This window comes from Camellia sinensis, chromosome 5, assembly GCF_055761805.1.
Source record: "Camellia sinensis isolate YWXY chromosome 5, ASM5576180v1, whole genome shotgun sequence".
Lineage (NCBI taxonomy): Eukaryota > Viridiplantae > Streptophyta > Magnoliopsida > Ericales > Theaceae > Camellia > Camellia sinensis.
Window position 1 is genome coordinate 17111507 of NC_138965.1, and position 72089 is coordinate 17183595.

Consider the following 72089-nt stretch of genomic DNA (forward strand, 5'->3'; position numbering starts at 1 on the left):
CACTGGCACCAGTAGTCAAAACTGATGCTTAAAAAGGAGAACAGAAGACAGTCCCTGTGGTCCCACAACATGGCAAGGGACATGAGCACATACATCGGCCGTTACGGGATATCGGGTGAACAAAGTTAGTGCGAGGTGAGTCACAGAGGACACCATGAACCAAGGGGACCTATGCCAAAAAATCTCGGTAGTTCCAAGGTAAGGGACTGTATTTTGATGCAATGGATGAAGGGAAGTCCAAGAGGATGCACAATTACACTTGGAGTAGCATGCCAAAGAAGCTAAAATCTATTGATAGCCGAGCTCCCAATAGGATGAAGGAGGATTTGATAGACTACCTACAGAGAAAGAGACTTGACACCGAGATCACATCCACTGTCATGCCAAGGATGCCATTCTCGGTAGAGTTGGATATGTTTAAGGCCCCAAAGAGATTCAACATGCTGAGGTTTCAGATCTATGACGGTAAGTCTAATCTAAACTTTCATGTTGGTTTGTATTTAAATTCAATAGTTTTGTGGAGCCAAAATGAGTAACTGCTATGCAAAGTATTCCCCTAATCATATGGGGAGATAGCATCGGATTGGTTCCATAAGTTACTGAAAGAAACTGTGAAGAGTTGGGAAGGCCTAACCGAGATGTTTGTGGCTAGATTTGTTATGAACAAGTCGCATCCATTAAGGAAAGATTCCCTATTGGCTTTAAAGATTACCGATAGTGAAAGCCTTAGTGCTTACGCCAGGAGATACTATGAGGTATACAATAGAATTCCGGCATGTAACCAAGAGCGGGCGGTCGTGTCTTTCAAAAATGGCCTGGATGATAAATGCTCACTTTGGAAATCACTTGCAAAAACCTTACCAAAGAGCATGCAAGAGCTCACGGCACAGATTGAGAAGTATGCTAGAGCAGAGGAAGACACACAAGGAGCAAGGACTTCAAAACAAGAAAGGAAAAATGGCTCTCCGAAGCAAGGCTAGGGGAATGTCGGTGCTGACAGGCAGGAAATAGGAGCGAGTACTATGTAGGCAGTCAGTACGGTATTCTGGATCTTGATCTACAAAGTCTTGGAGAGGATCAGAAATCAACCATATTACAGAGCGCTGGAGAAGATCCCTGGCAAGTTTATAGGCAGGAACACGTGGAAGCATTGTGCTTACCATAATCAGAATGGGCACCTGACTCAAGGATGTCGGGTTCTGAAGTCACACTTGGAGGATCTAGTCAAACAGGGTCACCTGAGAGACCTAGTGGATGAGGTAAAGACAAGGGAAGAGCATGCGAGGCTAACCTAGGCACTAGCAGCACCACCTTTACCACCACCACCGCAGCAAGCAGAGGGACCTTGGGTAATAAATGTGATTCACTCAAAGGTCAATGAGAATGAAGTTCGAGGGAAAACCCAGAGAGTAAGGCACCTGCAACATGTTTATCAGGTGTAGCAAAAGAACCCAGAACAAATGAATACCAAGGACCAATAATTTCTTTTACTGAGACCAACTTGGATATAGTGCAGCATCCGCACAATGATGCCTTGGTGGTAACTCTGAAGATTGGAGATTGGCAAGTGAGGCGTATACTGATTGATGAAGGCAGTTCTTGTGACATCATGTATGTCAGATATTACAAGGAGCTTGGCCTCCACCTGGATGATTTAAAGCAATCTGACAGCCTTATGGTCGAATTCAATGGGATGCTGACATGGCCTCTCAGAGCCGCGAATTTGGAGGTGTGTGAAAGGAGTAAAAAGGTAATAACAGAGTTTACTGTGATAGATACTCCTTCCATGTACAATATCATTTTGGGACGACCTTGGTTACATGTGATGAGGGTTGTTCCCTCAACGTTGCACTAATTGTTGCAATTCCCAACTGATTAGGGGATCGAAGAAGTAATGGAAGGACCAAGTACAGGCAAAAAATTGCTCCATGACGGCAAAGAAGTACACCTATAGTGTAAAGAAAGCAGAGAGTGCAGAAATTGAAAACAAAGACCATGAGGCCTTGGATGATTTCAGCAAAAAACCTACCAAGAAGAGTGAAAAACCACTGAAAAAGGTTCTGGTGTAGGAAGGAGATGATGGACGATTCTTCCTTCTCAGCTTTGGTTTAGCTGAGGATGAAGAAAGAGATCTGGAGGCTTTCTTGAGAGAGAACATAGAGGTGCTTGCCTGGATACCTTATGAAATGTCGGGGATCAGCCTTGAGGTCACCTGTCACAAACTTAATGTGGGCAGGTCGACAAAACCTGTCATTCAGCGAGCAAGAAGAACGACATTGATACATGTGTAGGTAGTTGAGGAAGAAGTGGACAAGCTACTAAAGGCACAGGCCATCAGAGAGGTAAATTATCCCACCTAGTTGTCTTATACAGTAGTGGTGAAGAAGAAGAATGCGAAGTGGAGGGTCTGCGTGGACTTCACAAGCCTGAACAAGGTTTGCCCCAATGATAGTTTTCCACTACCCAAGATTGATCAACTGCTAGATACCATTTTAGGGCATGGGAGGATGAGTTTTCTAGATGCATACAGAGGTTATCACCAGATTACAATGTATGTCCCAAACAAAGAGAAGACGACATTCATCACCCCTATAGGACTCTATTGTTACAAAGTAATGCCTTTTGGGTTGAAGAATGCAGGGACGACCTACAAAAGATTGGTCACCAAGATGTTCAAACATCTAATTGAGATGACAATAGAGGTTTACATAGACAATATGGTTATTAAACCAAGGAACCTGGAAACCATCTGGCCAACTTAAAGGCGGTGTTTGACATCCTGAGGTCATATCGACTTCGACTCAATGCCTCGAAGTGTGCATTTGGAGTTGGATCCAGTAAGTTCTTGGGATACTTGGTCACTAGAAGGGGTATTGAAGCAAGCCCAGAATAGATCAAGGCCATCCTCGACTTGAAGAGCCTGACAACAGCCAAACAAGTCCAGATTTTTACTGGAAGGGCAGCAGCCTTGAACAGGTTCATTAGCTGAAATTCAGATAAATGTAAGCAATTTTTTGGTTTATTGAAGAAGGCCACAGACTTTTTGTGGACAGAAGAATGTGAAGTCGCCTTGGCCGACTGTGGCTTGCCTTTTTCGCGCCCCCTTTCGAAAGGTTTGAAAAGTAGGCCTCACAGTTCAGACTCCCACGGTTTTGAATCTAATCTCACAAATGCAATGTGAAACTGATAATCACCAAAGAGTCCAAATCTGGCAAATCATTTTGGAAAATTGATTTTAAATCAAAAAGTACCAAAATTGGACTGCTTTTCCAGACACAGAGTAGCCACCTAAATATTTTGTTTTTGGGAAAAATTAGGAAACCCTGACTCGTGCCGAAGGCCACGTATCCTTCATCACCAAAGTTGCATCAGCTCAGGAACTTGGGTACTAAGGGGGAAGGTCATGAATTGAGCACCCCCGCTCGCCCGATCCAAAATCGGCCTCTACTAATCATGATATGATATTTTATAAACATTATGTGTTCTTATTGATTATTAAATTACCATTACTATGTGATGCACACAAGCAAATATAGACTAGTTTGCTTAATTTGGAACAATTCAACTCATGTTTGTTTGCGAAAATGGTTTGAATTTGCCACCTCAAGTAGGCTTAAAGTTTGCGAATTTGCCACCAAACATAGTGGGCTTAAAACATGATTTGCCATTCAACAAAGTGGGCTTAAAAATGCATATTTGTTGAATCATTCTAATTCAAACACCAAGCCTTCATCCACAGGCATTCATGCGGTTTAGCATTTAAGCACATAGCCTCATGACAAGCATGCTAATCATGGCAACACTTACACTCATGCAAGTATGCTAAAGCGTTAAAACTCACCTAGTACTCCAAGCTAAGAAGATATGAGTTAGAAAATAATGCATGATTCCTAACTATACAAGATGCCTAATACAACACATGCAATATGCAATCAATAGGCTCGGCTACTAATATGGCATATGATTCAATTTGATAATGTGCGGTCTAAACGCGTATTCAAAGAAGTATTGAAATAACAATGCAATTTGAATAATGCACCGAGCCTCGGTGCATGCAATACAAATGAATGGATACAAGAATAAAGCATAAGGTATGCTAATTGAAACATGTCCTTAATCTAACCATTGAAAGCGGTTAAGTAAAAGGGAGAAAGACGTGGGGTTGGAAGATATACATACACGCAGGCACACTTATTATAACATTGACATACACACACGCAGACACACTTATTACAACATTGTGCCCTCGCGAAGGAGGGTCCGAATGAATAAGCTAACCAACTAGCTACGCTAATTAAGCTAACTAATTATTACAAACTGAATTAATTAACTATTCTAGTTAACTAATTACAAAACGAAAGAGCGAAACGAATTAGCTATTCTAACTAATTAATTACAAAGCAACTAAGCTAATTAATTACAATATGAATTAATTAACTAATCTACTTGAACAATTACATCATTTGCAAGCATTAGCTACAACTAATTAACATAGAAAATTAACTAAAAGGCCACGGGAAACGAGAGATGCATGCATGCTCGATTTTTCACCTGAAAGGCCACTATTTTGTTGCTACAAGCCTCTGTTGCACAGAAGCACGTACGCTTTCTCTTTCTCCAGATCAACTCCGTTTTGTCTCAGGAGCACACTATTGAATTTGCATTAGTGGCCAACAATGGGGCTGGTCGGCCACTGCTGATGATCGGTCGTCCAACAATGGTGGCCAGTCGGCTACTGATGGTGACCGGTCGGCTATTGGTAGTGGCTGTCGACCACCACTGGCTTGGACTTCCTTGTTGCAACAGAGAGCAAACAGAGCAAAACAGTGCACTTTTTGAAGGTTTGTTTGTATTGTCACCCTCCTTATCATCAAACAAGTTCAATGGAGTGATACTCTTGGCTCCCAAACCATCAACCAAGCAATTTCATTGCATGATGGCCAAAGAACCAAGTTTGTACAAGTTTAATGAATGCAAAACAAGACTCAAATGACCATCACTCTATCATGCATGATCAAGGGCAATGGAGACCTAGGAAAATGGCACATTTCATCACTTGTGAGTATGAAATGTTCCGTTTTCCTTATGTTCAAACTAACGTCCAATTTGAACACATGCAATGCAACACAAAGAAGTGCTTATCTTACCACTTTTATGTGCCAATTTTGTTTACACGTTTTAATTACCAAATCATTTTTTAATCAATTAGTCCATTGATGAGTGTCTTCTAAGATGAAAGAAGTGTCAACCAAGGGATAGTTTAGGGCATGAGAGAAACTTCATGTCGTTAGTAATGAACACTCAAAGGAGGATTAAACCATTAAGCATGAGCCTCGATCTTAAGCTTAAACAACCCTAAGGTTGAAACAACCCTCAAAGAAAATGAAAAAGTAAAGAAATGAGGGGGATTGCAGAGATTCTAAGTGCTGAAATTAGGTGAGAAAAAGCACTAAAACATGCAATCAACTCAAACCAATGGTGGTTAAAGCCTTAAAACACCAAGCTAGTGAAAGGACTTACACTACAACTATGCAAAGCAAGACTCAAACAACCCAAACAGCCCAAAATAGAGCTAGAGAAGTCTATTTTAGAGCCAAAAACATGCTGGACTTGAGCTAAATAAAGCTAGAAAAACATGCTAACATGTGAAGCTAACTAGACATGCAAACAAGGCACAAAGAGGGGAGGTTAACCCCTCCAAATTTGGACTTAAAAATGAGTTTTTTGTCACTAAAACCCCCCTAAAATTCAGTGGTTAAGAGGCCCAGAAAAGTTGGTTTGAAAGTGATGAACAAAGGCACAAAAACATTACAAACAAAGAAGCAAGAAGGGTGAACCACCCCTTAACTGGAAATGGCCTCAAACCAACACTTTTAAGCCATAAAAATAGAGCTTTCTACAGTTCAAATTCATCCCCAAAACAATTGAAAAAGATGGCAAAGCAAGTGTGCAAAACAATTGTAAAAAGAGAGTGTTATACCTCTTGAAGCCAAGGCACAATTTGGCCAACAATCCAAGCCAAAAACCTCCTCCTAAAGCTCAAAGAGGGTCTCAAGAAACATCAGCCCAAAGACTAGCAACTTCTATCAAGGGTGTATAGGCAAATGTTAAGGATTTGTGAGCAAATGTGTATAAAATTACAAGAGAGAAAGAGAAGTCTAAAGAGAGAGAGAGATAATTTGGTTCCAAATTTTCTAACACTCAAAAATGGGGAGGAACCCCCCTATATATAGAAAAACATGCCTTTAGCTTAGAAACATCCCACCATACACATGTAGAGAGATGCGGCTAAATCTGCCAACAACTGGCACAGTTGTCAACAAATATCTAAAAAAAGACACTGGTGGCCGACCGGCCACACCAATGGCCGGCAACCATGAGCCATGGCCGACAGCCTATGGTGGTGGCCGACAAGTCACCCTAAGTTCCAGGCTTGAAACAACAAGGTTTTGGTCCAAAACAAAGCACAAAATGGACAAGCTTTAAAGGCTTAAAGACAGGGTGTTCCACCGAGGACTTCGAGCATTCAAAACGAACACATGCAATCGTAATCATCGAGTGCACAAGCGATGACCTCTAAGTCTTGAGGTCAGTCAAAAATGGGGTGTCTACACCGACTTGAAGAGGTACTTGACAACCCCACCAATGTTGTCGAACTCGGTACCAGGAGAGGAATTATTTTTATACCTGTCAGTTTCAGACCACGCCATGAGTGCAATGGTAATCCAAGAAGAAGGAGGCGAGCAAAAGGCAGTGTACTATGTCAGCAAGACCCTAGCAAGTGCGGAAACCAGGTACCTGCCTCTGGAGAAGTTGACAATGGCCTTGGTAATGGCCTCAAAAAAGTTGAACCATTATTTTCAAGCCTACAAGATTGTGGTGCTAACTGAACTTTTACTAAAGTCCCTATTGTAACATGGAGACCTGACAGGCAGGGTAGCTTGATGGACAGTAGTTCTAGGCTAGTATGACTTAGAATTTAGGTCGAGAACAACAATCAAGGGCCAAGTTTTGGCGAACTTTGCGGCAGAATTTTCTCCTGGTGCGATCCCAAGGTGGGCACCGATGAGCCACCACCTAGAATGTCTAGGAGAGAAAGAAGAAAACCAACTGGGGCCATGGAACCCCACATCAGCAAAACAGAAGAAGATAGAGGAAGGGCTAAAACCCTGTGACATTTACATCGGCGACTCCTTCTACCTCTTTGTTAATGGTAACTCAAACCGACAAGGGTAGAGGCAAGAGTAGTTTTGGTATCACCAGATGGGCAAATGGTAGAACAGTCCATTCGTTTAGGGTTCAAGTCCTTAAATAACGAAACAGATTACGAGGCGCTAATTGCTGGACTGAAATGGGTAGTGATTGTGGAAGTCAACGAGGTGGTAGTCTTTTGTGGCTCATAGCTCATTGTGACTCAAACGACGAGTGAATATGCAGCCCGGGATGAGAGGATGATAGTCTGTGTCAAGGATGTTGTCAAGTTGCTAACATGTTTTCAAAATTGTCAGTTGTAATAGGTTAGTCGAGATGATAACAGCCATGCCGACACACTGGCTAACCTCGCCAGCGTAATGAAGTTGGGTAAGGCAAGGACAATAATGGTTGATTATTTGTCAGGCCCAAGTATAGTGCCCCTAATAACATAGTACGAGGCAATGTGCGTGGAAATAGGTCCGAGCTGGATGGACACCATAGTTGTGCTCCTCAAGGATGGTAGGCTCCCAACAAACAAAAAAGAAAAGCACAAGACTAGATTGAAGTCGGTCAGGTTCTGCTTGTCGGCAGAAGGCCATCTATATAGAAGGTCCTTCATTGGACCCCTTCTGAGATGTGTGTATCCATCCCAAGTTGAGGACTTTCTATACAAGATCCATGACGGTGTTTGTGGAAGCCATGTTGAGGGCAAATCACTTGCTTGTATGGCCATATCTCAGGGATACTGGTGGCTCTACATGTAGAAAGATGCTTAAGCCTATGTGAGGAAATGTGAGAAGTGTTAAACGTTTGCACCATTGATACACCAGTCAGTTGCAGATCTGAATCTAGTTTCCAATCCTTGGTCATTTGCCCAGTGGGTCAAGGATCTTGTTAGGCAATTTCCCCAGGCCACTAGCCACTGGTCAAAGGAAGTTCCTACTGATAGCAACTGACTACTTCACGAAGTGAGTAAAGGCAAAACCCTTAAAAAAAATCCGAGATGTGGAGGTGAAGAATTTCATCTGGAAAAACATAATCACCAGATTTGAAATCTCCAGAGCCATAATATCAGATAATGGCACTCAATTCGATAGCAAGTTGATTAAAAAGTTATATGCTAAATACAAGATCAAGAACTATTATTCTACTCCTAGCTTTCCCTAGAGCAATGGACAAGCAGAGGTGTCCAACAAGACCATCTTGGATGGAATCAAGAAAAGGCTAGAAGCTACTAAGGGCAAATGGGTGGAGGAATTGCCTAATGTCCTATAGGCATATGGGACTACGCTGAGAAGATCTACTGGAGAATCACCCTTTTCCATGGCATATGGCACCGAAGAAGTTATCCTCTTAGAGGTTGGCATCCCTAGAATTAAAACCCATGGAGTGGATAATGAAACAAACATGGCATTTCTTGCCTGAGATCTTGATCTAATAGAAGAAAGAAGGGAGAGAGCAGCAATTCGGCTAGGGGCATACAACAAAAAGGTCAATCCTAGAGAGTTTCAGATTGGGTATCTCGTCCTTAGAAAGGTTATCGGCAATAAGAAGGATCCCAAGGAGGGCAAGCTTGGCCCAAACTGGGGAAGGACAATATCGAATCGTCTTGGTCACCGGCAATATCGCCTACCGGCTGGAAGACACTAATAGTTGCCAAGACCCAGGAACACAAGCAATTTAAAGTATTTCTACCATTAATTTCTATTTTTTGAGATTTATGTAAAGAGTTTATTAGCCGAAGTATTAATAAAATGCTAGCTCGATTTTGTTTTTATGAAATATTGTTGAAACTTGTGCAATAGGACTGAACAGTCTTATGATGATGTTCCTATGGTAAAAATGACGAATAACTTAGACTTGATATCTTGGTAGAGTTGAACTAAGTTTGCAATGTTTCGATATGAAACATGACGAATAACTTAGACTTTCCATATTGCTAGAGTTGAACTAAATTTACGATGTTTCGGCATGAAACATGACAAATAACTTAGACTTGCCATGATGGTAGAGTTGAACTAAGTTTACGATGTTTCGACATGGAACATGATGAATAACTTAGACTTGCCACGATAGTAGAGTTTAACTAAGTTTTCGATGTTTCAACATGAAACATGATGAAATTGGTCATGACTTGGTCAGTTTGGAAAGCCGAGGAGTATGGTACTCTTGGTGCACTAAGGTTAAGCCTTTAGTGCTTCGTTTGGGTGAGCCAAGCATGCTGACCTCAGCCAAGAATGTCTAAGAGAGACTTAAGCGATAACTATGTGATGCGTTCTTAATGTGAACATAAGTGGTACTTAGGTTCACATTAGGGGGCAGGAAGTGGGAATGAGCACAACACATATGGAATTTTTTGAGAAATTTTTCAAGTTGAAGTTATCCAAGATCATTGACAAGTGATACTATCCGAGATAAGTCAATCCGAGATGACAGTACTGTATTATACCCGAAGCATAGTTGTCTGAGATACCCAGTCAGGTTGTTAGAGTTGGAAGGGTGAAGTCTTGCTAGAAGACAGTTAGTACCAGTGAAGAAACAATAGTTGTAAAAAGTTTGTTAGAAAAATTTTAAAAGTGTTGTTTGGGCGAGATAAATAATAAAAGTGTGGTCGTCTAAGATAATTAAGCAGTTCGAAATACGACATATGGATGTATCTGAGGTGAGGAGCCCAGTTGTCAGACCTGAAAAGATCAGAAAAATTCTAGGTATGAAACAATATGCAAGGCATAAAGCAAATGCAGTGAGCATACATAGAAAGCATCCAACACTTAGAAGAAAAAAGAAGATTTGCATTGACATAAACAACTTGTTCAAACACAAAAAAGGCACATCTGCCTGGCATAAAAGATAACTTGCTTAGTTACAAAAGATGGCACTACGGCCCAACAAAAGAGGAAATTGTTCAAACACAAAGGATTCCAAAACAACAAAGTTACAAAAGGTCCAAGAAAAGAAAAAAAATCCTAAGGGTCTTCAACATCTTTTTTAGATTGTGTTTCCTTTATAATTGGCGTTGTTTCGGTGTCGGCAGATAGTTGAGCTGACTTTTTAGCCGCGATCTCAGCGTCGATCTCAAACAGGCTTTGGTCTAGACTCTTCTCGGCAGGTTGGATCTCAGCCTCAAGGACAGCCTCATGGGTGGAGGAGCCTTTCTAGACCTTGTCTTTCTCATCTTCGGTCAAGTCCAGGACTTGATCATTAAGAGTTGGAGACTTGACTCCAGCAGCGACGTCGACCACACTGGCTTCTTCAGTCTTGGCGTCATCATCTTCAGAAGCGGCCTCTTATTCGACCTCGGACTAGTCAGGCGAGGGGGGAAAGGGCACATTGAGTTGATTGATATCTTGGAAAGGCTAGTCATCGGCCATTGATAGCTCCTTGAGTGTCGCCATCTGTAGACACCCCATTTTTGACCGTCCTCAAAACTTGGACGTCACCGGTGGGGACACTCGGTGATCATTCATGTTCGTGTTCGTTTTGAGTTTCCGGAGGCCTTGGTTGCGCACCTTACCTTAGGATCTCTCAACTTGTTCGTCTTGCGTTTGGTTTCGCACCAAATACTGGTGTTTTTGCTTTGAGGGGTAGGGAATGGCTTGTTGACCATCCCTACACCCCATCGGCCTTCCCTTTGCATCACCGGCCATTAATTGTTGACACCGGCCATGGTTTCTTAATACTAATGGCCGGTCGGCACTCCATATGGCCGGCCGGCTATCTGTTTGGCCGGCGACCTCCTTTTTTGGCCGGTAACACCCTTTTTGCCTTCTTCAGGCATGGTGCATGCCAGCTGTGCCAGCTGGAATACACCAAACCTACCCCGGGGCTAACATGTGGCTATTTTGCCCCTTTTGCCCCCTTTTGGTCAAAGCTTCTTGAGGAAGCTTGACCCTTTGTCAAAGCTTCCTCAAGAAGGTTGGTCAGCTGTCTTAGCTTCCTCAAGAAGCCTTGACCTCCTTGCCCCCTTTGCCCCCTTTGCCCCCTTTTATTTAGCTTCTTTGAGAAGCTTAGAACCATTTCTTTTTCCTATATAAGCACCTCTCTTCTTCCATTGTAGAGGGTTAGAGATTTTGAACAAAAAAACCAGAGATTATACATATACACATCTGTCGTATACTCTCTCTCTCTATATATTTCCCTCTCTCTCATCCTTAGTGTGTCTTTGGAGGCCTAGAAAGTGTGTTTTGACCTTAGTTTTGCACTAAGACACACACCATTACACCTTGCTTCGACCTTGAGGGGATTTGAGGTTTTGTTTTTGAAGTTTTGGACTGATTTTGGTCAGAAGAGAGTGGCTGGACCAGCTATTCTTGAAGTGTTCTTCAAGGGTAAGACTTTTGCTTTATTTTCCCCAATCTTGCATTAGTTTTTCACCTGCCTTGCATGCTGATTTAAGCTTTGTGTATAACATAAAAAAGTCTTGTATTTGCATGCTTGAGATCTTTCATTCAGGTCCTTTTGTGGTTCGGGGTCGACCTCCCCTTCTTAGGCCTTATTTGGCCCTTTTGGTGCTTTCTTTCTTAAGCTTTGGTTACTCTTGAGTCTTGGCCTTCTCAACACTGAAATCCAATGGATTTTTAGTGGTGAAGAAGGGGTTTTGAGGTCTTGTAAAGGGGAGGGACACCCCTCTCCCTTGGTCTCTCATTTTGCTCATGTTTTGGCTCATAAGGGTAGCATGTATGCTTGGTTGTATTCGGCCCTATTTCAGAGCTTTTTGGGTGTTATTTGGGCATATCTTACCTCTATTTTTGGTCGGATTTGTGGTCCCTTACATGCTTAATACACTTACTTTGTACTCCCCCATTTTGCCTAGAAGTGCATCTAGCGATTAGACCATCGTGCTTGCATGTTCTTGCCTAGCTTTGTGAAGCTTTTGGTCATGATTTATCATGATTAAGGTCTGTTGGGTGCTGGTTTGGTCGTATTTTCCGTGTTTGGTATAGCCCCTTTGTATTTTGGCCTGTGAGTCTTGGGTGTGTGAGTCACTAGCATGCTTTAGTTGGGTTGTTTCAATGATTTGGAGTCATTTCATATGCCATTTTAGTCCGTAATCCATGCTTGTATGCCCACATTCATCATCAGTTTCTTTCCTTGAAAGGTTGTTCTTTTGTGCCTTGGAAAATGGTCATTGTGTATGCCTATGTGTTTAGACATTAGGCTGCCATATCAGTGGGTTTTGAGGGCCCTTTTTGCATGCTAAAACTCCGTTTTGTATTGAAAAATTCATGTCGTGTTTGCATGTGGGAAGTGTTGAGCAATGCTCCTATTTTTGGCCTTGAATGCCCATGTTTTGGACTCATTCCTTGGCGTGTTTTGACCATGATCTATGTATGCTTTAGTCTTGTTTTGGGGTCCCTTGGGACTGTTTTAGGTCATTTTGGTCCTTTAAGGTTTGGTTGACATAGCTTTGGTTTGCCCCCTTTGTGGGCTTCAACTGTTGGTCATTGTTGCATGTCTCGCTTGCATGTTTTGTTTGATTTGGCATCATTCTCTATTCATTTTCAGAGCTTAGCATGTTGGTTTAATGCCCATATATATCGCCTTTAAGTATGCTTAGAGTTGTCCCCTTTTATGCTTAGGTGATGGACCTTGATGTGTGCAAGCTTGCATGTATCATTTGTGTTCTTGTGTATCCTCTTAGGCCACTATTTCGGGGGTGGGCTGAGGTCCTCTCATTTCAGTATAAGTCCGTCTTTGTATAGTTTGCATGCTTGCATGTTGTATTGCATTGGTTGCATGCTTACATTGTATCATTTTCGCATGTTTGCATGTTGTTTAGTTAATGGCATTACATAGTCTTGTTGTATGCTTGATATGTCCATATTGCATTAGTCTAGCATGCAGGATTAGATAGTGTCATGTTGCGTTAGCTTAGCATGTTCATGTTATCTTGCATGAGTTGCATCACTTTGCATTGTATATTGCATCCATGCATTACATTTGGCTTGGTTTGGGGTGTCAAGCCAAGTATGAGGATTGGGGAGTGCTCATACTCCAAGTGATGTAACACGTCTCAACCCTCGGTCATCATTCCCCTTGACCTCAACATGATAGGGTGTTGGCATTCATTTTTTTTTGTTTGCATGCATTTACATCAAAGTTGCTAACTTGGCCTCTTAGGCCATCATGCATCAAAAGTGCACAATTGATGGCCCGAGGGTTGAGGGTCATGCTCCCTTGAGTCCCTTGCATGATAGGGAGTGTGCCCATGCTCACATTTGCTCGAAAATTCCATGCCATACACTGCTTGCCCTCTGCTGCTGTCAACTGCAAGCTTCAACAGGAAGATTTGGCCGGCCGGCAATGATGAGTGCCGACCGGCAAATAATTTTGGCCGAGAGCAAAATCTTTAGCCGATAACCTCATTCCCATGGCCGGTGGCCTTTTGATTCGGCCGGTGGAACTCCACTGCACTCAGAATGAAGTTCCGAACAGTTCAGGAGACTTTCATAAATTTCAGAGGGGCAGGGCAGTGTCAACAGAGGCAACAGTGCTATGGCAGCAAATTTCCCGGCGAGACGAGTCAAACTTGCATCATCCACGCATCCCAAGGCAGGGCTGTGGCCACTTTAATCCTATGTTTAATTTGTTAATTAATTAGAAATTCTGTAATAATTAATTTAGTATTATTTATTCGGACTGTAATATTTATTTGAACCCTCCAAGCGAGGGCAATTGTGTAATAAGTGTGCGTGAGTGTGTATATGTCTTCCAACCCGATGTCTTTCTTCCCTTTTATTTACCTGCTTATGATGGTAGACTAGGGCATATTTAAATTAGCATACCTTATGCTATGCATGCGTGCATTCATACATTTGTCTTGCATGCACCGGGCTCGGGGCATCATTCTAACTACATTTGTATTTCAATTCCAAATCGAATACGTGTTAGTTGTAGCATTTCACATGTCATTGTAGATTAGCCAAGCCTATCTTAGTTGCATTTTGCATGTATTGCATTAGCCATCCTAACATGAACTAGGATCATGCATATGATTACTAACTAGTTTTTGTTTTGCCTCGGAGTACTCGGTAAGCATTTATGCTTTAGCATACCGCATGCGTGTGAGTGTTGCCATAACCGCATGATTACCATGAGGCTAGCTGCTTATGTGATATAACCGCCTGAATGCCTATGGATGGAGGTTGAATTGCCTAAATTGGAACAATGGATTAAAACTGTGAGTTTTATGCCCACTAGATAGTGGCAAAACCATCTTTTCTAAAGCCCACTTAAGGGTGGTAAAACCTGCATTTTAGCCTACTTGCGAGTAGCAAACCATCTTCAAAACGAGCATGAAATTTTTTGTTCCAATTTAAGCAATTTGGTCTATACTTGTTTACTGTGCGCGTAACATAGTAATTCTAGGCTAATAACCGGAATAAGAACACATAACGTTTTCAAAAATGGATATCACGGTTAGTAGAGGCCGATCTTCGGATCGGGCGGGAGAGGGTGCTCAAAGCTGACCTTCCCCAATCGTACCCTAGCTCCTGAGCCGAGGCAACCTTGGTGATGATGGACACGTGGCCTTTGGCACCGAGTCAGGGTTTCCTAAATTCCCCCTTAAAAAATATTTAGGTGGCGACTCTGTATCTGGCAAAGCAGTCCATGTTTGGCACTTCTTTTCTAAAAATCTATTTTCTCAAAACGATTTGCTGGATTTGGACTCTTTGGTTCAGATTAAGAACCGTGACACAAATTGAGTCCGAACTGTAGCACGAAGGCCTCACGCGGGCTCGTCTACAGTTTCTGGCGATTCTGCTGGGGAGTTAGAGAGCTTGACTCGAACTCGTGATATCCTGTTTCGATTCCATTTATGTGTCGCTTTGCATTTGCATGTGCATCGATGCGCCTAGGACACCGTGTTTGCCATCTGCCATTCTTGAACGGTTTGCCGGAGGCTTGACTTTGTCAAAGCATGCCATAATGCTGACCGGTTGTGGGCTCTGATAGTATGGGAGCACAAACCCTGGTTTTACCGGGGCACCCTTTTCGACCATTCGGCCTAGTGCATATCGAAATCCATAGTGACCATTCCAAATTAGGACAGGTTGCCTACCCGATGTTAGGTTGTTTGAAAACTGCTGCGTGCATAGTGAAACCCTAGCTCCTGACAAAATAGGATAGGGAAACCCTACCCCTCTATAGGGGTGTTTTGGCTCTCTTTACTTGCTATGTGTTTTAGAGTGTATCTATGCAGGGGAACACGCATATTAGTTCGCAAGTTTGAGTGTCAGGTCTGTGGGCATCAGTGTTTTTTGGAATCAGTCATCTATGGGTATCAGATTTAGACTTTGGGACAGCAATTTGGAAACGGTGATCAGTGATTAAGGAACAGTACATTCAGCTTGTGGGCAATTTGTTGTGACACCCAACTGCGTGTTGTGTTTATTTTACGTTGTTACGCTTTCCATTTGCCTATTTATTTATTTGCTTTATTTATCTTTTTGACTAGGTAGTCGAGCAAAATTGCTTCTGACCCAGTAGATATTCCCCAAGCACTCTGGATTAGAGGTCGTCGGCTCCATCGATCTGAGGATCTGGTAGACGGACAGCCAGTGTACTACTCTCAACGCCCGGTTACTAGACGGAGGGCAGTTAGGCAGAGGATATCAATTCAGCAGTCAGTACAGAGGGCTTTGTACACCCCACCCGAGTACAGCAGGGATTAGGGTTCTGTTTCTCCCACAGAAAGGGAACATACACCGATAATTCAGTCAGATCAGAACAGTATGGCCAATTTAGAGGAGATGGTGCGCCAGCTCCAAGAGAGTATGAAAATGATACAGCAGGATGCTGTCTGATAGGCAGAGTTCGCCAAGCAGCAGGCCACGGTTATGAATGAACAAGCAGAGTTAATCGTAAGGTTACAGCAGCAAACCGGAGCATCTACTTCGCAACAAGTTCCTCCCTTGCTAGGAATTCCCACCCCCGGGGAGACAGCTAATGTTCAGAACGACACGGACATTCCCACGGGACTACCTCCACCTCCGATCCTACCCCAAATCCAACCCCAGTTATCCAAACACCCACCAACCTACCAGACTCTCCCTTTGAGTTCGAGACGGATCCCACAACATTGAAGTTGAGGAAGCTCGAAAAGCTGTTCAAAAGATCCCAAGGAGTCAAGACTATCCCTGACATCAAAGACGGGTATACCGGCGCAGCTGTGACGCTGCCTGACAGATTCAAAATGCCGCACATTGATCGATTTGATGGGTCTGGGGACCCCATAGTGCACCTAAGATTGTTTTCAGACATCTTAAGGCCAATGGGCATCAGCAGACTTCAGAAGCTGTCTCTGTTCGGCCGAACCCTGTCGGGTGTGGCGGCCATTTGGTATGCCAAATTAGAAGATGATGTCAAGAGAAACTGGGACGAGATGGCCGAGGCCTTCATTACGCAATACTCATACAATACACAAATCAAGATTACAACCCGTGATCTCGAGACAACAAGGCAAGAGCCTAAAGAGAGCTTCTTAGAATTTGTGACTAGATGGAGGGCCAAGGCTTGATGACCCTAAGGCCTACAGACAAAAACCAGATTCGGATGATTGTGCGCAATCTTCAGCCGAAGTTGATGCAAAAGATGATTGTACTCCCCTTCCCTACCTTTTCTAATCTATATGAAATGGGGGTGCAGATTGAGGACGCCTTAAAGCAAGGCTTAATTGATAATGACCGGGAGTAACCCGAAGAACTTTCAACCGCAACACTAATGCAGGTCTGAGCGGTACTACAACTACAAGAGCCTCCGAAGTGAGCATGGTCACCGCCAACCCCCCTCCAAGAACCATGGCAGCTGTGCCATTTTCCGGCGCGTCCGGAAGCCATACCCAAATAGCCAAGTACCCACCCAAAAACACGAGAACCTTCGCTCCACTATATATGCCCCAATCCAAAACTCTGGGGGTTTTAATCAGAAAAGGGCATCTGAAGCCCTTAGAACCGCGGCCCCTACCAGAAAGACTTCCCCCTACCCACAACCCAGCCAAATATTGCGCATTTCACCAACAGCACGGTCATGACACCGATCTGTGCTTCCGATTACGTCATGAGATTCAAGATCTCATTGATAATGGGGTGATTCTGCCTCCCGAGAAACCCAATGTTACAACAAACCCTCTCCCCACACATAACCAAGCCCCATCGCCTAAAAGGATCAACTTTATCCAAACTGGGGTCGTGCCTTACGATCCTAGCATCTATATCACTCCTTCCCACCTGCCTAAACCAGAGGTACTCCTTCCCGACTGCACCGACTTGTGCATGATGGACACCTCCATGACCCGACCTAAGCCAATGGTGGTGACTATCGAGAACAAGGGAGAGGAGATCCCAAAGGAGAAGAAGGTTGTTGAGTCAAAATCTGCAGAATCTGGGAGTCGTGTAGAGAAGACATATAGTCCGGGTGACTACATTTCATCAATAGACCAGGATGGGCCAGATGTGGAATTACCAATAGGAGAAGAACTGTGTGTGATCCAAGGGGATAGTCTGGGACAGAGAACAGATGATTTAAAGGCTGTGGAAGAAGACCTTGCCAATCTCCAGTTTTACAGTGACCAAGATCTAGGGGGCGTAGCAGTCAACTGGTTTGACTATGAGGAATCAGCAGAGGCCACCGGGTGGTTAGATGATCAACCAGATGTAGTGGAAGAGTTCCAACCAGGACAGAGTCCGATAGGGACACGAATGTCGGCGATAGTCGAAAGAGTCAGAGAACAGGATACATCGCCGGAGAGCGCCGGTGTTAAGAATTCCGCTAGAGATTGGAGCATTCTGAATGCAGGAATTGTTGAGTAGCCAGCTGTGTTGATACGGTCGGAACAAGAAAGATTTGAAGATCCCGCGAGAATCAGAAAGGTAAAGGCCCATGTAGGGACTAAAATTGCTGTGTGCGCAGGAACAGAGAATGATGCGAGCATAGGGGTGAAAGGTACCGCGAGTACGAGAATTGTCATGCCAGAACCAGACAGGTGTCTGTCAGCTGCTGATGGAATGTGGTGGGAAGATGAGGATTTATGTCTTGCCCATACAGACGAAGATTGGGGGAACAACCAACCCGATGACACCTGGTACCTTGGAGAAGTCGACCACATGACAAGAAGCGGACGGTATTTCAAGCCCCCGCACCTAGACCAACCGGAGACATCTGGGAAAGATAAGGAAGCTGAGAGACAGAAAGAGAAGCAAGTCGAAGAAGAGGCTGTACTAAAGTAGTTAAAAAAGATACAGGCAGACATCTCCATCTGGGGACTGCTTATGGCATCACGAGTGCACAGACAGGCTGTCCTATTAGCCATGGATAAGGCAAAGCTTTCGATAAAAACTACGCCAGAACAGCTAGTAGGCTTAGTTTTTCCGGGAGGAGCTACCCCGATGTTGACCTTTTCTGACAAAGAACTGCCGCCTGAGGGTGCGAACCACAACAAGCCACTATACATCTCCGTGGAGTGCAGAAACAAGTGGATACCCGTGGTACTTGTCGACACAGGCTCCGCCATCGATGTATATCCAGCAAGGACTGCCTATGCAATTGGCTTGAAGACCGCGGACTCGTACCAACAGCCCAGGTGATTCGGGCATACGACAATACAAGCCGAGAAGTCATGGGAACAGTGAAGATCCAGACCAAGGTTGGGCCAGGGCAGCATGAAATTGACTTTCACATCCTAGAGGTTCCCGCCACTTTCAATCTACTCTTGGGGCGGCCGTGGCTGCATCAAGTCAAGGCAGTCTCTTCTACCTTTCATCAAATGGTGAAATACCCCTATGGAAAGGAAGTAGCCATTGTTTTTGGAAATTCATTGATCCATCCACCGCCGGAAATATCTACGCCAGTTTTGGAAATTGAGCACGGCATGGAGGATGTGTTTATGTCAGGTTTCACCCTTGCTGAGGCTCGGGTTGTACAGGACATCATGGCCGCTAACGAGGGGGTATATGTCAGTGCTCAAGCGGTATACCTCATGAACAAGCTTCAACATATCCCCGGGATGGGATTGGGAAAGAGCGGCTGGAAGGGCGTCGCAGCATTGGCCGAGGTGCCACATAACCCACATACCTTTGGCTTGGGTTACCTGCCCACCAAAGAGGATTGGCTGAGGAAAGGAAAGGAAATGGCCGGAAGAGCCTGCGCGAAACAGATGGGGAAGCCTTTTGACTTAATGCACCGGCCCATTCAGGGTACCCTAAACGGACGCTTCGTCCGGGAAGGGGAGGACTTTCCGTTCTGTGGCTTCCCAGAGCCGTGGCTGAACGCGCAGAGGAAGCGCGCACCGGGGTTTGAGATTTTCTTTGACCTGCAGTTACCTGAGGATAACATTGGCAAAGATCAGACGGACCTATTAGCTGAGGCTGAGCAGAGTAAGGAAGTGCAGTCTGAGGACGCTGAAAATGAAATGGGGGTAGCGCTGGCATGTCTACTTTCAGATCCTCTGATCGAATAGAAGTGCTTGGGGGATAACTTCTCAGTATGCATGATCGGGAATGAAACGGCTGCGGGCCTACCATCAACTATTTTGGATGCATCCATCGCAGCCTCTCTCGTTTGGCAATACGAAGAGGGATTTTTATCAAGCAGCATCGGGTCAGGTAGTGAGCCGGAATCTGATTCCACCGAGTCTTGTGAGTTGGAATCAGGTTCCAGCTCGACAGAGTCTGAGTCCGGTATTCCTGGGGGTGATAACCCGGATGCCACAGTCCTGTCCAGGTCGTCTTTTTCTTTCTCCATTGAGTCTGTTGTAACAGAAGAATCAGACGGTTTGGAAGTATTTAATGAGAATAATGTGGATGTGGTTTCCGAGTACTTTTCTGTGCCTTTGATATATTGCTTAAATCAGGACTTTCAAAATTTTGACGAAAACGACAAGGAAGAAATTCCTCCGGTTTTGCAACGATTAATTGATCAAGAGCAGGAAAGATTTGTTAAAGCTTTAGTTGATGAAATCACTACTGTGAATATTGGCACTGGTCCAGATCGGGTCCACGTTGTCTTTGGAGGAACGCGAGCACTTAGTCGCTTTATTAAAAGATTTCAAAGATGTTTTCGCGTGGTCCTACGAAGACATGCCTGGAATCGATCCTGAGATTGTACAGCACCGGATCCCTCTTGACCCCGAGGCCGGACCTGTCAAACAGAAACTCAGAAGGATTCGTCCGGGCTGGGCCATCAAAATTAAGGAAGAGGCCACCAAGCAAATCGATGTAGGCTTCTTGCTGGTATCCGAATACCCGACTTGGTTGGCCAACATTGTTCTGGTACCGAAGAAGGATGGCAAGATCCGAGTATGTGTGGATTTCAGGGATTTGAACAGAGCTAGTCCAAAGGACGACTTCCCCTTGCCACATATTGATGAGTTGGTGGATTTTACAGCGGGGCATGATTTGCTTTCGTTTATGGATGGCTTCTCAGGTTACAATCAGATAGTAATGGCACTCGAAGACCGGGAGAAGACTGCTTTCACCACCCCGTGGGCGACATACTGTTACAGAGTGATGCCGTTTGGGTTGAAGAATGCTGGAGCTACATATCAACGGGCCGCGACCACGATATTGCATGACATGATCCATAAAGAGGTGGAGGTGTACGTGGACGATATGATTGTCAAGTCCAAAGAAAGAGAAGGCGACTACACTACCTTGCAAAAGTTCTTCCAAAGGATCAGAGAATTCCGGCTGCGGCTGAATCCTCAAAAGTGTACGTTCGGTGTTATGGCAGGAAAAATGCTAGGGTTTCTGATTACACAAAGGGGCATCGAAGTCGACCCTTCCAAAATCAAGGCCATCCTAGAAATGGCACCACCAAGGACTAAAAAGGAGGTGCGAGGCTTTCTGGGTAAAGTGCAATTCACAAGACGGTTTATCTCAAAATTAACCTTGACTTGTGAACCACTTTTTGGTCTCCTGAAGAAAGGAAGAAAATTCCAATGGGACGGCCGATGCCAAGCTGCTTTTGAATAGATCATGGAATACTTACAGAACCCGCCTGTGTTGTCACCCCCAGAGCCGGGGAGACCGTTGATATTGTATCTTTTGGTAACCGAGACCACAATGGGCTGCATGCTCGTGCAAGAATCAGAGGATAAGGTGGAAAGGGCTATCTACTATCTGAACAAGAAGATGCTAGAGTATGAGACTCGCTACACACCGTTGGAGAAGGCTTGCTTAGCTTTGGTATGAGCTACCAGGAAGCTGCGGCACTACCTGTTAGCTCATTCCGTAATGTTGGTTTCACGACTCGATCCCATCAAATATCTTTTCGAGAAACCGACACTTACGGGTAGGCTAGCTCGTTGGTTGCTGTTGCTTTCCGAATTCGATCTAAAATATGTGACGCGCAAGTCAGTCAAGGGAAGGGCAGTGGCAGAATTCTTAGTCGATCATCCAGTGGAAGGAGGTGAAGCAGTTGAATACTTATTCCCGGATGAAGCCATTTTGCACGTCGACGACGAGTATTGGATGATGTACTTTGACGGAGCGTCAAATCAATACGGGTATGGGATAGGAGTGTTGCTGATAGCACCCGACAATTCCCGTATCCCTCTAGCCTTCAAGCTCCGGTTCAAAGTCTCGAACAACGAAGCAGAATATAAGGCATGCATTGCTGGTCTAGAAGCAGCCCTGGAACTAGGGGCAAGACGGTTGGACGTCATTGGGGACTCGAACCTTGTTGTGTCTCAAGCAAAAGGAGACTGGAAAGTCAAAGAAGAAAAGATGATGATGTATCATCGGACCTTGGACTTGTTAATTCCTCGGTTTGAGAAGCTAAACTTTGCTCATTTACTAAGAGAGAACAACAGGTTCGCAGATTCGTTAGCAACTCTATCTTCCATGATAAACATCCCATTCGGAGTCCGGATGTGTCCAGTCATCATTGACCAGAAATTTGCGCAAGCCTATGAGTCAATTGCTGCTATAGATGAGGTTCAAGACGAAAGCCCCTGGTATTACGACATTTGGAATTTCTTGGAGAAGGAAGCATACCCGCCAGGGGTAAATGCCAAGGATAAAAGGGCAATCATAAGAATGGTCGTTCAGTTCATCATCTACGGAGGTAAATTGTACAAGAGAGGTCATCTAGGAATGCATAAGCTATGTGTTGAAGCCGAGGAATTGAATCGCCTGATGGAGGCCATCCATGGAGGAGAATGCGGTGCGCATATGAATGGAGTGATGCTAGCACGGAAGATCCTCAGACAAGGTTACTACTGGTCCACCATGGAGGAGGATTGTATCGGTTTTGTTCGGCGATGCCACAAATGCCAGATCCATGCAAATCGCATGAATATTCTGCCGTCGAAGTTGTACAATATGACTTCGCCATGGCCATTTTCAATTTGAGGAATTGATGTGATCGAGGCTGTCACTCCGAAGGGATCGAATGGACATGAGTTTATCCTGGTCGCGATAGATTACTTTACAAAGTGGGTCAAGGCCCAATCATATGCGGTGTTGAAGGTGTTGCACGTTGCAAAATTTATCAGAAACAATATCATCTATCGCTATGGGGTCCCAAACGAGGTCATTTCGGATAATGGTTCCCACTTTAAGAAGGAAGTGATTGACTTGTGGGAGAAATATAACGTGGCTTTTCATAAGTCACCCACATACCGGCCGCAAACCAACGGAGCGGTCGAGGCCGCCAATAAGAATATCAAACACATACTGCAGAAGATGGTGGAGACCTACCGTGATTGGCCAGATAAGTTGCCGTTTGCTCTGTAGGGCTACAGGACTTCAATTAGAACTTCTACCGGAGCGACTCCGTATTCATTGGTTTATGGAATGGAGGCCGTTCTACCTATCGAAATTGAGGTTCCGTCATTGCGAGTATTGGTTGAGTGTCAAATAGCCGAAGCAGATTGGCAGCAGAGCAGGTTTGAGGAACTCATGCTCTTTGATGAAAGAAGACTGAAAGCACTGTACCATGTTCAAAGTTATCAGCACAGAATTGCCCAGGCTTTCAGCAAGAAAGTCAAGTCCAGGAATCTAAAGGAAGGAGATTTGGTGCTCAAGGACAACCGAGCTCCCATCCACGACCCAAGGGGCAAGTTCAGACCCAATTGGACCGGTCCCTACATCATCAAAGCTATCTGGTCAGGTGGAGCTGTGGTTCTGATGGATCTAGATGGCCTAGAGTTCTCCCAACCGATCAATATGGACAAGTTGAAGAAATATTATCCCTGAGAGGCTCGCTAGGCTGAAAACCCGAAAGAGCGACCTAGGCAAAAGTTAGAGCATTGAAAAAATTAGAAAATATAAAAAACTGAACTGAGCTCGCAAGGTTGATAACTCGCAAAGGGCGGCCTTGGCAAAAATTAGAGCGTAAAAGGAGAGTGAAAATCCTCGAGTGAACCTAAGCCTGAACTACGTAAGGCTTGATTCCCATCTTTGGGATACGTAGGCAGCTTCATCCTGAAGTTCAGCCATAAACTTTTCCCCGATCAGCTTTGTCCATTTGATCATCTCGGTCATTTTTGTTTATTCAACATTCAAGAGTCCGGTTATGATCTCTGGTACAGTGTTATTTAGACTAGGGGCAACTTTCTGTTGCCAAGCAGTGCTGCGGTACTATTCAAACTAGGGGCAACTTTCCAGTTGCTGGGATCCGGGGTTTGTGCATCTCAGTGACAGATCTCAGGCGTGTCCAGTTCTGATCCATATCAAAAATAGTTTTGAAAAGTTTTGATAAAAGTTGACTTTGTTCAAATTAATCTTTTTACAACTAAGACCATCTCTAGACCAAAACGGGAAATTTTCAGTACCATAACCTTCAAAGTTCATTGATTTCAGTACAGAGTCCTCCTGCTCTTGCATACAAATTGAAGTTGCTTTTTATTACATTCATTAAGAAAACTTGAAAGTGCTAATAAAGCAATAAATCTGGGGCATAGATAAGTCAGGTGTTCCTGCGCCCCCTCCGAGAGCTGGTCGAAGCCTCTGATGCCAAGCTGGGCCCTTCCTGTGCCTCTTCATTGAGCCAATCCAAGCACTCATCAGACAAAGTGCAACTGAAAGTAGGAGCGGGGGCTGGGAGTTCTGTTGTCCTCCACGCTGTGGCTTGCCGAGTGAGCTGCGCACCTCGGGCTGGGAATGCAGCTGGATACTCTATCCCCTCTGCCAGACAGGTCTAATCGTGGCCAAACTGACGCTGGAACCGGGACGGGAAATAGAATACGCAGTGGGTCAAGCCAATCAACTGAATCCCGATCTGTCGGGACATGTTGTAGCCCATTGCCGGTAGATTGAGCCAAGGGCACCGCCAAGCAATGCGGTCTACGGACAGGCTGCACATCCAATCAAACCACCATCCCTCGTCAAGGGCGTTGACTAGACGTTGCCTGAAGAAGTAGCCGCGAGCTGAGTATGCTGGGCAAGAGTCCACAACCTACAACTTGTCCATCAACCACACCTGGGAAGGGATGAAAAATAAGAGAATAAAGAATATAGAGAAGTACGATGAGAGAAAAGTGAGAAAAGGGATTTTGTGAGAAAAACTGAGCTTGAGGGTCGAGTGATGTGAGCAATACATATGTGAGATTGGGTGGGAAACATTACTTGCAGCAGTAGTGGACTCCCCACAAATCTGGTCGTCTCTCGGCGATAAAAGGCATCGAAGCCCATCAACGTCTCGGCCAGAGTCATGGCAATGCAGCCTTTGCCCTCCTTCAAGCCTTGGGTAACCTCAATCAACCGGATGCTAGATCCCCCGGAGCCTGAGGAAAACAGAAAATGAGATAGTATGCACAAACAGAGGGCATGTCGCCGGAAGCCTTGCCAATGATGTTCGTCGCGATCACCGGTATCCGAAAACTGATGAATCAAACTCAGAATATCTAGCATTCCGTCACAAATCAGAGATCGAGCGTCATACATAGTGAGTCCACACATTCGCCCTAAGGTCTGAACATGACCAAAGTTAAGCTAGGGTAAGATCTCCTCGTCACGCTTGGATTCCATTAAAACTTGAAAATCTTCGAAGGTAGGGCATACCACTTGCCTGCTAAAGCTAAAGACGTGAGTCACCGGATTCCAAAACCTCACTGCAGCATGAAGAAACGAAAAGTGCAGCGCAGTGCGACTCAAAGTGAATAATGCATTTATGCCGAAACGCCAGAAATTCAGCTTTTCCGAGCCATCCAAGTTGTTAATCTAGGACGAGAGATTCTGGGCAAGAAATCCCTCCATTTCGAGCAAATCAGTGTTGAATTGAGTTGAACTACAAAGCTGAGGCCTTTTGTAGGGGATAAGATTGAGTGGAGGATAGGTGTCAATATTCTGGTGATTCTTTCATTCATGGCCGGCCGGCCAAATATAGTGCCGACCGACCACCACTTTTGGTCGATCGATCAAAGATTCTGGCCGATGGTCGTTTCTTGAGGCCGATGGCTTTCTCCCGCGGCCGGTGGTCTTCCTCTTTGCTCCCTAAGCTGTTTATATGTTGAAACATGCTGAGAATTTGGAGAATGCCACCACTTCCAAGGCCCTCCGATGATGGATTTTGCGGCATTACGCCCATTTGCTTATCGAGTTGTTATAAATTTGCTTATCGAGTTGTATTTCACTCTTTTCAAGTCTTTTTTGCTTATCGAGTTGTAAGACAGCTCACTACCTGATTATTACGATGCGAATGCTCAATTTTCAAACCAAGTTCAATTTCATGCGATGCGATGCGATGCATAGGAAGCACAAATGTAACATCATTTTGATTAAAATGGTTGTTTTATTTCCCTCAAGTGTTTTGCAAAATACACTTTTCTTTTTTTTGAAAAGGTAAAACCTACTTAAGGCAGTGCAATGTGTTCAAACCACTAGTAAAAAGAAAAGTAAAGCAAAAAGAAGAGCAGGGCGGCAAAGTATCGGAATTGATGCCAGTAACCTCCCCTTGTGAGCCATGCATCTCCCGCGCCCTTGTTCGGGTCAACTATGTGATTTGGCGCCTTCATTACTTGAGACAGTGCAAGGAAGTACACTTTCGGAACATTAGTAGTCCTTCGAGTTAACCTCAAGCCGTGTCTTCTATGAGCGATGCTCGGCACGCGTAAGGAACGTCCCTTCCTGTATCCTTTTTGTATCTTGTGAATTCCACAAATCACTTCAATTATACCATGTTACAGTGCTCGGCATTTCAACATCATGAATAATTGGTCCTTACCATGTTCAAGTTCCTTTTATACACATTGCTTGCATAGACCGCATGCTTTACTTACATGTGTTCAATTTCAAGTTCCTTTTATACACATTGCTTGCGTAGACCGCAAGCTTTACTTACATGTGTTCAAGTTCCTTTTATATACATTGCTTGCGTAGACTGCATGCTTTACTTACATGTGTTCAAGTTCCTTTTTTATACACATTGCTTGCGTAGACCGCATGCTTTACTTACATGTGTTCAATTTCAAGTTTCTATACACATTGCATGCGTTGTCGCGTTATGCTTTACTTACATGTGTTCAAGTTCCTTTTTATACACATTGCTTGCGTAGACCGCATGCTTTACTTACATGTGTTCAATTTCAAGGCTCTATACACATTGTTTGCGTAGACCGCATGCTTTACTTACATGTGTTCAAGTTTCTTCATACACATTGTGCACGTTGTCACGTGTTCTTTACTTACATGTGTTTGTGCCTTCACGGAATTGTTATGCGTCCCACTCAACTTGCGTTGTCACGCACTTTCGATTGCATGTTATGCATGTTGCTAACAATATTATACCTGTTAAGTTTGCTTTCTTTTCAGGCACGATATTGTATGTGCGGTTCATTTGAGGCTGGTGCAACCAGATGAACTGCGCAGGTATTGTATCCTCTGCGTGAGACGTATTGAGAATTATATAATTCTCTTACATCCTTTCTGCATTGTAGTGTAGTTTGGTGTATGCTAGCTTAAAATTGTTGCATTATTATGCTTCGTTATAGCTTTCTTTGCATGATTATAAGTTATGTTCGGCTTTGTGCATTGTCTTGCATTTTGCCCCTGCCTTCGGGCGCATATCTTGTTTGCCTTGCGTGTTTGTCTCAGTCTTCGGCCTGGTAAAAAATGGGTCGTCTCTGGGCTTTGACAATCACTCCCGTCATTGTTATGACTTTCGAGTTCTGTCAAAGAGGGACAACTATAGACACCCCATTTTTGACTGTCCTCAAGACTTGGACGTCACCGGTGGGGACACTCGGTGATCATCCATGTTCGTGTTCGTTTTGAGTTCTCGGAGGCCTTGGTTGCGCGCCTTGCCTCAGGATCTCTCAACTTGTTCGTCTTGCATTTGGTTTCGCACCAAATACTTGTGTTTTTGCTTTGAGGGGTAGGGAATGGCTTGTTGACCATCCCCACACCCATCGGCCTTCCCTTTACATCGCCGGCCATTAATTGCTGACACCGGCCATGGTTTCTTAATACCAATGGTCGGTCGACACTCCATATGGCCGGCTGGCTATCTGTTTGGCCGGCGACCTCCTTTTTTGGCCGATAACAACTTTTTGCCTTCTTTAGGCATGGTGCATGCCAGCTGTGCCAGCTGGAATACACCAAACCTACCCCGGGGCTAACATGTGGCTGTTTTGCCCCTTTTACCCCTTTTTGGTCAAAGCTTCTTGAGGAAGCTTGACCCTTTGTCAAAGCTTCCTCAAGAAGCTTGGCCAGCTGTCTTAGCTTCCTCAAGAAGCCTTGACCTCCTTACCCCCTTTGCCCCCTTTTACTTAGCTTCTTTGAGAAGCTTAGAACCATTTCTTTTGCCTATATAAGCACCTCTTTTCTTCCATTGTAGAGGGTTAGAGATTTTGAACAAAAAAACCAGAGATTATACATATACACATCTGTCATATACTCTCTCTATATATATTTCCCTCTCTCTCATCCTTAGTATGTGTTCGGAGGCCTAGAAAGTGTGTTTTGACCTTAGTTTTGCACTAAGACACACACCATTACACCTGCTTCGACCTTGAGGGGCTTTGAGGGTTTGTTTTTGAAGTTTTGGACTGATTTTGGTCAGAAGAGAGTGGCTGGACCAGCTGTTCTTGAAGTGTTCTTCAAGGGTAAGACTTTTGCTTTATTTTCCCCAATCTTGCATTAGTTTTTGACCTACCTTGCATGCTGATTTAAGCTTTGTGTATAACATAAAAAAGTCTTGTATTTGCATGCTTGAGATCTTTCATTAAGGTCCTTTTGTGGTTCGGGGTCAACCTCCCCTTTTTAGGCCTTGTTTGGCCCTTTTGGTGCTTTCTTTCTTAAGCTTTGGTTACTCTTGAGTCTTGGCCTTCTCACCACTGAAATCCAGTGGATTTTCAGTAGTGAAGAAGGGGTTTTGAGGTCTTGTAAAGGGGAGGGACACCCCTCTCCCTTGGTCTCTCATTTTGCTCATGTTTTGGCTCATAAGGGTAGCACGTATGCTTGGTTGTATTTGGCCCTATTTCAGAGGTTTTTGGGTGTTATTTGAGCATATCTTACCTCTGTTTTTGGTCAGATTTGTGGTCCCTTACATGCTTAATATACTTTCTTTGTACTCCCCCATTTTGCCTAGAAGTGCATCTAGCCATTAGACCATCGTGCTTGCATGTTCTTGCCTAGCTTTGTGAAGCTTTTGGTCATGATTTATCATGATTGAGGTCTTTTGGGTGCTGGTTTGGTCGTATTTGCCATGTTTGGTATAGCCCCTTTGTATTTTGGCTTGTGAGTCTTGGGTGTGTGAGTCACTAGCATGCTTTAGTTGGGTGGTTTCAATGATTTGGAGTCATTTCATATGCCATTTCATTCCTAATCCATGCTTGTATGCCCACATTCATCATCAGTTTCTTGCCTTGAAAGGTTGTTCTTTTGTGCCTTGGAAAATGGTCATTGTGCATGCCTATGTGTTTAGACATTAGGCTGCCATATCAGTGGGTTTTGAGGGCCTTTTTTGCATGCTAAAACTCCATTTTGTATTGAAAAATTCATGTTGTGTTTGCATGGGGGAGGTGTTGAGCAATGCTCCCATTTTTGGCCTTGAATGCCCATGTTTTGGACTCATTCCTTGGTGTGTTTTGACCATGATCTATGTATGCTTTAGTCTTGTTTTGGGGTCCCTTGGGACTGTTTTAGGTCATTTTGGTCCTTTAAGGTTTGGTTGACGTAGCTTTGGTTTGACCCCCTTTATGGGCTTCAAGTGTTGGTCGTTGTTGCATGTCTCGCTTGCATGTTTTGTTTGATTTGGCATCATTCTCTATTCATTTTCAGAGCTTAGCATGTTGGTTTAATGCCCATATATATCGCCTTTAAGTATGCTTAGAGTTGTCCCCTTTTATGCTTAGGTGATGGACCTTGATGTGTGCATGCTTGCATGTATCATTTGTGCTCTTGTGTATCCTCTTAGGCCACTGTTTCGGGGGTGGGCTGAGGTCCTCTCATTTCAGTATAAGTCCGTCTTTGCATATTTTGCATGCTTGCATGTTGTATTGCATTGGTTGCATGCTTACATTGTATCATTTTCTCATGTTTGCATGTTGTTTAGTTAATGGCATTACATAGTCTTGTTGTATGCTTGATATGTCCATATTGCATTAGTCTAGCATGCAGGATTAGATAGTGTCATGTTGCGTTGGCTTAGCATGTTCATGTTATCTTACATGAGTTGCATCACTTTGCATTGTATATTGCATCCATGCATTACATTTGGCTTGGTTTGGGGTGTCAAGCCAAGTATGAGGATTGGGGAGTGCTCATACTCCAAGTGATGTAACACGTCTCAACCCTCGGTCATCAATCCCCTTGACCTCAACATGACAGGGTGTTGGCATTCATTTTTTTTTTTTGTTTGCATGCATTTACATCAAAGTTGCTAACTTGGCCTTTTAGGCCATCATGCATCAAAAGTGCACAATTGATGGCCCGAGGGTCGAGGGTCATGCTCCCTTGAGTCCCTTGCATGATAGGGAGTGTGCCCATGCTCGCATTTGCTTGAAAATTCCATGCCATACACTGCTTGCCCTCTGCTGCTGTCAACTGCAGGCTTCAATAGGAAGATTTGGCCGGCCGGCAATGATGAGTGCCGACCGGCAAATAATTTTGGCCGAGAGCAAAATCTTTAGCCGATAACCTCATTCCCATGGCCGGTGGCCTTTTGATTCGGCCGGTGGAACTCCACTGCACTCAGAATGAAGTTCCGAACAGTTCAGGAGACTTTCATAAATTTCAGAGGGGCAGGGCAGTGTCAACAGAGGCAACAGTGCTATGGCAGCAAATTTCCGGGCGAGACGAGTCAAACTTGCATCATCCACGCATCCCAAGGCAGGGCTGTGGCCACTTTAATCCTGTGTTTAATTTGTTAATTAATTAGAAATTCTGTAATAATTAATTTAGTATTATTTATTCGGACTGTAATATTTATTTGAACCCTCCAAGCGAGGGCAATTGTGTAATAAGTGTGCGTGAGTGTGTGTATGTCTTCCAACCCGATGTCTTTCTTCCCTTTTATTTACCTGCTTATGATGGTAGACTAGGGCATATTTAAATTAGCATACCTTATGCTATGCATGCGTGCATTCATACATTTGTCTTGCATGCACCGGGCTCGGCGCATCATTCTAACTGCATTTGTATTTCAATTCCAAATCGAATACGTGTTAGTTGTAGCATTTCACATGTCATTGTAGATTAGCCAAGCCTATCTTAGTTGCATTTTGCATGTGTTGCATTAGCCATCCTAACATGAACTAGGATCATGCATATGATTACTAACTAGTTTTTGTTTTGGCTCAGAGTACTCGGTAAGCATTTATGCTTTAGCATACCGCATGCGTGTGAGTGTTGCCATAACAGCATGATTACCATGAGGCTAGCTGCTTATGTGATATAACTGCTTGAATGCCTGTGGATGGAGGTTGAATTGCCTACATTGGAACAATGCATTAAAACTGTGAGTTTTAAGCCCACTAGATAGTGGCAAGACCATCTTTTCTAAAGCCCACTTAAGGGTGGCAAAACCTGCATTTTAGCCTACTTGCGAGTAGCAAACCATCTTCAAAACGAGCATGAAATGTTTTGTTCCAATTTAAGCAATTTGGTCTATACTTGTTTGCTGTGCGCATAACATAGTAATTCTAGGCTAATAACCGGAATAAGAACACATAACGTTTTCAAAGACGGATATCACGGTTAGTAGAGGCCGATCTTCGGATCGGGCGAGAGGGGGTGCTCAAAGCTGACCTTCCCCAATCGTACCCAAGCTGCCGAGTCGAGGCAACCTTGGTGATGACGGACACGTGGCCTTTGGCACCGAGTTAGGGTTTCCTAAATACCCCCTTAAAAATTATTTAGGTGGCAACTCTGTATCTGGCAAAGCAGTCCATGTTTGGCACTTGTTTTTTAAAAATCTGTTTTCTCAAAACGATTTGCCAGATTTGGACTCTTTGGTTCAGATTAAGAACCGTGACACAAATTGAGTCTGAACTGTAGCACGAAGGCCTCACGCGGGCGCGTTTACACCATCCAACTAAGGTAATAGCCTTTGTTGCAAGCCAGATTGACTTGAGGCTTATACTGGTCGCGTACGCCGGCTTATCCGTCCTTGAGCGCCTTCTCATTGGCGACCATTACCTCGGCCTCCGTTGACTTAATGGCCTCTTTGAGTTTGGCCTCGGTTTCTATTTCTTTGACCTTAGCGGCCTTGGCATCAGTCTTGGCAACTTCGGTGGCAGCCTCCGCAGCTTCGGCTTTAGCCTCGGCTCTAACATTTTTGGCAGCTTTTGTTTTGTCTAGCAAGCTCCGTACGTAGGTTTTAGCTTCATTCAGTGAAGCAAGGAGACGTGTAGCTTCCTGTATCTTTTTCATGAGGTTCTTCTTCACCATCTCGGCCTTGACTACGTGGGAGTTGGCATATTGGATGGCTTGTAAGAAAAGGAACAAGTTAGAAAATTTGGCTAACTGAAGGAATTGAAAAGTGAAAATAGCAAAGAAGAAGTTAAGAAACTTACCAAGACTGAGTGGCGCATCATCATCGCGAAGTTTTCATATTGATTGAACTTGGTGACCTGGTTCATGTCGTCCGGTAGGAGAACAACTGTGGACAACGCAACGCCAATTTTCAAGCTTACCACTGCGTTATCGTTGGCCTTAAGGGACCTGTCACCTACAAGAACCTCGGGCGCCCATGTATCGTCGGGGTGGAAACTGCTCCCAACTCCTGGGCTTTCTGATCTCTTCTTCTTCGGTGACGATGCATCGGATGATTCAGCCTCGACTGGCCTTTTCTCAGCGTCAGCCGGTTTGGATATTCAGATAGAGTCTTCTGGATCCTTTTCAAAATCAGAAGGAATGTGGGTAATAGTAGCCTTTGCCTTGGCCTTTTTTACAGGTTTCTGCTTCGGCTTCGGCTTTGGCTGAGATTGTGGGGTGGACTGCATAGATATAACATCGGCAAATTGGCCAGTAGGTCCTCCGTAACTGTCGGTTTGTGACTCATCTCCTCGACGGTGATGGCAATGGTCACTTTGGAGTTCGACCGGCAGGACCGTACAAAATTCGACATCAGCGTTAGCACTAGAATGGTGGAATGAGTTGGGTTGCAGTAGAGAGTGAGAACTGTTCAACAGGATCCGAACTAGATGCGTAGTCTGGCCTAGGCGAAGATGTAGTTGGTGGAGTGGATGCGGAAGGCAGAGTCTGGCTTCTTTTGGGAATGTTAGGGAGCGGGAACCAGTATGTCGGCATGTAGTTCAATAGAATAGGGGCCTTGCAATTTTTGATTGGCAGACCCAGAAGCCGGTTGAGATCTCAGCTTGGGATATACTCCTGGCAAAAATTCTTTGACGGCTGGAGAGGAGCTGCAGAAACAATGAGAAAATAGTAGTATATTTAAGAGAAATAATTACTAAGTGTTAACAAAAATTGAACTGTGGGGTGACTAAGTTCTTATCCTCACCTTCCCAAAAAACTCCTCGGCGTAGTGGGCAGAGATGAAGATCGTCATCCAACGTGAACTCCCAGTTTCCCGAGACAATCAAATATCTTCTCCAGCACCTTTATTAGAGTCGGGAAAGTTGGCTATGAGCTTGTACTTGGTGGATCTGGGCTTCAAGTAGTAAGTATAGTCACTTTTGGATTTAAGGCCACTCATGGTGTAACAATATTGGAGGCCAGACAGAGTTATCCTAGCCTTTTATCGGCGTGCTAGCTCAACAACACCGTTGATGACCCTAAAGGTGCTTACTGCTAACTGCATGGGTTAGTTTATAGAAGTAAAGGACTTCTCTAAATAAGATGTCAAAGGGGAGTTTGATTCCATCCTCGATAATGGAGACTATTGGAAAGGGGTAGAAGGCCTCTCCAGGCATCATGGAGTCCTTTTCGCTAGCCACCCTGAGATGAACATCGGTTGGGATAGAGAACTCCTGGAAAAAATACTCAAGTTTGGTCGGCGAATCTATTCTCCACTTAAACATACCCATGATCTCAGCTAGGGTGATTTGGGTACTGTTGTCTGTGTAAAAAGGGTTTAATGTGGGTTCAAAGACCTTGGCAAGACCCTAATGAGCACTAGGGTAAGGGTTCTTAAAGATCTAAGAGAGGATTTGTTTCAGTTTTCCTAAGAATATGATTTCTAAGTCAAAACACAGGCCTAGAATCCATGCAAGTGAACAATATTCGAAGGCAAAATCTGGAAACAAAGCAAGAAAAGCAGAAAATAAACATGATTCAGAAAAAGATAGAGAAAAATAACAATGTGACAAGTGCAGTGGCATGGAGCAGCGGTTCAAGAACACGACCAAATTTAAAGAAAGACACGATTCAGAATCAAGAAGTCCAAAACCAGAGGCATTGTCAAACTTGTGAGCATCAATTCATGACATTTAATGAATGAGTACAAGGGAGTGTACAGGAACAATGAAGAAAAGTATAGTACAACTATGAATACAAATTCAATAGCAACACATAAGTGATTACAAATACAATTTAAGGCATGTGGAAAATTCAAGAGCAAAAAATATTGAGGAACACAGTCAAGAATAGTAGAGAACAAAAAATGAAAAAGAGGAAATTGAAGACTTATAGAATGGAACCAAAGAAATGGCCACTGGATTCGTAATCCCCGGACTCAGGTGGTGAGGAAGCAATGAAAAGATTGCCGAAGGTAATGAACAGATGGCTGCTGGAAGCTCGAAGGAACAACAATGGCGGTTTGAGAGTGGTTTGATAGAGAGAGAAATTTTAAAACGCAAAAGAGAAATTGAATTTGCAAAAATGAGAAGGCGAAGAGAGATAGAGAGAGTTTTGTCAAAAATTGAAAAGGCTCAAAAATGTAATGAAAGTACCTTGGACGACGTGCCTGTCAAGCGACGTGAACAGAAACGACACGATTCGATAACTCGTGTCAAGTATGAGCCAGTAAAGATGGGACATGTGGAGGAAATGCTTGAAATAATTGTGCGTGAAAACTCATGCGCAGTTGAAACTCTTGAAATTCTTGAAATAATGGGGTAAGAACCTCGGTTGGAGGTCGAGCTCAATTGAAATGCTTAAAAGAACTTGGTTCTTGGTTCTTGATTCTTGATTCTTGATAAAGTGGGCAACTGAATCATAGTTACTTTAAGCCAATGAGTCATGATCTCAATGGGGGTAGTATCTGAGTTTTGAGCCGGCATGTTGGTTAGACAAACAATATAGGTTCCATCACTTCAGGTTGCCGAGATAATAGAACCTAGGGGGCAGTTATGGGGAAGAACTTTGCGAATGATGCCACATGGCCAAGATAGCCCGAGATGTCGACTAAGGTGCCACGTGGATGAGTCATGTTGCTGAGGTGATCATGGCGTTGCTGAGATGTTTTGCCGTAATGTCAAAATCTCGAGGTATCCAAATAAGGGATAAGAGTCCTAGAACAAGGGATGATCATAGTCTGGATAAGGATAAGGCTCATGAAGAGTTTATCCCTATCTAGCCAAGAGTCTAGGATGAGCATTGAGCCTATGTCCAATAAAGTAAGTCTTCTAGGTGATCAGGTCACTGTTGGTTATAAAAGTGAGGCACCCTTGTGGGTCTAAAGTAAGTTTTTTCTTGGGAGTTTAAGTACTATTTTGATATCTGTGAGAGAGAAAGTTTACTGACTTGATCATCGGAGTTCCCCTAGGTGGACGAACCACCGTAGAATTCTCATCTCCTTATTAGTAGATATTTGGTTCATTTTATTCTGTCGGTGTTCTTCAGCTGAGTTTCCCTTTTGGTTATGTGGTTAGAAATCAACACCCACAAGTTATATAATACAATATATATAAATATATGTGTGTTCATATTCTGAAAACATAATGAACATTAAAAAAAAAAAAAAGCTTCTAAAAAGAAAAAAATAGAAAAATCAAAAAAGAATGAAGAAAAATGTACGAAAGACTGTTATTATAGAAAGCCATGCAGGTTGAGTATATCTATCTCAAAGTATTTACATTAATTAAAACATGTATTAAAATTATTATATTTTAAAGATGGTCCTAGCTTCCCTCTAGTCCCAGAGCAGACTAGAGAGTGCTGATGGGCCCATAGAGGCCCACCACGGGTTTCGTTTTGATAATTTGAATCATTTAATGTGTAGAATTTGTCGATTACTATATGCCTGTAAAAAATCATATTGATCGGATGTCGATAGCTACGTGATCAAATAAGTTTTCCATAAAAAAAAATAGATGGTGAATATTATGGTTTGGTTAATGTATGTGTATGATATTATTAGGTGGCTGGGACGTTGCACCAAGTGGGCGTTTCTTGTGGGGATACTGCCGTGTGAAAGAAGTACTCTCGATAGGTGACTACGGTGATCAAGAATTTGAAACTCAATGGCCCTGTGCTCCCAGCAAGCAATATTATGACCGAGGCCCAATCCAACTTTCCTAGTAAGTCAAGTAGTTGCTTTTGCTTTTGCTTTTGCTTTTTATTGTTAATCATGGAAATACTTTGACTTTATGTTTTCATAAATATTAATTTCAACAATTACAACTATGGACAAGCAGGAGAGGCCTTGGAATTGGACCTCCTGAACAACCCAGATCTAGCAGAAACTGACCCAGTCATCTCATTTGAGACAGCTGTATGGTTCTGGATGACCACACAATCGCCGAAGCCTTCTTGCCATGATGTCATCATTGGAAATTGGATGCCAATGCCCGATGACCTAGCGGCAAGTCGGGTTCCCAGGTATGGCGTCATCACAAACATCATAAATTAAGGTCTTAATTGCGGTCGTGGCCAGGATTCGAGGGTTGAGGATCGCATAGGGTTCTATAAAAGGTATTGTAGTGATGAACTATTTGATGTTAGCACCGGTGACAATCTTGACTGTAACAACCAAGAGCCTTTCAGAACCGGACTCTTGCTTGACTCTATGTAATTGCAACTGCCCTACAGTTGTTGCAATCAGTTGAAAACTGCACAACCTACTGTTGTACTAAACTAAAATAAGTGTGCACAATGATAATGACTTTCAACTTTTTTTGTTCTAGCTCCGAGTGATTGCTATATTTTCTAAAAAAACAAATGAAATTTGCAGACAAATTGTAGTCAAGGCCAAGAGACTACAAAAAGACCAGTTATGTAACACTCTATACTCTCGTTTACTTTTAAAATGTCACACATCACAAGGAAAATCAAAGTTGGCCACAAATATATATATTACTTTTATGAATATTCATGAATTAATACTGTAGAAATTAGTATACTATATACACAGTGAAAATAAATGGATTCGGGTATACTTTTCGCTCTCAAACCAAATTTATGGATCATGTGGGTGAATCATGTGCCTCCATTAATGTCTTTGAATAATTCCCAGTAATGGAGTAGTACTACTAAAAAACTACCCACGCTATTCATAGTACAAAGGTGGAATGGTTTATGGGAAGAAAGAACGTATCATTTTTTGTTGTGTCAAATACAGAACCCAAGTTTTGTTTATATAGGAGAGTTAGGAGATCCATAAGATAGATGTATTATCCCAGACAATGTCTATCTCATATCAACAATATCTAATTAATAATTATCAACTAATATATTGACAATTATCCATATCAAGATTATCTGATATCAAGATTTTCTCATATCTTGAAATATAATCCATTATTTTATTTGGATCTCTCCTAATCGGGTCATGCCACCATGGGCAAGTTCTAAACCCGACCCAATTTCTAGCATCTCCGACTTGAACATGCGCTGGCGTGACACCGCGCCTTTTGTTTCTCAATCTACCTAATAAACGCAATCATACTAGCCAATAGACTGTGCGACCACTGAGAACACCTGCATGTGGAAGCTCTACACTAGAAACTCAAAAAGTGCCAGTATAGAGATATCAACCTGAAAATAAAAATAGTGTCTCATATACCCCAGACCCATCTAATTACACCGGTCCAAAAAACATCTGTAATCCCTCAAAAGAGCATGTTTGACCCTGTCAATTCTTGCAATATATTCACACTCAATCCACCTCTCATACAGAGTGATGTGAGTTACCGGTAGTGAATATACAACGGTGGTGTAATACTAAATGATTTTTTCCTTTGCCTTCATGTCATTTAGTTTAAGATTGACCGCTATTCCCAGTGATGTCCCTTAAGGCTGAATCATACATGACCGCATCAACCTCTTACCTTATAGCATAGTCAAAGGTCACAAAAGGGTACACAAGTAAAAGTCAGATAAATAATGACATGTAAGACTTACACGATGAGGAAACATGGATCTATTCTCTCACCTCATTACTCGGTCGCCAAGCACATGTAGTATGAATACATGTTACGATGGAGTAACTCTTCCAAAGTGTGACATCATTCTCGATACACCGTATAGATCTTAATCTAGTCGCTTTCTAGCGTCTAACCAGAATTCTCTATTTACTCGCCTTCTAGGCGCCAAATAAGATCTCCCATCTGGCTAATCATAACAGGCACAACATAGAAAGTGGATAGTAACATTGATGTTTGGTCTTTAACATGACCTCATCTTGGTTGTAACCAAGGCGACATACATAGTGGATAATTTAAGCCTCTCTTAGCTCTAAATAAAATAAACCACTAGTCTCATCCTTGCTCGCTCCCAAGTGCCAATGGCGATTGCTCGTGTAAGTGAGCCAATCTTACATGCTGACCTCATCATCTACTAATCATTATGACACAAAGCATAATAGTATCAATATCCCATAATCTCACAACAAATAAGTGATTGATTGAAAAAACACAACTACAGTTTGCGCAATTCTAGCTTCCAAACATAAGCCTTATCAGCACCTCTTGCGATAAGCATATACAACGGAATCCACCTTGTGTGCCTCACATGAAATGGTTCAAGATCACTACCTCTTGCGCAATTACCTCTCTAAAGATATTTTGGTGACCAATTTTCTTTCATTGAAGATGTGTCCAACAAGCGTATTAAATCTTACAAGGGCCAAATTTATACACTACCAATAAAGCATCATATCCACAGTCTAATAAGTAAGGTCAAGGTCTAAACTACTCAGTTGGCCATTTACAAAAGATAGCACTCATCATGTCGGATACGCCCAAGTAGCGTACTTCAGGATCCCACAACAAAAGATCAAGGAATATGAGGCTCTAGCTTTTACCAATGGATAAGTCAATGGATTTGCAATTTTGCATCTGGAATCATTCTAGGATATTCCTTATGTAAGTCATTAAAGACAAACCGAGAATTCTCCCAAAACAATCTCTAAGGATCTTACATCCGAGCATATAAATTACATCACCCATGTCTATCATGTCTAAAATAGATGACCACCAACCCTAGGTGGCGACAACCTTATAAATTCATGGTTCATAATGACTAAGTAAGGAAAAACTTCTTTTGGACCAATGATCATGCCTCAGTGGTCTTCATCGATCATCGTTGGCCTATCATGGCTCGACGAAATCTAAGAACCACTATTTGGATAATTGTTTTGGGCCGTTAAAGATTTATTGGAACTAGCAATCTTTTTACGCTTCTAACTTTTCACCATAAAAGCAGAAGGTAAGTCCCTATGGATCTACTTATCCAATTCTCCAACGAGAAGTTGGGTCACAATGTCCACAAATCAAAGTTCCGAACTCATATCAATCATAGCCTAAGTCGAAGTAACCTTACTCCCCAAGAGAAAGTCTTCTCATGGTCTACACCTTCCTCAATGATGCAACTTTTGGGTATCTAACGAGCCTTATGCCTCAAAAAATGACTACCCAAATCGCGCATAACTTTAGAACAGTTTTGCGTCATATTGGAAAGTCAACCAAATCCTAGAAATGATTAATCCTCAAAAACTGTCTTAAAATGCACAACTTTGATCCACTTTTCTAAAAGTAGGGGACTAGAGAGACTTTGGCATTATCCTAGTCTCTTTATCGTCTTGCAGAACAATCATGAATGTTTCCCTCTCAATCACCCAGTGATGAAATGGAAAAATTTCATATTCGCTAACATGCAACTAAGAATGTAGAATATTCTTCTCTAATGGAGTAATCCACTAGTAAGCACGTCGCTTCCATTATCCCTAGGATATTGAATTTTTTTTTCCATTCTCAACTAAACTACATAAAGCGACATACTTAGAATTCTCTATCTTATAGAGTTCTAAAACTCTATTCATGTCACTTTTACTAAGAAAACTTTATGTGACCTAGTTACACTCCCATAAAGTTACTCATCTATAAGCACATGACCCGGAGGGTTTACATGATAGCATACAATAATGCGCCACATGACCCTAATAGTTTACAAGACAACATACAATAATACGCCATAGAACTCTAGGTCTTAACTTCGTAACCTTATGAGAAGTAAAATAAAGATAAGCTGCTTGATGGTTACAGATTGCCCACAAACGGCTCTTCGCTAACCCATTACTCAAATGGAGTGTAAAACCTGATATGGAGGGCACTTAGTTAGGGACATAGGCAACAAACTAAAATGCAATTCCCAATTGGGAAAACTGCGCCATCATCCACCTAACATAAACAATACTTAATTCCTTATCTCTACTACACCATTGTGTTGCTGAGTGCTAGAAATAATCAATTTTCTAAGCATCCATTTCTCTTCACAAAGTTTTCTAAAAAACAACTCAAATAGATACTCGTTACCTCGGTCAAAACTAAAAGCACCAAAGCTTTTATCTAATTGTTCTCAACCTCATATGTGCAATGTCAAAAATCATCTCAAAACTTTTGACTTATGGGAGATCAAATAGTCTTGACTAAGATGCGTATCGTAATCTACAAATGTGCCGAGATTGGGGCTGGCTATCATACCCTTACACATATCTAGTGACAAATATTATAGTAGACTAAATGTGCTAATACATATGCCCTTCTGTGGCTTTCTTACTTACTAGTGCGCAACCATTGAGAACAAAGTTACATATTCACATGAGAGTAAGATACCACAAGCGAGTGGGCCTGAGAGGGCCTACTCAAACCATCCATGTCATCTTCTCATTAATGTGATTAAGTACAACAAAGCCACTAGTTTATGACTGTAGACACCCCATTTTTGACCTCCCGCAAGGCTCGAGCGCTTTGCCTGGTACACTCGATGATGAAAGTGGTGTTGTGCGTGGTTCAAGGTCTCAACGAAGAGGCCATGTTTAAGCTTTGAAACTATACCAAACCTCCTATATTCCCACTGATTATACCCAAGAAATCCTTTTTTACACATTGTGCCACCCTATGCTGAGTCTAATGAAAAAAATAGGGGAACACATTGTGGCCCGGCCGTGCCTCATTGAGGGCTGGTTGTGGCTATTGATGGCCGGTTGTGCCTTAGTAGTGGGAAATACTATTCTGGGTGGGAGCCCACCAGCTGTCCATTTTTGAAGATATTTATGACCCCTCCTACTCAAATTCTATAAAAACGAAGTTGTATCATTATTTTGAGGGTTGAAGAATTTCTAAAAAGCCTTTACACTTTCTTGAGAGCTCCTTCTTCTTTTGTAAGTGATCCTTTGAGCAAGCTTACCAACTTGAACCTATATCCATACACCATATACACCGTCAAACCTTAGCCTATGAACCTTGGTTGAGCCTTGAGCATCATAATTCAAGCTTGAGAGTGTGTTTGGACTTAGTTTGATTCACAAACAAAGAGCTACCTTTGTCAAAAGGTATAATCTTGCTATTTACTCTCTTGCTTTCATTTATATCATTTACTATCTAGTTCTTGTAGTTCTGTGTTGTTATGATCTCCCTTCAAGTGTCTAAGTTTGGGTTTGGAGAGCTACCAAAAGAGTAGAGAGAGTTTACACTCTTTCTTACACCTTTGCCTATAGCTCAAACCCTTCCTTTTACACTCTTTTTCTTTTCTTTCTAAATTGATTTTCCGAGTTAAAAAGAGGCTAAAAATCATGCTTTGAAGTTTCAAAAGTGGAGGGTTAGCCACCCCTCCTTGTTCTTATTTACTAGCCTTGTTTTCCCTCTTTGTTTATTAGCTTTTTAGGCTTTTTTCATGCACTTTGAGCCACTATTTTTCACCCATTAAGGGTTGTTTTAGGGCTGTTCTAGGTTGTTTAAATAGTTCATGCTTTGATTAGCTTGATTGTTGTCTCATAAGTTTTCATACATAGCTTGTTGAATATTGTTCTTAGTTTTTCTTTAACTAACTTCCATGTTTAAGAACTTCATTTTAATAAATCAACTTCCTATTCATTTCTTTCATTTGAGAGTTGTTTCAATCAGTTGACGGTTATTCAAAACGTGAACTAGCGATTTATGCTTAATGGATTAATCTCTACGGAGGTTCATTGTTAATGACGTAGTCTCTTTTTCATGTTGAAAATCACCTCCCATTTGACATATTCCCACTTAACGGACGTAATCTTTAGTGGTCATAACAATCATCTTGGATTTAATGGATTACAGGATGGCAAAGACTAATGAATTTGGCTTAAAATGAACCAACCCACATAAAGAAAATGAGTTATATTGCTTGGGTTCGGCTGGACTTTATGCCGAATCTATTGTGTCAAGGGTTGTCTTACATCAATTCATGATGTTTTGATGAACCTCGAAGCGTCTCTACCTCCCTCTTTGAATTCACTCTATGATAGGACAAAGAGGTGGTTGTAGTTCATTTTATTTAATGATTTTTGTCCAAATTGTATCAGAAATCATCAAGCAATCAACTTGCTCATTGATGGTTTTGGAAACAATTCCAACCTTCTCTCGAGGCTTTCCCATGACAGAGAAGTGTGAGAGGGACAAACAGAGTTCAAAACAACTCTGTCTACACTGGTTTCACTTCAGGGCACAAAACAAAATTGTGCATAAAATTGAGGCACAACCAGCCTTCTTTAGGCGCAATCGGGCTTCATTAAGGGCCAGCCGGTCATCAATGTTTGGTCAGCAGTGTATTTTGTAGAAAACAGAGGGCAGTGGTTGAAGGTGAAACAGAGCAGGCCTAGGTAGACAAAGCTGTTCTTGGACACTATGCATGCAACCCTGGCATATCGTTGCTTACATCATTATTATAAATTAATGCTTTGAGTATTGTTGTAATTATTTATTATTATTATTATTATTATTATTATTATTATTATTATTATTATTGTTGTTGTTGTTGTTGTTGTTGTTGTTGTTGTTGTTGTTATAATTAGTCTTGTTAATTATTAGTGTTGTAATTATTACTATTGTTTATTTGTTATTGTTATATCTAGTTAGCTTAAATAGCTAGTTTGTTTCTCACTCTCATTATTATCCTTGTTGTAATAGAGCAGTTAGCTAGTTAATTCTTTGCTTAGTCATTCATTTAGTTTTGTACTAATTAGTTTAATTTAGACTTTCGGACTTTGATTCGCACCTCTTGCACGAGGGCAATTATGTAATAAGTTGAATGTCATTCAACCCCACGTCTTTCTCCTTTTTACTTACTTGCTGACAATGGTTAGTATAGGAACATCATTTTTCAAATTAGCAATTTTATGCTTTGCATACATTGCTTTGCATGCATCCAAAGCTTGGCTCATCATACTAACCCAATATCAAATGTTCAAATTCATTGCCTCAATACGTACTTTATCGCGTGTTTTGAATGAAATCATATGCCATGCTCATAGCCGAGCCTACAAATTACATAATGTATGTGTTGCATTAGTCATATTGCATTAATTAGGAATATGTAAATTTTCTAATTAATTTGCTTTGTTTTGGCTCGGAGTACTAGGTGAGCAATTTTGAGTTTTAGAACATCGCATGAGTGTGGTTGTTACCATGTCCAAGCATACTTCCATGAGGCTAATTGCTTAAATGATGTAACTATTTGAATACTTGTGAATGAATGGTGGAGGTGTATGGTTATGAGGTGGTGTGCAATAGGCCAAGAACAAAGTACTTTCCAAGCCTAAAATATAGAGACAAAGAGAGAGATATAAGCTTTGCCTTAGAGCATTTTCTCAACCTGGTATAAGGAGAGGGAGGGTCTCTCTTATAGAGTTTAAAGCCAAAGCTTCTCCAAGAAGCTAAAAACTGGGTTGCAAATCCTCCATACACGTGTATGGAGGATCCAGTCTGTGTCTTATAGCTGGCACAACTGGCATGCACTCAGACAAACAAAACAGGAGGAAGCTGGCCGACCAGAAAAGGTGGTCGGCCGACCACTTCACCTGGTTGGCCGACCAGGGCAAGTGGTCTCCCAGATAAAAACTGGTCGTCCAAGGCAAATGGTGGTGTCCACTTTGAAAGCAAGCTAGTGGTGTGGTGGGAGACCAGCAAATGTGGCCCAAAGACCAAGAAAACCAGCTTCCCGACAAGAAAACATGCTGGTGGGGAGAAAGTGGTCTCCAAGGAGAAAAGGTGGTCTCACACTATTGCACCACCTCCCAAACAAGGAAAACAAGGTTCATGCCAAAAATGAACCAACACGGATGCAAAACGAGAGTTCGGGGGGCAAAGCGCGCGGCCGGGTGCCTTGAAAACTGGCTGTTGAGCACAAAAAGTGGCGTACGACCACAAAAGTGGTCTCCCGAACCACAGTGTCCCTCTAGACATAGGAAACAAGGTGTGTTCCAAAAATCGTGCCAAACGGAGAATGTTAAGCGGTCCTGAACTGAGGCGCACGACCGACGACTCCAAAAATCAAAAACTAGTCTCCAAACGGGAACAGTGGCCTATGACCATGAAAAGTAGTCTACGACCACTGAGAGATGGTCTACAAGACTTCTCCCTCCCTCCAGGAAGAGAAAACAAGACTTAGTCCGCAAACCGAGTCAAAGTACAAAGAGTCCCGAGGTCCAGAGGCGAGGCTCTCAACCAAGAACTCCGAAACCTCAAAATGAGCACAACATGCGCAATCACCGAGCGCTCAATCGATAACGTCTGAGTCTTAAGGTCAGCCAAAAATGGGGTGTCTACACCAAGTATAACCAAATTCTGATGGCATCCGAGGACAGAGAGAAAACCGCATTCACTACACCGTAAGGTACCTACTACTACCGGGTTATGTCGTTTGGGTTGAAAAATACTGGGGCTACCTATCAGAGGGCTGCGACCACCATTCTACATGGCATGATCCACAAAGAGATCGAGGTGTACGTGGATGACATGATTGTCAAATCTAAAAAAAGAAAGGGCCACTAAACCGCCTTAAAGAATTTCTTTCAACGGATCAGAGAATACAGGTTGAGGTTAAACCCGCAGAAATGCACCTTCGGCATAACGACAGGGAAAATACTAGACTTTTTGATCACACAGGGGGGCATCGAAGTAGATCCTTCCAAAATCAAGGCCATCCTAGAAATGCCACCACCAAGGACTGAAAAGGAGGTGCGAGGCTTTCTGGGTAAAGTGCAATTCATAAGACTGTTTATTTTCAAATTAACCTTGACTTGTGAACCACTGTTTGGTCTCCTAAAGAAAGGGAAGAAATTCCAATGGGATGATCGATGTCAATTCGCCTTTGAGCAACTTAAGCAGTACCTCCAGAATCTACATGTGTTGTCACCGCCAGAGCTAAGGAAGCCTTTGATTCTATACTTGTCAGTAACAGACACGACCATGGGATGCATGCTCGCTCAGGAATCTGAAGATAAGGTAGAGAAAGCCATCTAATACTTGAACAAGAAAATGGTAGAATATGAGACCTGCTATACTCCGTTGGAGAAAACTTGCCTAGCCTTGGTATGGGCTGCCAAGAAGTTAAGGCACTACTTTTTAGCTCACTCTATAATCCTGGTTTCCAGATTAGACCCATCAAATATCTCTTTGAGAAACCGGCGCTTACGGGTAGGTTAGCTAGTTGGTTGCTTCTCCTTTCCGAATTTGATCTCAAATATGTCACCCGCAAGTCGATCAAGGGAAAAGTTGTAGTAGAGTTCTTGGAAGACCACCCGGTAGAAGGAGATGAGGCCGTGGAATACTTGTTCCCAGATGAAGCCATTCTGCAATTTGAGGAGGAGACTTGGAAAATATACTTTGATGGAGCAGCCAATCAGCACGGTTATGGGATAGGTGTGTTGCTGATAGCACCTGATGACTCTTATATTCCTTTAGCCTTTAAACTCTGGTTCAAGGTCTCCAATAATGATGCAGAATATGAAGTGTGTATTGTTGGTTTAGAAGCTGCCCTGGAACTAGGGGTAACAAGATTGGATGTTATCGGGTACTCGAACTTAGTTATTTCTCAAGCAAATGAAGACTGGAAAGTCAAAGAAGAAAAGATGAAGGTTTACCACCAGACCCTAAATGTTTTGATTCCTAGGTTTGAAAAGCTGACTTTTACGCATGTACTGAGAGAGAACAACAGGTTCGCTGATGCTTTAGCAACTCTATCTTCTATGGTAGACATCCCACTTGGAGTCCAGATGCGTCCGATCATCATTGAGTAGAAATACACGCTGGTTTATGAAACTATTGCCGTGATAGATGAAGTGCAAGACAAAAAACCCTAGTACTACGATATTTGGAACTTCCCAGAAAATGAGACATATCCACCAAGGGCAAATGCCAAGGACAAAAGGGGAATGCCATGAATGGCTGTCCAATTTATCATCTGCGGAGGTAAACTGTATAAAAGATGTCATTTGGGAATGCACAAGTTGTGTGTGGAAGAAGAGGAATCAAAGCGCCTGATAGAGACCATCCATGGAGGAGAGTGCGAAGTGCACATGAACGGAGTAATGTTAGCCCGAAAGATTCTCAGACAAGGTTATTACTGGTCCACCATGGAAGAGGATTGTATTGGTTTTGTTCGGTAATGCCACAAATTCCAAATTCATGCCAATCACATGACTATCCCGCCGTCAAAACTATCTAACATGACTTCACCATGGCCTTTCTCAATTTGGGGAATTGACGTTATCGGTGCAGTCACGTCAAAGGGGTTGAATGGGCAAGAATATATCTTGGTGGCGACTGATTACTTTACAAAATGGGTGGAAGCTCAGTCCTATGCAGTGTTGAAAGCATCGCATGTGGCTAAGTTCATCATAAACAATATCATTTGCCGGTATGGAGTCCCAAACGAGATCATATCAGATAATGGCTCCCACTTCAAGAAATAGGTGATAGACTTGTTGGAGAAATACAATGTGGCTTTCCATAAGTCATCTACATAAAGGCCGCAAACTAATGGAGCTGTTGAAGCCACCAACAAGAACATCAAGAACATCTTGTAGAAGATGGTTGAGACCTACAGGGACTGGCCCGATAAATTGTCATTCACACTCTATGGCTACAGAACTTTGATTCAGACGTCTATAGGTGCAACTACTTATTCTCTCATCTATGGGATGGAAGTTGTTTTGCCAATTGAAATAGAAGTCCCGTCGCTACGAGTTATAGCTGAGTGTTAGATAGCAGAGGCGGACTGGCAACAGAGCAGATTTGAAGAGTTAATGCTGTTTGATAAGAGAAGGCTGAAAGCATTGTATCATGTTTAGGGTTACCAACGCAGAATTGCCAGGGCTTTTAATAAGAAAGTTAAGTCCTGGAATCTCAGAAAGGGAGACATGGTGCTAAAAGACAACCGAGCTCCCATTCATGACCCTAGGGGCAAGTTCAGACCAAATTGGACTAGTCCTTACATCATCAAAGCTATCTGGTCGGGTGGTGCGGTTATTCTTATGGACTTAGATGGCCTAGATTTTTCAAAGCCGATCAACATGGACAAGTTGAAGAAATACTATCCCTAAGAGGCTCGCTAGGCCGAAAACCCAAAAGGGAGACCTAAGAAACAGTCAGAGCATTAAAAATTAAAAATTAAAAATAAAGAAAAATTGAGCCCCCAAGGTTGAAAACCCTAAAGGGCGACTTTGGCAACTTCATCTTGAAATCCGGCCGTAACCATCTCCAACTCAACTGTCCTATCCATATGTCTGATCAAGCCATCTTTGTTTGTTCTTTACCTGAGAGTTCAGTTGGGATCTCCATTCTGGGAAAAAGAGCTGGATATAATGCAGAGTAGTGGTGTTCAAGCAGGGGCATTTATGATCTTTTGATTCAAGGTTATACATCTTAAGGATTGATTCCATGTGTGTCAGGTAGTGATCACTTTCGAAAATGGTTTTAGAAAGTTTTAATAAAAGTTGATTTTGTTCAAAATTTTACCTTTTACAACCTAGACCATATTTGGACCAAAATAAAAAAATTTAGTGCTCACAACTTTAATTCCATTGATTTCAACATAAAGTTCTCCAACTCTCTGATACAAATCAAAGTTACTTTTACATCATAAAACTTGAAAAGAAAGGTCAAAGCAATAAACTAGGGGCATAGGTGAGTCAGGTGCTCTTGCATTCTTTGCTCGTGCTTGCGGAAGCTTCTGAAGCCAAAGTAGGCCTAGTTTGTGCCTCATCCTCGAGCCAAGCCAAGCACTCACCAGAAAGGGCATAACTGAAACTAAGGGCAAGGGCCAGAAGCTCTCTTGTCCTCGAAGCCGTGAGGTACCTAGCCAAGTGTGAGGCACGAATTGGGAATGAAGTCGGGTATTCTACCCCCTCCTCTGGGCAGGTTTGATCATGTCCAAACTGGCATCTGAACCAGAAAGAGAAGTAAAACACACAGTGCGTGAAACTGATCAACTGTATACTAGGCTACCAAGCCATGCTGTAACTCATCTCGGTCAAATTAAGTCGGGGACAACACCAAGTTATGTTAGCTGTAGACTTGCTGCACATCCAGTTGCACCACCATCCCTCGTTGGAAAAATCCACTAGCTGATGGCAGAAGAAATAAGCTCGAGCTGAGTACTCGGGCTAAGAGTCCACTACCTTTAGCTTATCCATAAGCCACACCTGGGAAGGGATAAAAAATAAGAGAGATTAAAGAATAGAGAGATGTATGTTGGGAGAAAGGTAAGAAAAGGGCTTTGAGAGAAAAAATAGAGCATGAGTGCTGAGTGATGTGAGAAACATATATGAAAAAGGATGGGAAACAGTACCTGGAGAAGTAGTGGACTCCCTATGAATCTGGTAGCTCTCACCAATGAAACGCATCTAAGCCCATTAGGGTCTCGGCCAGCGCCAAACCAATGCAACTCTTACCTTTTTTCAGACCTTGGGCCACTTTGATTAGCGAAATACTGGATCTGCCAAAACTAGGGGCAAGAAAGAAATGAGTAAGCATACATAAGCAGAGGGCATGTTACCGAAAACCTCGCCAGAGAAGGTCTCCTCTGTCACTGACGTCAGAAAATTGATAAATCAAGCTGGGTATGTCTAGCTCTCCGTTGTGGACCAAAGACCGAGCCTCGTGCAAAGTGAACCCACATATTCATCCTAAAGCTTGGGCGTGGCCAAAACGGGGTTGAGGCATGATTTCCTCATCGCGCTGGGATTCCATTAGTGCCTAAAATTCTACAAAAGTCGGGCATATTTCTTGTGCTCCGAAGCGAAAGACATGTGTAATTGGGTCCCAACATTGGAATACGACATGGAGGAATGAAAAACAAAGCAGAGTACGAGTCAACAAAAAAAGCGCATTTAGGCCGAAACCCCTGAAATTTACCTTTTTCGTGCCGTCTAAAGTAGCTATCCAATCTGTGAGCTTCTTGGCAAGGAATATCTTTATTTGTGGAAGAAATAGCAATTGAAATGAGGTTCTGGAGATGAAATCATGAAGCAGAACGTTTGTAGAAGATAAAGCTGTAGTGGAGGCCAGCTTGCAACAATCTTGAGGCTTCTCACACTAGTGGCAAGCCACCTCCTCTGGTCGGCAACTCCCATCTCTGGCCGACAACTCTCTTTTCTAGCCTGCCATCCACCTGTGTGCTAGGGAGTGTTGGCAACTTGTGTTTTGTCTTGATCTTTGTGTGTTGTAAGGTCTTGTTTTGAGTCTTTTCATTTTAGCAAGTGTGTTTATTTATACTTGAGTTATTTTTTCTTTATTTATCGAGTTGTATTTTGTATTTTGTATTTCGGTTGTTGGTCGGCTTATTATCCGATTAAGAACATCATGCCAATACAAGTGTTCAATATTCATTTTCAAATTCGAGTCCATGTCCATTTCATGCAAATATATGCTCACGATACAAAAATGATAACACTTTTCATAAAAAACTGTGAGGTTTTATTCCAATCATGGTTTTTAAAAAAAGAGGAGTACAAGTTTCAGAAGCAAAAATAAAACCTATTTGAAGCTATACATGTGTTTTTGCTACCAAACAAAAAGAAAATAAGAAAAAAGTACAAAAACATCAGCGCCGGTCATCTCGAGCTCGAGAGGCCCTTTTTATCCTCTTCTTCGGAGAGGACTCGAGAGCACTATCTTCATCAGCATCGCTATCAGAATCAGACTTTGAACAGGAGCTGGTATCATCTCCGCTCCCTGCCTCAGAGCCCGCCTTAGTGTCACCTCCGCTCTCGGACCCTGAGCTCGCATCATCCTCTCCACTCTCGGATCACTCAGAATGGCGACTCACTGTCTCCTCAGAGTCACTAGTCTCAGCATCATCGTCGCTCAAAATGGGCTCTGACGGACTTCTCTGGCCTTAGGTGCCCTTATTCCTACCTTGACTGTAGCTCACATCTCGGCCACGAGCTACGGCCTGTCTCTCTCTCCTCCCTGCTACTGGAGGAGGTACTACCGATGCTGGTTTTGCTACCGCTACTGGTATTCTCAGCACAGGTGGAATAGGGAAAAAACCGCTATCAACATACCAGTTACAGTTTGTGTATGAGATACAGGCATAGTAGACAGAATAAGGGTCATGCAGAAATCAGATACAGTATAAGTATAGTATGTAGTGTATCGGTGCAGTTTGGGAAAGACTACAGTTGAAATGCCAACGTATTAGTGGAAATATGATAGGGTGATGCACAACAGAGTTAGTAATAAAATGCATACTGAGCTGAAAAAATTAATTACCTGGATACCGTGGAGACCAAGCAGCATCTCCCTCATCTGTACCATGCCCATGAGAGAAACCATCAGTTCGAGGAGGCTCCGTGTATACTCTATAGATGCCTACAAGTGCATTTGGATGATCAATGTCTGGGATAAACATATCTGAAATGGAAGTGTGAGGTGCAAATTGTAAAGTGTGGTCCATACTTGAGATGTGCCTCGAACTCCAACAAACTCGTGCCCTGCCTCTGTCGGCTCGATTGAAATCTGGTAAGCAGTCCCAATCGGCCGACAGCATGTGAGTGTAGTGAGAAGCTCTGGCCAACAGATAGTCTGCTCAATAGGGGGAGCCCCTTTAGTATGGGCCATGGTTGCCCGAGTCGCCTCGCCCGCCACAGAAGCCCTTGTTCTATCGCTTGCGTGAGCTCCCGTCAGAGGAGGCATAAGATGGGTCTGAATAATTGTCGTGTAATCGCCCTCTCCTCTGAAGAAGTTAGCGTCTAGGCCTACCATGAACTGTATGGCTGCATCAATAGATAGGTTATCCGCTGTCTTCACAGATGCTAGGGGCGGCATTGGAATGACTGGATCAGGTAAGCCCACAGTCTGGCGTACGAATCTCTCGCTCATTAACCAAGCCTGACAGATTGGGCCCTCCAGCAGAATCTAGAAGCGCGATGTGCCCCAAGCTCCCGCATACTGGTCTCTCACCTCGGCTGACATCATCGCCCAAGGCTGCCATGTGATCTGCAAGTAGAGGACGTACAGATTGTTAGCCGCTGTCAGTTGCCAAAGTATGAATCAGAACAGTATTAAAGCAAAAATGACTATGAGTTTGAGGTTACCTCATGGGTGGCCACTGTATCAAAGTAATGGTGAAAGAAGGCGAAGGTCTCACGACTTCAGTGCTGATATCGACCATCGTACCATCGCAAGTAATGGACAACAAGGGGAAGCTCCTCCATAGGCTCTAGAGCGAGGACTGGAAAATATGCATAAACCCATAATTGCGAGGAAAGGGCAACGATGTGATCTAAGTGTCAATAGATAAAGAAAGTGCAAAGCATAAGCACAGAGTGTTAACAGATATAGAAAGTGCAAAGCAAAAAGCACAGAGCATGAACAGGTATAGAAAGTGCAAAGAAAAAAGCACAGGTGCTGAACATATGTAAAGAAAAAAATGTGAAATAGAAAGTATAAGTGCAAAGAGGGAACTAAAGTGCATACCTCCTAGGCTCGCCAGTAGCCTCCAATCCGTTTTCCCTTCATGCGGGAGGAGGAGCTCATATAAGCGTAAAGAGTGGCGAGGCCAGCTCTACCCCAGTCATAGAACCGAACCCGAGACAGGGTCACCAAGGCGCTCAGCAGGTATAAATCCATGGTGTTCTACTTGTTCAAAAACAAGATGGTACCGAGGACAAATATCAGGAAGCCCCGGGCATACTGCTCTATCTCCTCTGGTGTGTCAGGCTCTCTCTCGTGGAATTGTTTGGCGAACCAACTGTATCTCACCATGGTCGGTTGGTATAGGAGTAGGCGTACTCCCAGTAGGTGGATCCAAGCAGCCTCCTACTCGCCCATGTCTGTGTCAAAGGGGATCGGATCACCCCCTACTCCTAAGCCTGTGATCATGGCAAAGTCATAGGGAGTCATTGTCATCTCCCTAGTAGCAGAGAGGTGGAAGGAGTTAGTTGTGTCCCACTAGTGCTCTGAGAAGGGGGCTGCTCCCTATGACGCTTGACAGTCCAGAGTAGAAAAGGCCGAAGCCAGCCTCATCAACGATATCTCGGACCCCGACAAGGAGCTCATCATACCAGTTCCTTGTCTTGGTTGCTCCGTACCCCCTATAGGCACGAGAATCTCCATGGGGTAGAGAAAAAAAGTGAATTAGGCAGTGATGAAAGAGCAAGCAGATGAAAGGCAGTGCAAGAAATGTAGTTAAAGGAAAGGTAGGAATGCATGAAAACAAAGTTCATACCTCAGTAGCACTAGAAGAAAGGTGGGAGGCCAACTCCCTCAGCAGGAGGTCCTCCGGTACGCCACGAGTAAAATCGCTGAAACGCCTGATCCCTCCAGGCGGTAACATGTGTGTGCGGGGATGATATGTCACCAGGTTAAAGGGTCGCACTCTCAATGGTAATAGCTTTGGCTCGAACTCTGGCGTGAACTCCACCTCAAGGTCAGCCTCAATGTCCTCTGCCACCCCACTGGCCTCAGCAACTGCTGGCTCCTCTACCTCGACTATAGGTGGAACCATAGATAGAACCTCGGGAGGAGCTCCATCATGAGGCATATCGTCTACCATTTGGAAAATGGGTGAAAAGTAGGTGAAAAGTGAAGAAAAATGAAGAGAAAAGGGTAAACTTGGAAAAAAGTCAACCCTAGGTGAGAGAAAATAGAAGAAAAAATCAAAACCCAGGAAAGTTCACGAAACCTGAGAGAAAATCTAGGGCAACAAGCCTAAAATGGTGAAAATTGGAGAAAAAACGACGAAATCAAAATCTGATCGGTTCAAAATATAGAGAATCAAGAGGGTTTTATGAAAAAAGTGTGCGTGGGGTGTTGGAAAACGTGTACAAAGCACAGATCTAGAGAGAGAAAGTACCTAGAGAGGGAGAAGAAGTGATTTCGGGCTTGGAGAAGTGAGGAAATGAAGTGTGTTGATCTGTACTTAAAGACTTGAGCAAAAAAGACTAATTTTCCCAGAAACTGGCATGGGTGGTCGGCAGACCACCATTGGTGGTCGGCAAGGTTTTTTGGTGGCCGGCAGGTCACCGGCGATTTCTCCTAGTGGCCGGCAAGTGGCTGGTAGCTCTCAGTTGGGTCTTGGTGCTGTTCAGTGCTTCTCCTTCCCGAGTAGTGTATGGTAGGTTCTGTTTTGGGAGCTTGTAGCTGCGTTCTGGTGTGTGAACGCGTCCCACTTGCCAATGTGAATGAGGTGTATCCTTTTTGAGCATGTTGCAATGCCTCTGAGAGATAAATCGAAGGTTGCCACCAGGTATTGTTTTTATTTGTTTCGTCAAATTACATCGTCGTTCTCTTCTATTGCATAGAACATGCATTTTCATATACACTTATATCACATTTGTGCCTTGCATAGCTCATGATTCATGCATAGAATGTGTACTCGTATATGCTTTCTTGTCTTACATAGAATATGCTTTCAGTAGCTACATCTGTTTGTTCTCTATCACTGTGGTGATCTACTGCATGCGTTCACTTTGTGCATCTATCTTATTTGTTCATTTTGTGCCTCTATCGTGCACTTCTTTGTTTTATCTTAGGACGCATGAAGCGCAAGCCCGAGCGGTTTCTCATGTATCTCAGGACGCGTTACACGCAGCCCTGGGCGTGTTTTATCTCGGGACGCATGCAACGCGAGCCTGAGCGATTTCTCTTGTATCTCAGGACGTGTGAAGCGCGGCCCTAGGCGAGTTTTATCTCAGGACCCATGCAACATGAGCCTGAGCGCTTTCTCTTGTATCTCAGGATGCGTGAAGCACAACTCTAGGCATGTTTTATCTCAGGACGCATGAAGCGAGAGCCCGAGCAGTTTCTCTTGTATCTCAGGATGCGTGAAGCGCGGCCCTGGGCATGTTTTATCTCGGGATGTGTGAAGCGCTAGCCCGGGCAGTTTCTCTTGTATCTCAGGATGCGTGAAGCGCGGTGCTAGGCATGTTTTATCTTCGTCGAACGACTACTGTCAGTCTGGCTGTTTGTAGGACCCTTATTGTGACTTTTGCCCTTAGATGGTTCAATGTACTCATTATCGAATGAGTCAACAACTATGGCTTCAACCACATTACTCCCACCAGCTCCAGACAACCAAAATTTGTTAAGCATTTCATCATCTTCATCGGAGTCAGGGGCTCTTTTTGTGGATGCACAGGCCAAGGCCCCTGTGGCACAGTAGTTTTCAACAATTTCGGCCATTTCATGAAAATACTCAAATCCTTTAGTCCTGAATTTCTTTTCATTTTTTGTTGCCTACCTCCAATTGAAAATTTTGTATATAAACGTATTGTACGTATGATAAAATTTTATAAAATTGAAAAGGGTACAGCTTAATTCAATACCTTTTCCCAAAAATCATCAGGTGTAATAACCGTTCCTACAATGGGATCCTATCCTAGATCGATCTATGCCTAAAGTCGCTTGAAAGTTTGGTAATCAGCTTTCAGTCATTGATATTTTTGTCTCACCTATTTTGGTGTGTATCGGAACCCATATAGATTTTGCAACTCAGTTGCAAAATGGTTCCAATGCCTAACTGTCCACACAGTACTACGGCCTTTTGTTTGGTTTTTTTGTACCTAGTCTCTCAACATGCTTATTAGCTTCATTTCAATTCTGGAGCTCCACATTCTTGTGTCTTGATTATCATCTGAATTGTTGCTATCCATCTAACAACACACAATTTATATCTAAACTATAATCAAGCCATCCCAGTTCAAGTGACTAGCCTTCATCCATAGACATTCAAACAATTATATCATAAAAGCAATTAGCCTCACGGTATTCATGCTTTGGATATGACAACACAAACATTCGATAGAAGATGCTAAGACATAAAAGCTCACCTAGTACTCCGAGCCAAAGCAAGAGTACGAGTTAGAAAAATATGTATGTTCCTAATTAAATGCAACATGACTAAATGCAATGCACACATTATGCATTTTTATAGGCTTGGCTATGAGCATGGCATATGATTTCATCCAAGACATACGATAAAGCATGTACTCAAGTCATGAGTATGAACAATTTCATATTGGGTTAGCATGATGAACTGAACCTTAGATGCATGCAAGACAATGGATGCAAAGCATAAGGAAGCTAATGAAACGTGATGTCCTATACTAACCATCGTAAGCGAGTAAGTAAAAGGGAGAAATACGTGGGGTTGGAAGACATATAACTTATTAGAACATTACCCTCGTGCAAGAGGGTGTGAATCAAAGTCCGAATCAAACTAATTATTACAAAACCAAATGAATAAATAAACGAGGCTAATTAACTAGCTAACTATACTATTACAACAAGGATAACCAAGATAAATAAACTCGCTATTTAAACAAATTAACTACAACAATTACAAAGAGACAATAATAATAATTACAACACTTAATAATTAATGAGACTAATTACAATAAGCAATATTAAATTAATTAATTACAACAACAATCATAATGTCAGCGAGGATGTGCAAGGATTGCATGCATGCACATACACAATGTTCGAGAACAGCTCTGTCTGCCCCAGGCTTGCTCTGTTTCACCTCAGCCACTGCCCTTTGTTTTCTGCAAAAATACACTGATGACCAAACATTGAGGACTGGCTGGCCCTTAATAAAGCCCGACCGAGCCTAAAGAAGGTTGACCATGCCTCAATTTTGTGCAAAACTCTATTTTGTGTTCTGAAGTGAAAACAGTGCAGATAGAGTTGTTCAAGTTCTGTTTGTCTCTTCCTTCCTTCCTTCTCTGTCATGGAAAAGCCTCGAGGAAAGGTTAGAATCGTTTCCATAACCATCAATGAGAAAATTGATTTCTTGATGATTTCGGATACGATTTCGAACAAAAATCAATGAATGCAATGAATATGACCACTCCTCTCTTTTTATCATGGAATGAACTCAAAAAAAAGGAAGTAGAGACGCTTCAACAATCATCAAAACGCCATGAATTAGCATATGACCACTCTTGACCAGATAAACTTGGCATAACGTCTGGCCAAGCCCATGCAAGATGACTCATTTTCTTTATGTGTGTTGGTCGCTTTTAAACCAATTCTTTTAGTCATTTCCATTCTTTAGTCTATTTGTCTGAAATGATGATTAAGTCCTCTAAAATAAGAGAAGCATCAAACGAGAAGTAATTCTCAACGAAAGAGAGATCATGCCATTGACAATGAATCTCTGTAGAGATTAAGCCATTAAGCGTGAATCTCTAGTTCATGTGTTGAATAACCATCAACCGATTGAAACAACTCTCAAATGAAAGAAATGAGTGGCAAGTTGATTCTTAAAATGATGTCATTAACATGAAAGTTAGACAAAGAAAAGCTAAGAACAACATAATACAAGCTATGTACAAAGACCAAGGCTATAACAAAGGAACTAAACAAAGCTTGAATCAATTAAATAGATTAGGACAACACTAAAATAGTCTCTAATAAGCCAAAAATAGTGGCTAAAAATGCAAGAAAAGAACTCAAAAAAGCTAAACAAAAGGCAAAGACGCTAAAGCTATGTAAGCAAAAGCAAGGAGGGGTGGCCAATTCCTCCAATTTCAAGACTTCAAGCCATGTTTTTTCGCCTTAGTTCAACTCTGAAATTAGTTCAAAAATCAAAGAAAAAGAGTGTAAAGGAACCAAGGGTTGAGCTATAAAAATAGGTGCAAGTAAGGGTGTCAACCTTACAACCTTTGGTAGCTTATCTAAACCCAAGTTACAACACTTAAAATGGATGCAAAACAACCCAAGAATACAAGAAATAGGTAGAAATGAAGTAACCAAAAGCAAGAAGAAAAGTTACAAGCTTATACCTCTCAAAATGGAGTAAGCTTCGGTTGGTGATCAAACTCACTCTTGACACACTCTCAAGCTTGAATTATGCTTCTCAAGAGTCAACCAAGGCTCTAAGATAATGAGTCAAGGTTGTGTATGGTGTATATAGATGATACAAGGAAGGTAGGTTAACTCAAAGGTAGCTTGCAATGGAAGGAGGAAGAAGGAGCTCTCTCTATGTGTATAGGCTTTCTCTCAATTGTTCAACCCCCAAAACAGAGGTAGATGGTCGTATTTATAGAATTTGAGCACAAAAGGTGATAAATATCTTCAAAAATGGACAGCTGACGGCCTCTTGCCGAGAACATTGTTTCCCGCTATTGAAGCCCAGCCGGCCCTCAATAGCCATGGCCGGCCTTCAATGAGGCACGGCCGAGCCTCAATCAATTCTCCTATTTTTCTGTTTCAGCCTTAACACAAGGTGCCACAAGGTGTACAAATGGATTTCTTGGGTATGATCAATGAGAATATGGAAGGTTTGGGGTTGTTTTGAAACTTAAATTAGGCTCCTTTGTTGAGACCTCGAACTACGCATAATACCACTTTCATCATCGAGTGTTCCGAGTAAAGCGCTCGAGCCTTGCAGGTGGTCAAAAATGGGGTGTCCACACATATCTTGTAACATCATAACATAAACCACATTAATCACAAAACCAATATACCTTCATTTAGCAAACCACATATCTTCTAATAATTCACATATTTCCAAATAACCCATATGTCTTCCATTAGTCAAGGATTGATCACAAATGATATTTATAATCTTTCTTAACTTCAAATAAATCAAAGTACTTCTCTATTGACATGCTATAAATTCTTCAAATTGAATTTACTAGTCAATGCATTATTAATAACAAATACAAATTCTTAGTCTTTCAAGTCTATTGACTATTAAGAGTCTTGACATTTTTTCGACGCAATTCGTGTTTCATTATTTCCTAACGCTATGTTTGGTTGGGGGATTTGAGGAGGGAATTGGAAAGGAAAAGGGAAAAGTTAGGTGAAACGTGAATAAAATATACCTACATTTCACCTAGTTTCACACACCTTTCCTTTTTCCTTTCCAAATCCCTCCCCAAATCCCCCAACCAAACACAGCATAAAAGAATAGTCATTTAACTTTCATTGACCATGTCAAAGGTTCATAAGTTACGTATATAATGTAGTATTCCCGAATATGGTTTCGCATGATAATCTATAATAGAAATTTCTGAATTATAAGGAAATGTAATCACATATGAATGGCCTCAGTTTCAAATAGACATCTTGGATACCAATTATGATGGTAATTTCAAAACAGAGGAGCACATCGGATTCAAAACAAAAGCGTATCAGAGTCACAACAAAAGCATATTTCACAGAAATTCATTGAACCTTTCGTAAGTGATAGATGTATGGTTGTACTCATATAGTAATAGACAATCATACGGATCAGCGCAGAACTTTACATACTTTTGTTAAATTAAGATTACCTTCTTTTTTCTTTTAAACAATCTTTCTCATATTATTATTTCAAAGTGGTGATTCGATTTCAGAACAGGTCTACGTTTTACGCGGTCTCATTAGGTTTCTTATTTACTTAAGATTACACTTATATAAGTAATTCAAATTACATTGTATTCATACTTATTCCAAATCTTAGACCTATATAGATATATTCATTGACATTGATAAATTGTCACATGGTAACTTAGGCCTATTTTTTTTTTTTTTTACCAAGCATTTTCAAACTATTACAATTAGTTAACTAAAATTCATATATTCCGAAAGGTTCTTCAAGAGTTATACATTTGTCATTCTAACAAAATTTATTTTCTTATTTTCCTTCGGTCTTTCTTTCTTCCATTTAACACTATAGTTGAATTTCTTCACAATGACTTAGGTTATCTAAGTTAGGATTCAAAATCTAAATTTGATTATGTGTCTAAAAGATCATCATATCATTCCTTTCTAACCATATTTAGATACAAAATTACTAGATCTCTTTTTTATTTTTTTTTAGGTCTATATTTTGAGTTAATAGCTTAAGTAAATTACAAGTGTCTCTTTTCCAATGTTATTAATGTGATATGATATGATCTATTTTCCAAATTGTGTTAAGTCTTGATCTCATCCTACTAATTCTAACAATTTTGGGTAAAAGTCTCAAATATCCAAGTAATGGATCCTGATTGTATCAATTGTTTATGAGATCTCTTATTATCTTACTGTTGTTCATGTATGAATATTACTATGTCTTCTCCCTTTTTTTTTTTTTTTTTTTTTGAGGGGAAAAAATTCTTTCAGATTCGTAATTTAGTATGTCATAAAATTGTCACTTTCAATGTTTTCAAATGGTTCCAGTACGATACAATTTCAGTAAAGCCATACTTATTCGGACACTAAGTAGGAAAATTTTCATTAGCTTAAATCGCTTAGTCTTTTTACTTAGCTTAAGCCTTGGCGATATCCTATTAATCTTTAGCAATCTCAGGTTGAGTTTCTAATAGTCCAGTAGATAGGCTCTCACTTCATCAAATATTGATTAGGACCGATTCAAATAAAGTCACACATATATACCATTTTAACTTCAGATTTCTATACAAGTATTTAAAATATTCCTACTAATCTCCTGATTTGTAGTTAAGTACTAACCTTTAACCAAGTAAATCAGTTGAGTTCTCCCTAGACTTGGGAACAATCTTTTATCTGATGTCCCATCTTCCCACACTTGAAACATGCTCTGGTAATTCAATGACACAATCTCCGATGACACTTGTGACATATTGAGCATACTGGGACAAACTTACTACCTTTACAACCTCGCTTAGAATTACTCGTTTCTCCTTCCACCAAATTCTTAGTCTTCTTCTTTTGTTTACTTTTTGCTTCCATGCCTAACTTTTTCTTTTGATCTTGCCAAGTATTGTAGCATTGAACAGCTTTTGCTATGTTTTCTAGCATTTCTTTTACTTTGTTTAATTGTTCTGATAAGGACCCAACCCCTACTTCATTCAAACTTTTCAGAATCTTTCCCTAATGAGGGAAAATAAAGGGTTAAACACGTGAAGATGGTTAATAACACTTGGGTTAATATCAACTGACTTAGATTATAACACAAAGCACATACCATACACAAGTAGACACACACATACAGGCATATAAGGACATTGGTAGGGTGACCTATTAATTCTTATGAAACTTACCGAGAATTTTCGATTCGAAACTACGCTTGCCAAACGTGATTCCAATCAGACTTTCAAGGTTATTCAACAAAGGCATGAAACTCTATAGTTTAGCATTTCACAAAATCGGTTCCCCGCCAAAATATACCATCTTACATATCAAATAGCTTTCTCATCCTCAATTGCCATAGTTCCACTTACTTCATTGATCATTAAATTCATCAATTTCCCAAATATTCTCATGGTCTAATTTGTCATATAACCCATATAGCTTTCTGGACTTCCATTACAAATTGTAATTCCTTTTTACACCATGTTTCCACAAATCAACGTACTTGTACTCACCAATGCTTTAATCAAAAAATTTCGAGATCCTTATAACATTAGAAATTTCACAATAATTCTTAGCTTTTAGCCTTATTGCTAAACTGATTAAACACATTTAAGTTTCCTTATAATTATCAAAATTTCATAGTAGCTCTTACTTAGTTTCAATACCATATATATAGATTTCTGAATGCACAACTTCTTACTTACTATATGCATGAAACTTAAATCCATTTTAGACATTCTAATGCTCAATGGACACATGTGTAAGATATTAACTCGTGCTTTGATACCACTCTGTCATGACCCAAACCCGCCCCTTTAGGTTTAACGTCGTAAGCAGCCAGTAATTTGTAGATTACCGAAAGCCTCATAGACAGAAAACATAATATTAGAGGCTAGCAGAAGTAGATAACAAATATACAACGCCCATTGAGCTCTGCAGACAAATATGGGACAAAAAAATTTTAAACTTTATATACATATATCATACATCACCTTATGTCATCACAATTTTACAGATAGGACAAAAAGGGACTAAATCTTAGTTACACAATAAACAAAAACTTAAACTGTAATCACATAGCCATGACCACTTGACATATCCAAAACCTCCATGGAAGGCGCATAGGTTGGCTGACAAGACAGAGTCCAGGCAAAAGCTCTAGGCCGGGTGTAGACACCCCATTTTTGACCGTCCTAAAGACATGGACGTCATCGATTGAGCGCTCGATGATTGCGCATGTTCGCGCTTGTTTGGAGTCCCCGAGGTTTTCGACTGCACGCCTTGCCTCTAAGTCTTTCAACTCTCTTGGTTTTGTGCTTGTTTTAAGCTAACTCTTGGTCCCCCCCCCCCTTTTCCTAGAGGGAGAAACAGTGATGTAGACCACTTTTCTTCCCTGTAGACCACTTGTCTTCCCTGCCAGCCACTTTTGGTGGTCGGTTAGCTAGAGTGGGTGGTCGGTCGACCACCTCAAGTGGTCGGCAACATGCCACCACCTTCTCCTCTCTTGGGAGAACCCCTTTTTTCCCTGTCGACCAGATGTTTCCCCTGTCGACCACCTGAGGTGGTCGATTGACTAGGTGGGGTGGTCGGCGGCCATTTTTCACTTTCTGCAGATATTTTTGGTGCCAGCTGTGCCAGCAGTTAGGCACAGAATGCATCCTCCCTACACGTGTAGGGAGGGATTCAAGAAAGCTTTGGCTTGCATATTCTATATAAGGGGAGGTGTCTCCCCCTTCTCAAGGGTTCAGAATTTTAAGAACAAAAGCTCTCCATCTCTCTCTATATTTGTGCCTTAAAGTGTTGTTTCTTCATACTTTTGCACGCAAACATCTACTCAAACACCTTTATCTTGTTGCTGAGGTACTTGGGAACCTTATTTGAGTGGTTTTGCCTCAGAAGTTGCTATTTTTGAAGTTGTGCTTCAAGGGTGAGTAATAGCCTCTTTAAAGATTTATTTTCATTGCTTATTTAGCCACCTTTGCATGCTATTTTAGGCCCTTCTTTCAACTACAAAAACCTTTTTTTTAAAGTGTTTAAAAAGGTTGTTTAAGGATTTGTTTGAGTTAGGGGTGGTTTACCCCCTTTGGTGGCTTGTTTTGCTTTGCTTTGTGCCATCTCTTAAGGCCTTTGGGATTATCTCTTTTTGGCCTTCTCACCACTGAAACTCAAAGGAATTTTAGTGGTGGAAAAGTGGTTTGAAGGTCCCAAATAGGTGGGGGTTGTCACGCCCTAAACTCGCCCCTAGAAGTTTGGGCATGACCACTTCAGTAACGGACACTTAACCTGTTATATATAACATATGGGGCCTTATCGGAAGCACAAAAAAATAAATAGATAAATAATAATGAACAATTAAACTCCATTGAGCTACTCCTACATGCCAGGATCTCATTCATCACATGCATTATACCAGATAAATAAAGCTTCAAACTATATCCCAGAATGTGTACATACACATTTACAGTTCCAGCCCTAAAGTCGGGCGTATACAAAAACAAACATGAAAGGTATATACAACAACCTTGGATGGACACTCATAAGCAAACCAACATCTTGACATCTTAAGAAATTAAATGACTTAAACAGTGCCTGAACATATGAAGGTCGACTAGAGGAAGCGGCGTCTTGGCTAGGACTGACCGCCTGATTGGTGACCTACAGAAACAGACATAACAGAGGATGAGCCGGGCTCAGTGAATAGTAATACATAAATAAAATGATGCATAACTTGAACCAGAATACATATCAACGCATATATAGAAATGCAGAGTTTACATAATTAGTCTGATTCTGTGCTAATTTCATAACGGCCTTAAGCCCAGTCTTAAAACATAATAGCTTGAGACATAATAGCTTGAATCATAACGGCTTTAAGCCCTTGAATATCATAGCATTAAACTTTTAAACATGTTGGCATATAGCCCTTGAAACATGCGGCATAAAAGCCCTTGAACGTGTGGCATAAAGCCCTTGAACATGTGGCACAAGGCCCTTGTAACTTGTAATGGCATAAAAGCCTCATAACTTGTAATGGCATAAAGCCCTTGTAACTTGTAATGGCATAAAGCCCTTGTAACTTGTAATGGCATAAAAGCCTCATAACTTGTAATGGCATAAAGCCCTTGTAACTGGTAATGGCATAAAGCCCTTGTAACTTGTAATGGCATAAAAGCCTCATAACTTGTAATGGCATAAAAGCCTCATAACTTGTAATGGCATAAAGCCCTTGTAACTTGTAATGGCATAAAGCCCTTGTAACTTATGGCACTAAGGCCCTTGAAACTTGTTGGCGTTAAAGCCCTTGAAAATGGCATAAAGCATACTTAAACTTGTAACATATTTAAAATATACCTGAAACATACTTGAGCTCGTAACTTACTTGAAGCATACCTGAAACATACTTGAGCTCGTAACTTACTTGAAGCATACCTGAAACATACTTGAACTTGTAATATAATGGGAACCATACTTGAAACATGTTTAAAATATACTTGAAACCATACTTGAACTATTCTTGAAATATACTTGAAACCATACTTGAACTTGCAACATGCGTAACTTAAAACATACATGAACTTCTATCATACATAAACTTGTAACACATTTAAGCTTGTGTCGTACTTAAACTTGTAACATACTTGAATTTCTAACATACGTGAACTTGTAACGTACATGGACTTGTAGCATACGTAAAACTCGTAACATACTTAAACTTGTATATACTTGAATTTGCCACACAATTAAACTTGTAACACTCTTGAGCTTATAACATACTTGACTTATAACATATGCAAACTTATAACAGACTTAACTTATAAACTTGTAACACAACAAAATAACTTCCAATTCACATGGAGTCACATAACTTTCCAATTTTTATAGTATTCGTAGAACACTTACAAAGAACAGAGCATTAGTGACAATAATTATCAACAATAAATAACATGTACATTTTTGTACTACTACTCACAGTGTTCAGGTGCGTAGTCCGTCCTTGTAGCTAATCCTACACAAGTAACGTAATTCAAACATAATTCATCATAGTGCAACATCATTTAGTTCATTAGTACTATTGGCAATTCAAAATAATACAAAATAAACCCTTGAATCTCATTTTAACATTCCAAAAATCAAGTTCATGTCATCCATATCCTTACTAAATTATTCTCCCAATTTTTCCTTTCCATGATAGCATGAATTCCAACATTTATAACAAGGTTCATTCGCAAATTGTAAACATAATTTCCAAATATTCCCAAATTCCAATTAAACTTGAACACATCCAATTCAATATCTCAATTTCATTACTCTACTTTCAATTTGGGCCAATTCATTGGTTATCATCTTTAAACAACCTAGGGTTTCAAGGAAAAAGAGGATTGTTAACAAAAATCAAACTTCTTAAATCATCACTCCTAATTCCAATTTTCCAAATGATTTTACATCTATGATTCTCAATCCATCACTTAAACCCATCAATTTAATTCCCAACATCACAAACCTTAAAACCCCCAATGTTCAAACCCAAAATTCCCAAAATCTCATAATTTCCTCTATATACATAACATTAATGAAAATTGAACCATTATACAATGAAAATACCTCAAATCTATCTATGGATGTAAATATTGAAGAGTATTAAAACCCTTACCTCAAGAATCAAACAAAGGAGCAAGGATTGAGAAGAATCCTCCAAAATCTCGAAATTCCAACCGGTAGAACATAATAATCTTCATGCTTCTTCACTTTTTGATGGATGATCTTGATCAAAACTAAGAGAAATGGAAGGTTTTGGAGATTAAGGACCTAGGGTTTTCGGACCTAGGGGAGAGGGATGAAGAGGGGAAAAGGAAAATGTGAGAAATGATCAAAAAAATCTCATTTTAAGCTGCTGTCCCGTAATTCCCGCTCGAGCGCACATCTTCACGCTCGAGCGTACATGCATTCAGCACAGATGTCAAAACTTCAAATAGGCATAACTCTCCCATCCGGACTCCGTTTTAAGTCATTCTTGTGCTCAAATTGAAGCCCCGAAAATAAGCTTTCCAATGGTTCCAACCTCACATCCAAATTCAAAGTGTGGAAAAAGAAAAGGGAAAAAGAGTGACGGCTGATCGTAGACAAAATATTCAAACTAAAGTTTTTGATCCAATCTTACTCTACCATCATATTACCACCACAATCAAGACCCCAAAATAAAATAACGAGGTTCCAAATACACCACTACAATGTCAAGGGAAATCTTACTTCTCACGCTCGAGCATCGCTTCAACCGCTCGAGCGCGCACAGACCAATAAAGCAGTCCGCTCGAGCGTCAACTTCTCCGCTCGAGCGGAGATTCACAACTCCCAGAATCTCAGGCCGTCTGCAAAATTGCTGAGAACCCCAAAAGTACGCTCGAGCGCCTACTGCTCCGCTCGAGCGGAGGGAAAAAGTTCCAGATTCTTCGGTAAAGGTCACAAATTCCAGTTTCAAAGGCATAACCCAACGGATTGTTCTTCAATTCCGATAGCAAACACATTAACCCCTAATTAAATAAGGATTACTTCCTATACGCACTTTGGGGTCATTACATTCTCCCCACCTTAAGAAGTTTGGTCCTCCAAACTTGATTCTCCTTGTCACCAGTCTAGTTCGTTCTGGACATATAACATTTCTCAATCATTTCATAAATTATCAAACATAATTCAAACTTGGCAAGTTCACTAGGAACTCCCATTATCATAATTCCTCAAAGGTATATGCTTCTTATAACAATTAGACCCAGAATAGCAATTAAGTGCTAAATTAACGACTTTGGGGCTCTTTACTCATTATCTGAATTAGACTTATCAGTTTAGATCAAATCTCTACCAGGCTCAAATTTAAAATTAAAATTGGCTTATCTCAAAGTCAACGTCTTGACATCAAATATATAATACATTTGTCCGAAAGTTATTATATTCTTGTCCCATAGTTAGTCAAATGTTCCTAGCATGGACAAAAACATTTTCCAAGAATATGTAATACATAAGTCCTTTAAACCCTTCATAAGTACAGATAATACGTTGTTCAGAGATATTACTCAGAAACTCAACAGACCTTTCAAAAATATCAGATGATGAAATAATTCTCAATAGCATTAAACTAATGTAAACTTTGATAGAACAATCTAAGACAGTATAGCTTGAAGCTCAACATAGGGCCTTTATCAATTGGAGGACTTATTCATACATAGCGAAATATTTCTTTCAGAAAACTTGTCATATCTTGAACATTCGGAGTTTCGTAACATATTTTATCTTGGGAAAATTATCCAGAAAACTTATCAGAAAATAAAGCATTGCTTGTCATATCATGTCATTGTCGTGTACCTAACAAAATAGAATAATTCACTTCTTATATCGGTCACTGTAGACAAAACTTTCTCTTGCAGCCGGTTATACGTAACATGATTCAACTGTTATACAAAACACAACTTATCAAAGTACGTATCACAATAACTTTCCAAATCATAGGTCCAAACAGTACCACGACAAGGAAGACATAACTATATCATAATAAAAAATTTCCATATGTCGCATTTAAGCAATTCATCTAAATAAATGATAAGCAACTATCAGTTCAAAAATAACAACCAAAGACGTTAATTCCTTAGGTCCAGTCCATGGTCAACTTATACCAGGTTATACTTGCCAAAAGTATCGATTGTAATTGTTGGTATGACATCTCGAACTAACACGGATTACATAAGTTTCATTCTAATGACCACTCATTTGCAAATTACAATAAAGGAACAGCCTTAATTCTTATACAACTACCTCATCTTTAACTAATAATGGTAGGTTCAATACGGAAACACATCAAAATAAACTGGACAAGGGCAAAAGTCCATCGAACATTATGTGAGTACAATCATAATACTTGTATTTAACAACATTCCAGGTAGCAATTCCAACGTGCTAACTCGTGACGACTAGTTCCATGCTTGCTATCAACCATCAAATATTCTATTCCAAGAGTTGTCAGCTACCATAATTCTAATGTCTCTCATTATTTCATCTTTCCAAAACTCAATATGTTTGTACTTTTTCATTAGTCAAGTCAAAACACTACAATTGCATAAACCTTAGCCTTTGATGTTCTTATGCATATCATGTAGAAAAAAATATGGATTACAGATTATAATTTACACGTAACAAAATAGATTACAAATGGTAGCGTTAAATTTCAGATTTCAAAGTGCACATTTAGCTTACAGGTTTCCATAAACAAATTACACTCACTAAAGGAGGTCATTATATGCATAACCTCTACTTTCTCAAAACCACAAATCCAAACAGTGTCATAGTAAAGAATAATTCTACTTTAAAATTGGAGTATCACATATAGTATTTCCTTTGTTCCTAGAAATATTCCATGCTTAGAGTTTAATCAATTCACCAATCCACTTAGAGAGATGCTAAAAGATGACTAACAACCGACAGCATACATTTTAATCTTTACATATAAGTCGTCTTACCGACCAGTTCAAACCCTCACCACGCTTCCGCTGCGCAACTTTATTGATTAAATCCCATCTGTAGATCTTACCATGTTCTGCATAGTAATTACACACAATATACAAGTATAACAGACATGAATAATAACCATTATGGTTAGCGTCATCACATATACCATAATCGTTGCTATCACTTCCTTTCATATGCACGGAAGATGTCATGCATGATGCCTAAGTCTTTTCTAGACATCCTAAAGCTCAATGGAGTCGTGTGTGAGATAGCAACTCGTGCTCTGATACCACCTGCCACGCCCTAAACTCGCCCCTAGAAGTTTGGGCATGACCACTTCAGTAACGGACACTTAACCTGTTATATATAACATATGGGGCCTTATCGGAAGCACAAAAAAATAAATAGATAAATAATAATGAACAATTAAACTCCATTGAGCTACTCCTACATGCCAGGATCTCATTCATCACATGCATTATACCAGATAAATAAAGCTTCAAACTATATCCCAGAATGTGTACATACACATTTACAGTTCCAGCCCTAAAGTCGGGCGTATACAAAAACAAACATGAAAGGTATATACAACAACCTTGGATGGACACTCATAAGCAAACCAACATCTTGACAGCTTAAGAAATTAAATGACTTAAACAGTGCCTGAACATATGAAGGTCGACTAGAGGAAGCGGCGTCTTGGCTAGGACTGACCGCCTGATTGGTGACCTACAGAAACAGACATAACAGAGGATGAGCCGGGCTCAGTGAATAGTAATACATAAATAAAATGATGCATAACTTGAACCATAATACATATCAACGCATATATAGAAATGCAGAGTTTACATAATTAGTCTGATTCTGTGCTAATTTCATAACGGCCTTAAGCCCAGTCTTAAAACATAATAGCTTGAGACATAATAGCTTGAATCATAACGGCTTTAAGCCCTTGAATATCATAGCATTAAACTGTTAAACATGTTGGCATATAGCCCTTGAAACATGCGGCATAAAGCCCTTGAACGTGTGGCATAAAGCCCTTGAACATGTGGCACAAGGCCCTTGTAACTTGTAATGGCATAAAAGCCTCATAACTTGTAATGGCATAAAGCCCTTGTAACTTGTAATGGCATAAAGCCCTTGTAACTTGTAATGGCATAAAGCCCTTGTAACTTGTAATGGCATAAAAGCCTCATAACTTGTAATGGCATAAAGCCCTTGTAACTGGTAATGGCATAAAGCCCTTGTAACTTGTAATGGCATAAAAGCCTCATAACTTGTAATGGCATAAAAGCCTCATAACTTGTAATGGCATAAAGCCCTTGTAACTTGTAATGGCATAAAGCCCTTGTAACTTATGGCACTAAGGCCCTTGAAACTTGTTGGCGTTAAAGCCCTTGAAAATGGCATAAAGCATACTTAAACTTGTAACATATTTAAAATATACCTGAAACATACTTGAGCTCGTAACTTACTTGAAGCATACCTGAAACATACTTGAGCTCGTAACTTACTTGAAGCATACCTGAAACATACTTGAACTTGTAATATAATGGGAACCATACTTGAAACATGTTTAAAATATACTTGAAACCATACTTGAACTATTCTTGAAATATACTTGAAACCATACTTGAACTTGCAACATGCGTAACTTAAAACATACATGAACTTCTATCATACATAAACTTGTAACACATTTAAGCTTGTGTCGTACTTAAACTTGTAACATACTTGAATTTCTAACATACGTGAACTTGTAACGTACATGGACTTGTAGCATACGTAAAACTCGTAACATACTTAAACTTGTATATACTTGAATTTGCCACACAATTAAACTTGTAACACTCTTGAGCTTATAACATACTTGACTTATAACATATGCAAACTTATAACAGACTTAACTTATAAACTTGTAACACAACAAAATAACTTCCAATTCACATGGAGTCACATAACTTTCCAATTTTTATAGTATTCGTAGAACACTTACAAAGAACAGAGCATTAGTGACAATAATTATCAACAATAAATAACATGTACATTTTTGTACTACTACTCACAGTGTTCAGGTGCGTAGTCCGTCCTTGTAGCTAATCCTACACAAGTAACGTAATTCAAACATAATTCATCATAGTGCAACATCATTTAGTTCATTAGTGCTATTGGCAATTCAAAATAATACAAAATAAACCCTTGAATCTCATTTTAACATTCCAAAAATCAAGTTCATGTCATCCATATCCTTACTAAATTATTCTCCCAATTTTTCCTTTCCATGATAGCATGAATTCCAACATTTATAACAAGGTTCATTCGCAAATTGTAAACATAATTTCCAAATATTCCCAAATTCCAATTAAACTTGAACACATCCAATTCAATATCTCAATTTCATTACTCTACTTTCAATTTGGGCCAATTCATTGGTTATCATCTTTAAACAACCTAGGGTTTCAAGGAAAAAGAGGATTGTTAACAAAAATCAAACTTCTTAAATCATCACTCCTAATTCCAATTTTCCAAATGATTTTACATCTATGATTCTCAATCCATCACTTAAACCCATCAATTTAATTCCCAACATCACAAACCTTAAAACCCCCAATGTTCAAACCCAAAATTCCCAAAATCTCATAATTTCCTCTATATACATAACATTAATGAAAATTGAACCATTATACAATGAAAATACCTCAAATCTATCTATGGATGTAAATATTGAAGAGTATTAAAACCCTTACCTCAAGAATCAAACAAAGGAGCAAGGATTGAGAAGAATCCTCCAAAATCTCGAAATTCCAACCGGTAGAACATAATAATCTTCATGCTTCTTCACTTTTTGATGGATGATCTTGATCAAAACTAAGAGAAATGGAAGGTTTTGGAGATTAAGGACCTAGGGTTTTCGGACCTAGGGGAGAGGGATGAAGAGGGGAAAAGGAAAATGTGAGAAATGATCCAAAAAATCTCATTTTAAGCTGCTGTCCCGTAATTCCCGCTCGAGCGCACATCTTCACGCTCGAGCGTACATGCATTCAGCACAGATGTCAAAACTTCAAATAGGCATAACTCTCCCATCCGGACTCCGTTTTAAGTCATTCTTGTGCTCAAATTGAAGCCCCGAAAATAAGTTTTCCAATGGTTCCAACCTCACATCCAAATTCAAAGTGTGGAAAAAGTAAAGGGCAAAAGAGTGACGGCTGATCGTAGACAAAATATTCAAACTAAAGTTTTTGATCCAATTTTACTCTACCATCATATTACCACCACAATCAAGACCCCAAAATAAAATAACAAGGTTCCAAATACACCACTACAATGTCAAGGGAAATCTTACTTCTCACGCTCGAGCGTCGCTTCAACCGCTCGAGCGCGCACAGACCAATAAAGCAGTCCGCTCGAGCGTCAACTTCTCCGCTCGAGCGGAGATTCACAACTCCCAGAATCTCAGGCTGTCTGCAAAATTGCTGAGAACCCCAAAAGTACGCTCGAGCGCCTACTGCTCCGCTCGAGCGGAGGGAAAAAGTTCCAGATTCTTCGGTAAAGGTCACAAATTCCAGTTTCAAAGGCATAACCCAACGGATTGTTCTTCAATTCCGATAGCAAACACATTAACCCCTAATTAAATAAGGATTACTTCCTATACGCACTTTGGGGTCATTACAGGGGTGGTCCCCCCTCCGCTTCTCTTGTTTGCATGTGTTGATGGCCCATCAAAAGAGCATGTGTTTCTACTTCTTAGTGGCTCTGTTTAGGCTCATTTTTGTGACTTTTTAGACCTTCCATAACTCTATTTGTGGATTTTTTGGTCACCTCTTGCATGCTTCTTGTACTTGTAGTATAATCCTACTTGTAGCCTTACAAAGTAGCATGTCTTTGTGCCTTGAATTTGCATAGTTCAGGCATGTTTTTAGCCATTATTTGCCATGTCATAACTCTGTTTTGGGTTGGTTTGGTTGCCTCTTGCATGCTCTTTGCACTTGTAGTGCAATTTTGTTCACTAGCCTAGTGTATTCGGTGTTTCAGCCTATTAATCTAGCATGTGTATGCTCTACTCTAGCACATTTTTTGCTTTGTTTTAGCATGCTATAGGTCTGATTTGAGTGGTCTTGGTCATGCATGCTTGGCTTTGCATAGCTATAGTGTATTTGGCTTTGCTAGCCTTGCACTTTGAGACCTCTAGCATGTCATATTTGAGCTTTTTGCACAGCATAGCATCATTTGGCAAGTTATTTCAGACCATATACCTCTGTCATATTCTTACATTTATCGCCCTTTTGTTGTGTTTGAGGTTTGGGCCTTATGCTTCACTTGTGAGCCAACTTGCATGCTTGTTTGTCTAAGCTTTTGGGCTATCATTTTAGCATGTTTCGGCCTCTGTTTTGGCATGTTTTAGGTCTGTCCATAGCTGGTTTGATCATTTGTGCTTGATATTGCGTGCCTCTTGTGTGATACTCTTCACTAGCCTTAGTGTTTTTGGCCTTTAACATGTCTTGCATGATTTAGTGTCTTTAGCATGTCATTTCAATGCTGAAATATATGCCATTGCATCCCC

The 72089-nt window shown here is 41.4% G+C and overlaps 1 pseudogene; it reads left to right on the forward strand.

Moving 5' to 3' along the window:
• Positions 1–34316: 34316 nt before the first annotated feature.
• On the forward strand, positions 34317–36549 carry LOC114266134 (basic endochitinase C-like; annotated as a pseudogene).
• Positions 36550–72089: the final 35540 nt, after the last annotated feature.